The 72,089-nt window shown below is 45.4% G+C and overlaps 1 protein-coding gene across 3 annotated transcripts; it reads right to left on the bottom strand.

The window, feature by feature from the left end:
- Positions 1-19,204: 19,204 nt before the first annotated feature.
- Zmat3 (zinc finger matrin-type 3) lies at positions 19,205-50,086 on the bottom strand. Of its 3 annotated transcripts, none has more exons than XM_052180670.1 (6): positions 49,998-50,086; positions 44,500-44,827; positions 29,380-29,499; positions 27,495-27,661; positions 27,277-27,377; positions 19,205-25,779 (listed from the first exon to the last, which is right to left on the bottom strand). In XM_052180670.1, the coding sequence occupies exons 2-6, from the start codon at positions 44,767-44,769 to the stop codon at positions 25,568-25,570; spliced, it is 870 nt and encodes a 289-aa protein (XP_052036630.1). In that variant the 5' UTR covers positions 44,770-44,827; positions 49,998-50,086; the 3' UTR covers positions 19,205-25,567. The 3 variants fall into 3 exon arrangements, with proteins under 3 accessions (XP_052036630.1, XP_052036627.1, XP_052036628.1); XM_052180667.1 differs by lacking the exon at positions 49,998-50,086 and adding an exon at positions 49,914-49,994; XM_052180668.1 differs by lacking the exon at positions 49,998-50,086 and adding an exon at positions 49,575-49,732.
- Positions 50,087-72,089: the final 22,003 nt, after the last annotated feature.

Raw genomic sequence — 72,089 nt, 5'->3', positions numbered from 1 at the left:
TCCTAATTTTTCACATTTTTAAAATTTTTATTATTTGATGATTTTGTAAGTGTGTGCCATGTATCTTGGTAATAACCAGCTCTTGCTCTCTCCTCCCTCTCCCTACAGACCCTCCCCACATGCCCTCCACCTACTTCCATGTCTCCTATTTTTTTTTAACTCACTGAGTCCAATTAATGCTGTGCACACAAACATGGGTGTGCGGTCATCCACCAGGCACCATCACTGAAGAAAATTAACTCTTAGCACTAGCTATCAACTGCCAATAGAGGTGGATCTTCATGAGCCACACCACCCATCTATGCCGAAATATCCCTTGACTTGATATTATACAGGTCTTACACCCAGCTGCTGTGAATTTATGAGTGCAATGACCATGTTACATCCAGAAGACAACAGTTTACAGCATTCCTTCTTTTTTTTAAAGATTTATTATATGTAAGTACACTGAAGCTGTCTTCAGACACCAGGAGAGGGCGTCAGATCTCTTTACCGATGGTTGTAAGCCACCATGTGATTGCTGGGATTTGAACTCATGACCTTTGGAAGAGCAGTCAGTACTCTTACCCACTGAGCCATCTCTCCAGCCCCTACAGCATTCTTTCTGATCCTGTAGCTCTTATATTCTCTCTGCATCTGCATCTGCATCAGCATCAGCAATGTCGCCTGAACTTTGAGGCATCAACAGAGGGAGTTTCATTTGGGCTAAGTACCCCACAGTCATTTACTCCATTCTCTGACCAGTTACGTAGTGTTATCTGCTTCCCAAAGCAGACTGACCAAGACTGAAAGCCACCCAGATTTATGGATGAAACAATGAATGTTCAGAAAGCTATTTGACCACATTTAGCCAAACACTAATAGGTTCTTCCCTAGAGTCTATGAACTCCCCAACTATAGGCTTTTGACCAAGTTAAAGGACTAGGCGTGCAACACCTATAACAGTCAGGTCATCGTCGTCGTACCAGTGGGCATATCTTGCCTGAAGGCTGGCATTGTAGCACACAGGGCCCAGCCTTGGGTAAGGTCAGGGAAGTCTTTTCTCCACTGGCAGCCTGCACAGCACCTCCCAGTGCTATGGAAGATAACCAGCAGGAAGGGAGTTTCGCACTCTCTTTCAGATTGCTTTCTCCCTGACCTGCAACTAGACCTCATTTTTATTTTTTTAATCATATAAACTGAATGATAGGAATTGGTCCTAAAATATGTAACCATTTTCATCAATTCTTCAAGTTTCCATTATAGTTCTACAAAGATTGATGCTAAATGTAATTAGAAGCCCATTAAGAAAAACTTTCTTTCCTTCTCTCTTGTTCCTCACCAAAAGGATGCATTTAGAATTAATTTCCCTTCCGTGGTCCAAAAAAAAAAAAATCTCTGCTTAAATGGTTAAGGATTTATGGCAGAGTGGGAACTCACAGGGGAAGAAGACATGAGACTAACACAAAGGAATGCTCAAACATCAGTCATTTCAGTATAATAAAGAAGAAGCCATGGACAGATGTTTATAGATGCATACACCCAGCCCATAAGTCCTCTGAGCAGGAAGAGCATGGGCGTGGACCAGAATACAGTCAGACATGGTTTCTGCTCTAGACACACCTTAAACTCTATCCAGCAGAACAGAAAGGTCCTTAGATCTCAACCAGGACAAGTACCGAAACCTAAACCCACCCAAAGACCGAGGGCCTTCTGGTCCCCTGTAGCCAATGTTTCGTATTTAGAATAATTAAATCACATCCTCCAGGGACCTCCAGGGCAATGCTAGACTTTATAGCGAATGATCTGATAAGAACTCATGAATCCGATCACTTCAAAATGTGCAATTTTTTAATATGTCAGCTTTATTTTTAATGACCATTTTATAAAAAATGGTATATTTTAATGCAATTTTTTAATATGTCAGCTTTATTTTTAATGACCATTTTATAAAAAATGGTATATTTAAGCAATGTACGATGCAGCTGTACCTCCACTTTGCCAACACCGTCTGGGGGGGAAACAGTAAGGCTCAGAAATGAGACAGCTCATAAAGTAAATATAATTTGGGTTGTCTTTTCCCTGAACGTTTATTAATCCTTGGATGCTCTAGATACCCTCATGAAAGCAGAGGTATTACCACAACCAATTTCAAGTTTCAATCAGGGTCACTGAAGAGGGCAGGTACTCAGCAGAGGCACCATGCTCCTGTTACCGTGAACATTATACAGAGTTCAGAGGCTAACAGGAAGCAAAGTTTTGTCACCATGCCAATACCTGACCTGCTTTCAAACTTACTCTGCCTTTATTAGATTCACCTTCTAATATCTGAATGAAACCCCATTAGATGAAAAGTCACAGGACAACCTGGGAAAGGAACTGGGTCCATGGCCATGTAATCTCTTGCTTTTAAAGTGTTTACTTACAGGGCTGGGGAGATGACTCAGTGGTTAAGAGCACTGGCTGCTCTTCCGGAGGACCCAGGTTCAATTCCCAGCACCCACATTGCAGCTCACAACTATGTCTAAGTCCAATTCCAGGGGGTCTGACACCCTCTTCTGGCGTCCGCAGGTACTGTTTGCACATGATATACAGACATACACAGCCATATAATAAAATAAAAATAAATAAAATCTCAGTTTAAAAAAAGTGTTTATTAAGGGATCAGGGATTAAGAGTGCTCACTACTCCTTACCAAGGAATCAGGTTTGGTTCCCAGCACCCACGTGGCAGCTCACAACTGCCTGTAACTCCTGTTCCAGCAGATCCAGTGCCCTGCTCTAGCCCTCCTCAGGATTTGCACACACATGGTACACATAAAAATATGTAGGCACGCATACACAGCGTAATAATAAATTTTTAAAGTGAAAGATCAAAAAAACACGGAAAATCAAACAACCGACAAACAAAAAAACAAAAAAAACTAGCAGCATATATGTCTTAGCAGAATGATAAAGGGGTCCGAAAGTAAACCAAAGACAGACTTAGATCAAGCAAGATTTGGAAGGCAAATCATGTGTAATACGAGGTAAAAGCCTGGTCTTTAAGCCTGCCTTCAACATTCACTGCCTGGGTAACCCTGCCCGCAAGTAATGCCATCAGACCAGACCAGGTCAGCTGAAAAACCCCTTGCTGCCTTTAGCTCAGTAGCCTGCCCCACCCCCTTCTCTCCAGACTCCCCTCGCGCACACTCCCTCTCCCTTTCTCCCTTTCCCCCTCCCCCCACCCCCACCCCCGCTCTCCTTCCTGCCCTTCTCCCCTCGTTCTCTGTCTTCCTTTATTTCCCCCTTTCTGCTCTCTTCCTTTTCTCAGCGGTAACCTGAAGAGCCAGCATCCTGACCAGCATCCTGACCTGCAGGTATCAAGAGCCTCTCGGCCAGGCTCGTTCCGGCTCGGCTCGGCCGCACTAGAACTCGGAAGTCCCTTGAAGCTAGAGAAAATGATACAGCATTTTTTACTCACATTTAAATTTTCGAAACGATTAACATAATCTTGCCACTCATTCATTTAGAAAAGCAAATATTGCCATTTTTGATCAAAGACCAGTGTCCTTCTCTAGAATTTTAATCCAAGGTAAGTCCTGTATAATGCATGGCGGGCCGCCCTCTTCTGTTCGCAGGCAGGCAGTGCAGGGCAGGCAGCGAACTTAGCTCTGCGTAGTTCACACAGTACTGTGAACATAGCAGGATTTTAACATCCAAGAACATTCCTCCCGACCTCCAGCAGCTGGAATATCCCCTTATGCAGAGTGGCTCCTCTTTGCCAGTTAAGAATTACCCGTGCCTCTCTAGGGTGGCCGGCCAGTGAGCTCTCTGGATCTGCAACAGCATACTCTTCCCCGAGAAGAAGAAAACATGACCTTGGGCTAGAAGCTCTGTGCCTGATTTCCCAGGGCTACTGGGAACCCACCAAGAGTGTAAACAATGTACCTGTCCCTTGTCGCTCCCTTTCTGTGTCTTCACACCCACTGCCTAGAAGCTCTGAGAATGAAGCCCAACTGCTAATGCGTTCACACTTCCCGCCAGCACTGCGCCAGATGCTCACACCGCCATTACTTCCTCTGTGTCAGTGTGCGACCGACAGAGCAGTCTCGAGAGACACAAGACAAGCAAGAGTGCAGGACCGAGCAGCTGCTGCTTGTCGCATCTGGGCAGGAAAGAAATGCAAAGTAAAAGGGAAACTGAGGCCACTTTAGAGCAACGTGAACCATCAGCAGAAGCTTGGGGCTAACACTCAAATCAAGACAGTATTCTTCCATTTTAAGCTCAGTTGGTTGACTTCTTTTCTCGGTTACTCTCACGCGCTTCTTTCTTCCCCCGAGGCCACTGAGGTGTTTTCATAAGGGCTCCTTATTCCTGGAGCACTCTTTCCTGTGACTATCACCAACTCTAAGGACTTTTCATCTTCTTCACTATATAAAGCCATTTCACCTAAGACCTTAAGATAGTTAACCTTGACAGAGATCAAAGCCAATTGCATTTCTTTTAAAACCATATTTTAGTCATCTCCAAAAATAAATATCTTTAACACAAAAACCCACCCTTGGATCAGAATAAAGTGCTGGGAACCTTTCTGCTCCCCTCCAGCTAGAGATTCCCCAGTTGATAGACACATCAACAAGTGCCTACTAGGATAAAGGGCGAGGCTACGGAACTTCTCAGCACGTCATGTGTTGGATCTACTAAGTGTTCCCGCTTATTAGTTCATTAGAAAGGCATCTAACTTTCACAGCAAGTTTAAAGGGGGCTGGGGAGACGGCTCAGTGTGTAACCGTGCTGCTCAGTAAGTGTAAGGACCTACGTTCAAAACCCCAGCGCCTATGCACGGCAGCTCACGGCTACGGCCCCACTGCTGGGTCAGCAGCAGGCAGATCCAGAGAGCTCACTGGTCAGCCAGCCCTGATTACGGGAGGAGTTCAAGTTCAGAGAGCAGAACCCTGTCTGAAGACAATAAAGCAGAGAGTGAAGGAAGAAGACGTCTGATGCCTGTCTATGGCACAACCACGCACTCACGTGTATGCAACACATACAACAGCAGAGGGCATTTGCCCCTCGCTACAGATAACACAGTGAGACAGATAAAGGCAGGAATCGCCTACCCCCTCCCTGATGCATGTGAATGGTCTAGACCCAGCGTTCACACCCTGTCTACTAGCGCACCTCCCCTGCAAGTTGGAGATGGGCTGTTGTTAGTCACATACTAGGTCACCTATTATTCCTTGAACATCTATCATGTGCCACAGTTACCTGGACTGGAGAAAAAAAAAAACGGCCCAATCAATGGGACTTTCATAGCTGCCCATTCCCACCATCTTCACCCTTCTCACTCTCTAGGGAAGGAAAAGAGGGCACAGGAAGATGAACAGAACAGTGTGAAGGCGGCGTTAAGAACATTTCAAGGGTTGCCTGGGTTGCCTGTCAGGCACGAAGACCTGAGTTCAATCTCCAGACTCAACTGAAAAAAATAAGCCAAGCCAAGGTGGGCATGGGCACACGCCTTTAGTCCCAGCAGAGGCAGGTACATCTTTGTGAACCCAAGGCTAGCCTGGTCTATAAAGAGAGTTCCAAGGTGTCCAGGATGGTTAGACAGAGAAACCCCACTTCCAAAAAATACAAAAATGAAAACAAAAGAAGAGAGAGACAGAGAGAGAGAGAGAGAGAGAGAGAGAGAAGCCAACCAAGTTGCAGGCACTTGTGGCATTAGCAATGTTGAGACAGAAGGCACACAGCTGTATAACCACACCCACACACTCACCCAGACAGGTGTGGTGGAGAAACGGTGCAGAGTCAGACACAGGCTGCGTGTGGCCAGACCTTGGGTCACCTTGACCAACAGAATGACTAAGCCACAAGCCCCACACTCCAGTACCTGCTCCTCAGCCTCCTTCACCCCTGCTTTGGGAGCCAAGAAGATAGCTTCTTCAAACTCACCGTATGGAACATGGCGCTCGTTTTGCAAGCTATGTGGACGGCCTTCCAGAAACCAGAGACGGAATGAGAAAGTAAAACCGCTGTACTCGGTTTATACGTGTAAGATGCCAGGTCGCAGCACACGCCAATGATCCTTAGCTCTTCGTAGGCACTGGCAGGAGGATAACAAGTTCAAGGCCAACCTGGGCTACAAAGCAAGACCTTGAGGGGAGGGGGCGCGTGAGAAGAATTCATTTTAGAAATGATGGGAGAGGCCCGGTATGGTGATACACACCTATAATCCTAGCACTTGGGAGGCAGAAGCAGAGGCAGCACACATTTAAGATGAACCTGGCTATTGAGACACTGGCTCAGAGACAGAAAAGATAATCAGCAGTTTGACACTTATTAATAGAGCTTTCTGTTATCAAGGTATGTGCTCCAAGAAGTTCAGTTAAATTTCACCTCACGGTTGAGTTGCTTGCTGTGAACTATTACATTTACCCACGTCAGAAAGGGCACCAGCAAGAGACCAACCGAAGGTTCACTTGGAGACACATAGGTGATAAAATCCCCCACCCCCCACAGGGATGGGGACAGGGTGACAGAAGCATGAGAGAGTGCTTATGGAAAAATGGTAGAGGTCTTAAAGGAGCCTGAGGAAAGGTTACTTACAAAAACATAGACAACTCAAAGGTAGCTGTCCCAGTGAAGAGCCCAGCCTAGCATGGATGACAGCTCGCAAAAGCTGCATCCTGGCTCCCACTGACCAACTTGCAGGCAGCCCCACCCCTCAGCAGCTGCTCACTGCTGATTTGACCCTCAGGAAGGGTCTCATGTGTCTTGTAAGTTTCCGAGATTTCTGAGTCTTAGGAGCCCCCTGCCCTCCAAGAGGAATATTTTAATTCAGAGGAGGTATGTGCACAGCCGCCCCCTCTAAAAGGTAGTCACCGTTATTACTTTCCTTTAAGAAAGAAAGTGTCAAAGCATGCATGGACATTGGACATTCTCCATAAGAATGTCACCTGACAGGAACAGGCCACGCCCATCAGTGAGCATGCCTTACCACGTCTAAGCACTTCACATTCCTCTGTGAGGATGCCGGCTAACATGGGTTTCTCTCCCGTCCTACAATGTTCCCTCCTGACAAATATTAATATCATTGCCGTGGAAGGCTCAACACCCATTCTTAGCCTCTTTTCCTAGGGTACACTATTCCCTACCACACACTACACATACACGTGTAAATGCATATGTTACATGACTTTTCCTGGGGAAATGTGGACAGGTATCCATTCACACCAGATAGGGAACCAAGAACTGACCAAAGCAACAATTCCATCCAACTCCGACGTAGTGAGCCAGGGAGTTGTTGCTGCTTACAGAGGCATGGGTAAGGGGCTATTTCCAGGAGCGTGTGACTCAGACACAGCTTTATCAATGAAAACACCCACCCCAGTGTGGGTGATGAGCTCTTAGAAGCCACTGATGGATTCCCGAGTTCAATAACCTTCCTCCTCCTAAACAGTCTGCCTGCTCCCCCGAGATAATACGCAGCTAGAAGGAGCTATTAACAGCTGGAAGCCCAGAGAAAGGTCCTGTGACTCTCCCCACCTCTCCTACAAAATTTAGAAAGCACTGTGTTATCTTGCTTATTTCATTGCCATGACAACAGGGTCAACTTTCCCTACATGTCAGGACAGCAATCTCTGCTCCATGATAACCAGTGATCATGTTATTCCCAGAGAAAACAGCTCAGTAGAACAACATATACACTATCCTAACCCTGCACATGGGATCTCTAATTGACATTGTTGAATTGATCTGTGTAGCTGTGAATTTAGCTAAGCCGATTTGGCTCCCAGTAGGTTGCACACATGCACCCGTCCAGGAGCAATCTGGATTTACAAATGAAACACACACACACACACACACACACACACACACACACACACACACACACTCACCCTTCCTATCTTCCAGTTCCCAGCCCATGAAATCTAAAATTTCTGCCCCTCTCTCTCTCTCCGCCTAGCCATTGGCTGTTGGCTCTTTGTTAATCGTCAAAAACCAATGGGGACAGGACTTTTAATGTTTGGACACACAGATTCCCAATTAATTCAAAGCATTAGAACCAATCCCCAACAGATCTGATTACTAAATACCAGGGTTAGTAAAGCACATCTCTACAAATGTCAGTGATGGTGTTTCTAGAGACGGTGACAGGACTGTGCCCTGATCAATGGATTACTCTCCTGATGGATCCACGGGATATGGGCATTATGGGGAGTAGGAAGTAGGTCACAAGGAGCATGTCCTTGAGGACTCGTTCTTGCCTTGGCCACTTCCTCTATCTCCATCTGTGCTTCTTGTCCACCATGACCTGAGAATTTCCTCAGGCTCCCATCATCATAGTGACCTTTGTGAACATAGAATGGATGAGACGAGGTCATCTAGTCCATTGTTGTCCGTAAATAGCCCAAGAGTGATTCTGAGTTGAGCCATTTACTCAAACTTACAGATTCACAGCTGTCCCAGAAAATCAAAACAGTAGGCAGAAATGAACAGGTTCAGAAGTAACGTGAGAGAGTAAAGGATGTGCACAGTGACAAAATAAAAAATAAATTAATAAAAAAGAAAGAAAGAAAGAAAGAAAGAAAGATGGCTTTTGTGGTCAGTGCTGCTTTTCTGTCAGGTAAGGCTGTCTGACATTCAGTATGCAGAAGGTAACAGAAGTCTCCTAGACCTGTAGTACCTAAAAGCATTTGGATCTCAGCTTTGGAGAATCTAGAAAATTCCCTTTATCAAAGGGGTTTTCAGTCTCCTCAGAATAAACACCTCAAGATAGAACACTAGCATATTCGTTATCAAAGATTAGAGAGAGAAAATATAAATGTTGAAGATCCTTGGAATGTCCCAAAGACAGCACTGCTACAATGTGCAAATCAGGCAATGTGGTAGAGAGGCAGACCCTACTCCCATCCAGCAGGTGTCAGGCAAGGCAAAACTGCACTCTACTCCTGAGTTAAAAGAAACATTTTTTTTCCTTTCATGTTTCCCTAAAATCTACACTCTGATCATTCACTGTCAGCAAAGTTTCTGGGATACTGGCGTGCCCTTCTAAGGCTTCAAAGATCAAGACAAGCATCCCTCTACCTGTTTTCCTCAGTATTTACAGTTAATAACCAAACCCAAGAATTTATAGCTAATATTCTAGAACGCTTATAAAAGATGGCGTCTTCCAGCCACACCCCCTCAACGTGTGTCCTCGTTTAGCCAGAATATCTAGAATGGACTGTGAACCTGAATGTTTAAGCCTCTCTTCCTCTTTAAGTAAAGGAGAGACCCGTGTTTGAAAAGCTATGTCCCCGACTGCTCATGTAGGCTTAGCTCCCAATGCAATGATTTCAGAAGCCAAGTTCTACTTTCTTTTTGGGTGCTGTCGTAAAAGCACCTTGACCAAAAGCAACATGTGGGAGAAAAGGTTTATTTGGTTTGCACTTCCTGGTGAAGGAGCAAGGGCAGGAATTCAAGCCAAAAACTTGAAGCAGAAACTGCAAGAGCGCTGCTTTCTGCTTCATATCTCCTGCTTACTTGGCTAGCTTTGTTATACACACAGCCCATCTAACTACAGATGGTGCTGTCCACAGTGGGCTGGCCCCTCCTACATTGTAAACAATGAAGACAATCCCCCACAGGTCTGTCCACAGGTCAATCTACCTAGATAATTTCTCAAGGAGATTCTCTTCTCAGATGACCTAAGCTGTTCAAGTTGACAGTTAAAGCTAACTAGGAAAGGTGGGATGCTGAGGGCTCTGTCTTCATCAGTGATAATCCATGGTGGATTCATAAGTTGATGACAGTGTTGGGAGGCAGTAGACAGCAGCCAAAGGCATCTGGAACTGGAGTTGTTGGTGGTCATGAGCTGCCATGTGGGTGCTGGGAATTGAACTTTGGTACTCTGTAAGCCCCTGGCTTAGTTTTCTTTGATAGGAGTATGGGATTGAGACAGGGTTTCTCTATGTAGTTCTGGCTGTCCTGGAACTCACTTTGTAGACCAGCTGGCCTCAAACGCACAAGAGTTCCCCCAGCCTCTGCCTCCCAAGTGTTGGAACTAAAGGCATGCACCACCACCACCACCTGGCTCCTGGCTTATCTTCTCAACACAATGATTTCCAATGTTTTCTTGAAAATGTCATCATTTCTTTAAGGCTTGAATAGAATACCACTGTGTACCTGGACCACATTTTCTTTCCATTCATTGATGGATGTCTAGACGCGCCACATTCAGCCTAAGGGTATTCTTCTATTCTGTTTCTTTTTTACTTGAAATACATCTTCACTACTACAGTCTTTTAAAAATAGTACTTTAAAAGTTTATCATTTAAAGAGGTCTGGAAATGACTCCATCGTTAAGAGCATTGGTTGTTCTTCCAGATGACCAAGGTTCAATTCCCAGCAACCACAGGGCAGCTCACAGCCACTTGTTACTCCAGCTCTCAGGATCTGTTGACTTTTTCTAGCCTTCCTGGGTATTGCATGAAGATGGGGCACAGGTAAACGTGCAGGCAGAACACACAGGTGTGCACACATGCGTGTGCATGCGCGTACACACACACACACACACTATATATATATGATATAAGATATATGTATATATACATATATATACTTATATATGTGATATAAGATATATGTATATACATATATATTTTTAATCATTCTATATGCATGCTCTTATTTGGGTCTTGTCTGTAGTCCTGGGGATTGAACCCAGGGCCTCATGCACCCTACGTGAACAATCTACCACTGAGCTACATTACCTACTCAGCTCTTTGAATTCTTCCTTTTGGCCACAGAACACCCTGTCAATATCCATCACAATCCCCAATGTTACAGGTCCTAAGGATACCTACAAGGTCCTCAGTAGAAAAAGCAAGAATAAGAAAACATTGAGATTTCCGTGAGGGTCGGAGGAGAAGAGACATCATCTCTGCAAAATAACAAAGTGGGAAATGGGAACTCCAGGCTTCTGGGGACGAGTCGGGAGCATGCGTGCAGCAGGGCCCAGGGCAGAACTGACCATGGCTGCAGCAGTTCTCTGCTCACCAGCAGCGTCCCAGCCATTAGCTGACCTGCTAAGGGGGCTCAGGCCCAGTCATGCACAGAGCCTGGTCCAGGAAAACAGCTAGCGGTGGTGGCACAGGCAGTTTGGTACACTCAAGAAGCAGAGGTAGGAATATCAGAAGTTTGAGGACAACCTTTAGCTGGACATGGTAGTAACACTTTTAATCCCAGCACTCAGGAGGCAAGGCAGGCATACCTCTGTGAGTTCGAGGCCAGCCTGGTCAACATGACAAGTTCCAGGCAGCCGGGGCTACACTGATACATAAGATACTCTATTGTAAAAATAAAACAATAGGGAAAGGCAGACATTTTTTTCAAGAAACTAGTTCAAGAGACAGATTAATTCAAATACCCCAAAAGAACACTTATTAAAACAAAATAGAGCTGCAAATGCTGATTATTATTATTGTTTTTGAGCTGTGTTTGCAAAACAATTTCACTGAAGCTCTAAGTCGTCTCAGGCCTGTTTGTCCGTGTCCTACGCTGTGACAGCTGATAAAATGATAAGGTAGCCACAGAGCCAGGGTTTCCTCACCTCCGTAACCTAAACCTTACTCAGGTTAGCTGACTTTGCATATAGTCCTTCCCACATTTCTGTCTGTATGTGTATATTTGTACGTTGTACGTAATTTTAGAATAAGTGTATCTTATGTATGCAGACCAAATTATAAATTTTAGGAACGTGGTAATTTTATTTTTAAACCTCCACAATGCTGGTGAGTTTGTTGAAACTCAAGATCACTATCAAAGAAATTATATTTTTAAACCAAACTTCCATTTTTCCTTCTAAGCCATCAACAATTTCTCAATAATACCCAGCTGTGGAGGGTGGCAAACTTATCGTTCCTCCAGCCTGCACTGGAGTCAAGGTCAGTACAGATGCTCTATGAACACGTGTCAGATGTGGGCTCGTAAGTGCGTTCCTGCCCTCTTGTCTAGTAACTCCTCCCTCAAGACCCTGCAAAAATAACTAAGAAACTAGAATAATGTTGTGGCAAAACAAAGCGGGACAGGCAGAGAGATTTCTAGAGACTGGTTCAAGAGAGAACTGGGTTAGATACACACACACACACACACAACCAGAAAAATAGGACAAAAATCTGCTTTAGTATTATTGCTTGCACTATAAAAAAAAATTGACTAAATGTCAAAAAATAAGAGATTGTTTGGTTAACTCAAAGTCTATTAAGGCAATATTTTACAATTGTATAATCACTGAATGTGGTGTTTTAAAGGCAGGAGTTGTAGTATACAAGTATAATCCCTCAGGAGGCTGACAGAGGTTGATTAGTCTGAAGCCCTCCAAGGATATTGTTTTAGTTAGGGTTTCTAACGCTGTGAAGAGATACCATGACCACAGCAAGTCTTATAAAGGACAACATTTTACAGGCTGGCTTACAGGTTCAGAGCTTGTTAGTTCATTATTACCACAGCGGGAAGCATGGCGGTGTAACACTGGAGAGGGAGCTGGGAGTTCTACATCTGGATCCACAGGCAGCAGGACAAGACGATGAGACATTAGGCTTGAGCTTCTGAGACCTCAAAGCGCGCCCACAGTGACACTTCCTCCAACAAGGCCACACCTCCTGGTGGTACCACTCCTTAGTGACCAAGCATTCAAACACATGAGACTGGGGCCAGCCTGGGTACAGTTCAAGAGATGGTCTCAAAGAAACAAGAGTGTTCAGGGGAACTCACCGTGTGAAGTGAAACTTCACAGTAAAATGACTGTAGCTTGTTTCCTTAGTGCTGTATGTAGGTGAAAATTTTGCATTGGGTGGGGTGTGCCTGCTTTCAGAAAAGGTGGAGATGGACACTCTCCTTTTCCTCCTGCTAAATAAAGACCTAAGCTCCCAAGAGCACAAGTAAAATAGGAATACAAATACACATAAAGACAGGCAGAGATGCCTGTCTCTGGCTAAGGACTGGCTAAGGACTTTCAATACACAAGGGATGCTGTGTACATACACAAACACAGACACACACAGACATACACGAATATAGGTGATTGCCACCAAAAACAGAGCCTGAGGCAGGGATGAGGTGCCAGGGCTTATTTTAGGAGGAGTTTACAAAGATGAGTTTCAAAGGGAGATGAGCCAGCCAGCACAAGGAAGCACGTGGGTGTGGGTTCTGTAGTCGGGAGCTGCAGACCTTGTGAAACCTACAAGGGGAGGCCTCACCCACAGCCCTACTTCCAGTCTTGTACAAAGCTGAAAAAAATTCTGCCACAGGGTAGCCCACAGCTCAGTTTTTAAAAACTGGGAGGGGTACTGTCAGATGGCAGTGAACCTGCAGCACCAGCAAGGTGTATGCCATGGACTCTCTCATCTGATCTACCTGGAGATGTGAGCCTAGAACAGAAACCATCAGTCTCTGGTTAAACTCCTGTAACACCCTAAGGCCTAATAAAACACATCCAGCAACCTAACTGTGTCCTAGGCATCTGGTCTCTGACCTTGCATTAAGAAAGCTCTGATTTAACATTATATGTCTGGTTTCCATCTGCACCCAGAGCTGTTCCTGTGCCACAACTCTCCATACTCAAATACTCCCAGGAGAGAGAGCTGGTCTCACCAGACTGCAGACACACCTGTGAGCACCACTTCTGCTCAAATTCCTGACCCAAGAGAGACCTGCCGAGAGCCATCAGGACACAGGAACCAAGGAACAGCCGGGGACAGGATCCTTTTGGTTTCCATCTGGACTCTGGAGCTGACGTGTGCCACAACTCTCCGTACCCAAATTCCTCCCAGAGAGAACTGGTCTTCCTGGAGTACTGACAGACAGGCTTGCAAGAGGGACAAGCCACAGCCAGAGACAGCAAGACCAGCTAACACCAGAGATATCCAGATGGTTAGGGGCAAGGGAAAGAACATAAGCAACAGAAACCAAGGCTACTTGGCATCACCAGAACCCAGTTCTCCCACCACAGCAAACCCTGGATACCCCAACACACCAGAAAAGCAAGCCTCTGATTTAAAGTCACATCTCATGATGATGAACGAGGACTTTAAGAAGAACATAAATAACTCCCTTAAAGAAATACAGGAGAACACAGGTAAACAGCTAGAATCCCTTAAAGAGGAAACACAAAAAAACCCTTAAAGAATTACAGGAAAATACAATCAAACATGTAAAGGAACTGAACAAAACCTTCCAGGATCTAAAAATGTAAATAGAAACAATAAAGAAATCACAAAGGGAGACAACCCTGGAGATAGAAAACCTAGGAAAGAAATTAGGAGTCATAGACATAAGCATCACCAACAGAATACAAGAGATAGAAGAGAGAATCTCAGGTGCAGAAGACACCATACAAAACATTGACACAACAGTACAAAAAATGAAAAATGCAAAAATTTCCTAGCCCAAAACATCCAGGAAATCCAGGACACAATGAGAAGACCAAACCTAAGGATTATAGGTATAGAAGAGAGCAAAGATTCCCAACTTAAAGGGCCAGTAAATATCTTCAACAAAATTATAGAAGAAAACTTCCCTAACCTAAAGAAAGAGATGCCCATGAACATACAAGAAGCCTACAGAATTCCAAATATATTGGACAAGAAAATAAATTCTTCCTGTCACATAATAGTCAAAACACCAAATGCACAAAACAAAGAAAGAATATTAAAAGCAGTAAGGGACATCCTGGACAGATGTTATACAGACCCTAAGAGAACACAAATGCCAACCCAGGCTACTATACCCAGCAAATCTCTCAATTACCATAAATGGAGAAACCAAGGTATTCCATGACAAAAACAAATTTACACAGTATCTTTCCACAAATCCAGACTTTCAAAGGATAACAGATGGAAAACACCAACACAAGAAGGGAATCTGGTGCCCTCTTCTGGCCTCTGAGGGTACTCACAAACATGACTAACACACACAATACACACACACACACACACACACACACACACACACGTGTAAAACAGGTCTTTAAAGAAAGAATTAAGGAGATTCTATCTGTGGCTCAGTTGATGGAGGACCTGCCTAACATGCTGAGCCCTCAGTCTGACCCCAAACACCAGGCAGGGTAGCACACCCCTATCAACCCAGCACTCAGGAAGTAAAGGCAGGAGGATCATTGAGTTCAGGGTTTTCCACTGTTAGGAAGTTTGAGAACAGCCTGGGCTACATGAGATCCTCCCATCTTAAAGGAGAACATTTAAAAAGAGAAGAAGAATTAAACATAGATGTGTTGAAGTGTTTGCTCTGAGGAAATACTGAACGGCCCCTGTGTGCCTGCTGGCGAAGGAAAAACTATAGTGTATTCAATAAATCACATGGAAATAAGGCAAATAACAACACTCAACAGACTACATATCATTAGTCTATAGATACTGAAAGAAACACCAAAACACCAAACTCAAGAATACAGGTTTAACTTTGAGGCAAAGGGTAAGTCTCTTCTGAAATGGAAACTTCTAGTTTCTTTGGAAAGTTAGTTCTGTCAACTGATGTTTTGCTGGGGCACACAGGTGGAAGGATGTTTTGCTGAAGCAGACACAGGTGGAAGGATGTTTTGCTGAAGCAGACACAGGTGAAAGGATGATTTGCTATAGCAAACACCTGGAAGGACCTGTGATGAAGGAGTATAAAATATGATCCCACAGACAGTGGGAGACGAGCCCTGAGCTTCAGTTTGGTTTGCTTCACTTCTCAAGTCTTCACTAACAACACACATGTATTGGTTCGCCTCACATAGTGTTGTTGCGCTCAACTTGTGGTAACACTGCCATTGAGAGAAACTCACCCAAGAACTGCTTGTGAGATTCCGTGGCAGCTTGCCGCTTGCAGCAGTCTCACCTCAGGCAGCTGGCAAGCCTTGCAGTTTCTTCAGAATTGAACTACAACTGCTGGTTTGTGCCTGGTGTCACCTGCAGAAAGGACTGGACTGCAGCTGCTGGTTTGTGCATGGTGTCTGCCTGCCTAGGGGGACTGGTCTGCAGCTGCCAGTTTGTGTGTGGTGTCTGCCTGCCTAGGGGACTGGCCTGTGGCTGCTGAGTCATATTTGGTGTTTGCTACAGGACCGAACTGCAGCCAAAGAAGTTCGATCCCAAAAGAACTGTTCCTGACCAGGTTCACTTCCCCCATATCCTAATAATTTTTCCCTTCCACTACTTCTGCTGGGTGGTGGGCTAGAGGAGAGGTTGAACTCTTAACTAAGAATAGCTTGCAAAAAAAGTATGCCTACACTCTTCTAAATCTATGTTTTCTTTGAAAATAGAACAAAACCATCTTAAGAGAGGGCTGAGTTCTGTGCTGTGGACAGGCAGGTCTACTTGATTATCCTATACAACCTGCATGTGATGAATACATTTTAATTCTTAGTTTATATATACCTTCACACACTCAGATGCTTAGAATTGTCATTTATAATAGCCAAGGGTAGGGGCTGGAGAGATGGCTCAGCAGTTAAGAATGCTGACTGCTCTTCCAGTGGTCCTGAGTTCAATTCCCAGCAACCACATGTGGCTCACAACCATTCGTAATGGGATCTGACGCCCTCTTCTGGTGTGTCTGAAGACTGCAACCGTGTACACACATATAAAACAGCCAAGGGTAGATACAAGGAACCCAAGTGCCCACTGATGGATGAATGAGTAAGCTCCGCGTACCCTTACATGTGACGGAACACTGTCCTGTCTTCTAAAATGAAGGCAATTTTGACACGAAGTCCAATGCTGACAGAACCTTACCGACATTATGTTTAGTGAAGTTGGACAGATAAGGTGGGGAACTACCGAATCCCATTGGTGTAGGGCTCCTCAGGTAGTCAAATTCAGAAGCTCGGAAAACAGAATGGTGGCCACCAGGCCCTGGGGAGGGAAAAACAGAAGCTTGTGCTTGAAGTTTCAGACTGGGACGATGAAAACTGCTGAGGAGTGGGGCGTGGTCACCACTACATAACAAAGTGGATTTGATGTGCCACCCAACTCTGTGCCCTAAAAATTATCAAAGCAACCCATTCTTTTATGCAAGTGCTATTTGTTTACATTCTTAACTTTCAAAGTCTAAATAAATCCCCAAACTAAAAATTCGGGTTATCATGTAAGAGACTACACACTCAAAAAAAAAAAAAAAAAAAAAAAAAAAAATAGGTCAAGCCACACTGAGGGTCGTTTGTCAAGACACACTGGTGTCACCAAAATGAGGCAAACAGGAGAGTTGACTCGTCAGCATTGCACAGCCCAGCTCCAGAAACTACTCAAGGAACTAGTGACACTGACGGATCAAGGGATAGGAAGAGAATTTAAAGTGAACTCAGGTTCTAGCCTGTCAAAAAAAAAAAAATCATTCTGAAGATACTCCTCTAAATGACCTACCACACAAAGAGAGGAAGGAGAAGGGACGCCCGAAACCACCTCACTCCCTGACTCTAGACCTGGCCTTGAGGCAGAGCAAGGACAGGACACCACTATCAGCCTCTTCCAAATGTCCAGGATACTTTAAAACATCCTGTCTCCCAAACTGCAGCTCACTCTGCAGAAACTATTCTGCCCCTGCCCCAAACATTACATCCAGGAAAAGCTTGGTGTTTTAACGGTGGTTTTTATGCTGCCAGGGTGATGTCTACTCATCCAGTAACACTCGGCCTTTATTTCATTGTCTCTTTCACTTCCCACGGTCTTTTTTGAGGCTCTCATCCCTTGCCCCCGATGTAGAGACTTTCATTTACGATCACTTCAATCTCAGGTCTGTGCTTCTTGTCCACATGCAGGAAAACGTGGAGCTAGGGGGCTGTCTGGTTTGGTTTGAAATAGGCATTCTGAAAGAACTGTCTTTGCTTAAAATAAAATAGGCATTCACCACAATAATTACTCTAGCAGCTTTGTCAAGGGAAGCAGGCACCAATAATTACTGAAGATACTATGTCTGGGTTTGCTTTATTTTCAAATTAATCCAAGTTTTGCTTCACTTACCAGTAAAGCTCCTATCCTCTGCAAGTTTTTAACCTAAATCCTGATTTTAAGGTCATCACAACAACTAGCTGCAAGCTTTGAAGGTCCACAAGGTGGCGCTACATACCTATGGGCCAAGTCTATACCTAGTGAATTGTGGAAATCAGAGCAAAAGAGCCTCTCTCTGGCTAGCGGGGGTTAGAAAATGAAGCTAATATGAAAGTCATCTTGTTCTTGTCGGGAGAGAAGGCTGCCATCCAAACTACATTTGAAGTTCTAATTACATACTTAAAAACCCAAATGCCAAGCCTACTTTACCAGCCTCTCTTCCCAAGGCAGGTCTACCTCTGCTCGCTGAATCAGGAGCACTGCATCCTAAATCACCTTCCAGGGGCATGTACACACCTCTATGTTAGGGGGTTACACGTGTGTGAGACACATTTGTATAAAGATTTTTGTCTCAGTCCTATCAATACTCTCATTGAACTGCAGTAAACTGTCTTCGTTTCTAAGTTCTCAATAGTTTTGAGTATCCCACAAATAGGAATAAATTTTCGTGCACTGAGCTCAAAAGACAAGTCTTAATAGCTCTTCACACACACTGGGTGTGGCCTCCACACCCTCCTTTCAGGTCACCAGCAGCCTGGGCATGTCCGGTGCTGTCTTACAAGCAGCTATGAAGGGTAGACCAGGGCATGATCCTGCAGTGTGAACCAAAGTCCCCATCTCAGAGCACCTACCGTAAGGGAAACCACAAGGCTCCTGCGACTTAGGTGCCTCTGATGCCCCTCCTCATCCCATCTTAAAATTTACAATCTACTTTTCAAACAGACATTTAAATTCAAAGCATGACCCATGCACTCCACAGCACTCTGAGGCCTGCGATTCCATAGTGATTATATTCATAACCCCATTTTATAGGTAAAACACCCAAGAGATGAGTGTCTGCTCTCTGGTGTCTTTCCAGAAGCAGGGGGTCAGCGTTCTTCTGGGTTCATTTTCTCAGAATTCGAAGGGAGCATAAATATCAGGAGGTATCACAAAACAGAATCTACACCAGTCCCAGGTTAGCTAGGAAGGAGGGTGGAGGGTGGACGGGTAGCTAGGCCAACTCCACAGCAAGTCCTCGAAGAATTCAGTGTCCTAAGCCTCAGGAAGCGCTCAGTAGGCCACATGCCACTGTGAACGGGGAACTCGCATCTCATCAGAAGTATAGGGATAACACCTGTGCGCTAACCACTGAGCACCTTCCTCCAGCTCATAACCAAACACTTTTGAGACGAGACTCAGAAACCATTTTATTGAACTGAACACACAAAAAAGCCAGTTACAATGTCATCAAGCCTTTATCAGAAATCAGTACATACATGAGAGTACACAGCCAGGATGAGTCAACGTAAGTGGGGTAAGAAGCTTCAGTAACATTCAGACTTCTGTATTTATTAGGCTGAAGGAAATAAAAAACCAGAAGAGCAATTTCAACTTCACAGTTCACAGTTGATTGGTTTGAATCCTGTGACGTCAGTCAGCTCTGTAGCCCCAGAACATTAGACTGGCCCGCTGCCCGACAATGGCCTGCTCAGATTCTCAACGGCCAAGTGACGAGTGGGGAGCGTGATAGGGCACAGCCCCACTTTCCGGACTGGATTGGTGTTTCTCGGCTGCATTCTCTCTAGTGAAACAGCAAAAGCACATTTACGGTTCGCCACACTGACCACACGAAGGGTTCCACGCTCCCTCAGCTTCCTGCTTCATGTCTAACTTAAGACAATAACTGTATTAAAGCGCACCCTTGATATCAAAAGCAACATCTGCTTTGCTTCCGGATCAAGAGCACATACCCAGAGAGGACGTGCCTGTCTCAGTGAACAGCAGGGACGCTTGACAGCAGAGCCCAGCACACCCAATAAGGCATCTCAAAGGCGACACACAAAACCCATACCAGGTCACTGCAGTAGACTGGAGGGGGAGAGGAGGACCACAGGTGAGCAAGTCAACGTGAGACTTACAAAATGACACACGGGCTTACAGAACCTTTGGCGGGTGATCAGATACCAAAAGAAGGCAGAGCAATGCCCAGCCACTTCCGGGAGGGTTTGCCCCCCGAGAGGGCTTTGCCCTAAGACAGTATCGCTCACCCTGACTTATGGAGTCATTTCTCAAGACCAACAACAACAACAACAACAACAACAAAGCATCAGGTAGAAAGTGCATGAAAGGGGTCAGTGATGGAGAACACCATTTTCACGAGTGAGGGGGTGACGCAAGCACTTATGTTGACGGAGTGGTCATAAAAAACAATCAGGCAGACCCTGCATGAATTGGTGTTCAACAGTGCAGTGAGATTTTAGCAATTGCTTTGGACTCAATTAAAACTACAATTTATACCCTGGCATGGTGGTTCATGCCTGTAATCCCAGCACCAGGAGGTGGAGGCAGGAGGAGGCGGGCAGGGCGAAGTTCAAGGTCATCCTTGGCTACAGGGAAGAATTGACTAACCTGAGCTACATGGGACATCACAGAACAACAACCAGCCACAGGACTATCTCTGTGTGAAGAGAGCTGTGAAATGTCTAAAACTAAAATCCTAGCTGGTAAAAAATAAATACAGTCCTTCTAAGGGCACAAAGGAAGTGTTCAGTGACACTGGAAGCCTAAGGTGACAGCCTAAAAGCACTCAGGTTGGATTGTGAGTTGGTTCTCCACATCCAATCTACCCGACCTGAGCAAACCCCTTCGGTTCTGCAGCGCTGGCCACAGAAGGCGGGCAGAGGATGGAGGCAGACGGCAGCTCTCCCCAGCACAACTGGAGGGAGGCTGTAGGCTGCTCTAAGGCTTGCCCACCTGCAGTAGACAGTACTGTTGTCTCAGAGTTTAATCCTGCTATGTACAGGCATAGGAGGCGAGTGGTCACAGCGCCTGGGAGTTCACAGCAAGTCCTGTAGGGAAGGTAACGTTTGTGGGCCACGTAACCTGATGCGGACTCGTTGGAAACTCTAAGCACACTCAAGAACAGAAACAAGGAAGACTGATATCCACAGGAGAGGCCTACACATGCGGTCTTTCTAAGACATTAACATTTAAATATTAAATCCTAGTGTGTGACACTCGTGGTATGGACGCTGTCTGGAGTGTACAGAGCCATCTGTCCTGACGGGCAGACAGAAGAACACGCGATGGGCTCGTGGGAGACGTGAGGAAACCCGAGTGGGGAAATGTCAACAGTAGGAGATAGTTAGGTGTGCTCCAAAATGTTTTCCACTTTGACAAATGTCCAAAATTCTTCATAATAAAATTCTGAGGGAAATGTTACTATTGGTTTAATCATATGTTTGGAAGATTGTAAAGACCTCAGGAATTTTAATGTTTTCAGTTAATCAAAGGAAGGAAATTGTCGTTTTTCAAAGGCCTCACGCTTGCTTGGAAAGGTCCCTCTATCCATGCACAGATGGAGTACAGCATGACCCAGAGCCTCACTGTGTTTAGATACATAATTCTCTCCACTCTACAGATGAACCAAGCCAGAGCACGGTCGCTGTAGGAATTTTTTCCAACATCAGCATCTCAAGCTCTGAGTCCTCTGTGGCGTCAAACAGAGCCACGGAGACGACTCCTGCCAACCTCAGCAGCCGGGCTCCCACCCAGAGTACACACTTTACCCAAAAGCAAATTGAGACCACACTAAGAAACGGGGGTGGGGGTGGGGGGCGGACACAGAACAGAATTCACAAGGACCGTTGCTATTTCAAGCTATTTTATGAACAGTGGTTAATGGCAGTAAATCCTGTCATCTCTACCCTCTGTGAAATGCTAACGCTTGCTAAAGGCACTCATATTCTGGGTTTAACGGACACAAGGTCACATGGGACCATAAGCCAGGCCTTTTTTTTTTTTGGTAGCTACAGAGAAAGGGCATTCACAAAGAGTCCTCATTGATAATGGAAGGAAATGCCACACAGCTATCCATATAAATGTCTCTTGAGAAGCTATTTACACAGCTAGTGTCCACTCAGCTACGCTGACACGGCAGCACACAGGAGACTCGCCCAAACAGAACACAAAAGCAACAAAACACTTTTTTCATCACATATAAAACTCCTAACAGAGATTTAAGGGGTGGGGAGCAAGGCAGGATTCTTTCAAACACCTGTTCAAATATCTACATTAAACTTCTGCATACACCAACAAAATGTTTCCCCATTTCTGAAGACACTCCACCACTTGGGTACACAGCCCAATTTCTCTGGTAAATACTTCCAGCCCCAGTTCTGACATTTACAGAACATTCCAAACCTGCTGTTCTTGAGCCTCTCTGCAAAGAGAGCACTGTGAGGAACGTACTTGTCTGCCCTTGGCCCGCCACTGCTCAGACTCCCTGGAAATACGGGTTTGGATAGTTCCAAGACCTACTGTCAATTCTTAGGTCCTATCTACACAGGAATGCTTAATCAAGTGTACATGTGTATGTGTAGTGTGTTTCTCCTTACTGGGATTGCAGGGTTGTCGACCGAGGGCAGCTCTGTGGGGTGAGGTAGAAAGCCACCTCAGTAGATCACAGGCTCTTAGTCACAGTCCTTCATCCATTCCCAGGGCTTCAGACCTCCTCCCCAATTCTCTAAGCCTGGGGTAAACTAAAAGGGAAGATGAGGAGGGGCTTTTATATCAAGACAGTGTGGAAAAATTGTGAAAAATGCAGAATTCGGTTTGTAAGAGGCAAGCAGACAGGCGTAAATAAAACCATAGGCATGCATTTACAGGCAGCAGGACACAGACCGAACCAGACCAGCAAAGACTCTCTCCGCTCAACATAAAGTCTAAAAGGTCAAAGCACACAGGGCTATAGCTGAACCTCCAAAGCTAGTGCCCTCTGAAGGCATATGGACGCAGTCCATCTGACTGAGACCAGACTCTTCCTGAAGCCTTGGCTCTGGGGATTCTGATTGGCCTCATCATGAAGCAGAAAGCCACAAGAACAGACTTCGCTGCTACAAATAATTGATGAAACCGAAACCTACTTAATTTTGGACTAAGGTCTCCATTTGTTGACACTTCTGTCCGTCCCTGGCTGTGACACACCATAATGTGGGGAACAGGGGGACAATCCACAGCAAAATGAAGCCAACGGAGAGCTCACCTCACTGACTCAGATGCCACCATAGCTTGATCAGACAAGGAAGGGACACTGTCCATACAGCATTCACTTAGGGAGAGAAACTGCCCCGTGCCACTCTGATAGCCCCTGCCCTACCCACTGAATACAAGTAAGGACAATACAGCCTTGGCCAGGGAACTTCAAAGTGTTTTGGACGTCCACAGAACCTCTAACGATGACTGTAAAGATTTCCAGAGTTCGGAAACAAACTGAGTTATCATAGGCAACCTGGCACTGGAGTGTCATAAACCAAACGCATCACTCTCTCTAGTACAAAGGAATATAGAAATAACGCTATAAATCTAACATTTCACCCTAAAAGAAACCACATTTATGCGTCCCTAACATACATTAAGGGCACTGGGAGACTAGAAACCTGAATTCATGAGGCTTGAAAACATATCAAGCCCTTAAGTCCACTGTTTTCTGTATATACAGGAGGAGAGTATTTAGGGGTTTGGGGGTGAGGGGGCATCCTTTGACTTGATTCCCAGAGGGGGAAAAAAAACTCAAAGCAGATGAATGTCACTTTTATAAAATATAAATCCATACCCAGAATCTTTGAATGTTATCTGAGATAAAGAAGAGGTGAAATTCTCTCTGGGATTTCATGTAAAACTGGGGGAGGGCAAGGGGGAGGGCTGTAGCTTCAGACTCAAACAGAGAGACACACAGACCCACACCCTGCAGAGACAACAGATGAAACTGTTAACCGGTCACAGAACCAAGTGGCCAGCAGTATATTTAAGTTTACTGAAGAATTATATTTTGCAGCAAAATGAGCAACCAAATGGCTAACGAGATAGACCCTAAATTGTCCTAAACTGGCCAGTTTTGTAGATGGCCACAGGAGGGGTTCTGGGTATGAGGAATTGCAAATGGAGATCAAATCTTGAACACTGTTCTTTCTTCTGTTTCTAAGGGGGAAATACTTAACCAAATAGCTCCACCTTTCCAGAGACCAGCATTTCACCAGGAGAAAGGAACCAGGTACGGTTTCAGAAGCTAAGCATGAAATTAACCTTTAATTATGGGTCTGAACTACTCTAACACAAAACTGGAGAGGAAGCAGCTGAGTGTCTGCTCCCTCTCCATCTGCCCGGAGAATTCTCAGGTGGCTGAAGAAGGATATATATGTATTTGTTACAGTGCAAAAATACTGCTTGCTGTCAGCCTCCTGCAGCAGCACGCTTCCCTAAGAAGCCCGGGCATGCTGACCTTACCCAGGTGAAGGAGAAAGGACAAAGGACACACAGTGAACACCAGTTCACATAACACTCCATCAGTCTGTCTAACCCAGACACTATGGCTTTTTATTTAAAAAATAAGAATCCCATTATAATCATTAGACACCAAAGTCATCTGTGTTTTCAGTCTCTTCAAGGAGGCAAAGAAGAAAATGTAATGGTTGTGTGTTTTTCTATTGGAAAAATGACACTGAAACTTGATCAGCTTTTAAAAAAAAAAGGAAGAAAGGAAGGAAAGAAGGAAGGAAGGAAGGAAGGAAGGAAGGAAGGAAGGAAGGAAGGAAGGAAGGAAGGCAGAGCAATTGAGCAGACGGGTGTTTTCCAGGCATGCCCATTACCTGTCAGAGCAATGTCAGGATACAATCAAAAAGCCACAAAATGACTATCCCATGAGTTCACATAATCATCGGTGAAAACAGAATTCCAAATTGAAACCTCAAACACATCTTTGCATTTCCTTGAATCATCTGAAAATATATTTTCTAAAAGAACATCCACCTTCAACTCATTAGCCAGTCAAATCTGGGTCTCCGAAACTGCCTCACCGAGAGGCCATGAGAGGGGAGATCAGAGAAGCTGACCAGTAGGGGAGGAGCCAGGAACGATGCGTGCGGTTCACAACTGGAGGTGAGGTGACGTGTTCAGAAGAACACAGTACTCTGGACGCGTATGAATTCACGGAAACCTAGGTGTCGATTATGGAAGGTGGGATATGCCGAGGGAACCAACCAGGTGCTGCCGGGAGACCCTGGCACACACCTAACAGCGCATCTTACTGACACCACACCGTGGTGGTAACGGTTCCCAGGAGCATCCGGAAACGGGAATCTCTGTTTACCTGTTTTCTCTATAACTGGAAGTAAGAACTCAAGTCAGTTCCTCTAATGTGCGTAAACCTAAATCCGCAAAAGTAGATGTCATCTTTAAGTAATCGTAACTCGACATGGTCAGGCTACTGCTGCTTAACCAGAACTTGGCCAAGATGGGAAAGTTACACCTGATGGGGCAGGAGGCTCACACACCACTGTGAGTTGTTTGACACAGCTGGCCCATAAGAGCATCCTCGGGACCTAAGAAACACACCTCCCTCCCCGACCCCGGCCCGACGGCCCCGGCACCACTGCAGGTCACTCGCACTAAGCGGAGAAATGAGGAATGTACGCATGGAGGACCACGAAGCAAGGCAGGTGGACGGAAGGCAAACAGGCAGGGCGGGTGTCTCCGTGAGGACGGCCGTCACTGAATATAGCCCAGGTTCTCCATCTCGCTCCTGTAGCGCTGCTCCGACACCTTGCTTTTGTGCTGCTTGCTCTCCAGATGCTGCCGGAACTCCACCTCCTCGCCAGCTCCGACGTTACACATCGAGCAGTAAAACTGGCCGCTTGGAGTGACGCACATGGCCAGATCTCGCGGGATCCTCTGCCGGGAGCGCGCATTGAAGTAAGGGCCTGCGGACACAAGAGGCAGAAGTGAGGGAGGGGGCGGGGCTCGAGGACCTGAGTTCAGGTCCCCAGCATCTACATAAAAGTGTTGTGGCCTGGCTTGTAACCACGGTGCAGAAGGCAGAGACAGGAAGAGTCCCCCTAGCTGCTAGCCAGCTAGCCTAGCCGATGTGAGCTGTAGGTTCAGTGAGAGAACCTGTCTTAAAATATTAGGTGGAGAGCGACAGAGAAAGTTACCCCCAAATTAGACCTCTAGCCTTTGCACACTCAACACACACACACACACACACACACACACACACACACGCACGCATCTCCTCTGAATGTCATTTAGTATAAAAACACTCCACCTGTTCCCATTGTAACCTGTAATTCTAAATTCAAAATCGGACTCTTAACTGAAGAGTTTAAATGAAGGAGAGATGAATGGGTTTTTTTCCTTTAATTATATGTACACAGAAGGTCAACCTACAAACATAAATGATGATTTATGTTTTCCAACTAGTGCCAGGACATTGACTACAGAGCCAAGCCTACACTCAAGTTCTCGTGGCTCTTAGAAACAAATGTTTAGTGACTGCAGCCAAGCATGGCGGCTCGTGCCTATAATTTAGCACTTGGGAGCCTGAGGCAAAGGACTGTGACAAATTAGAAACCAGTGTTAGAAGTACAGTAAACCCATGGCTCCAGCCCAGTCCCTGTATCTGGATTAGAGAACTTAATCTGGGCCATCCCCATCCTAAAATATATTTTCCTTGACATTAACACAGCTAGGGGATGTCCCTTCATCTCGGCCAGCGTTTTAAATACAGCCTAGCCATCTTTGTCTTTTAGTTGACTTTGGTCATAACTAATAATACATTGCGATTACATTCATCAGACTAAAGTTTTTTCTGGCTTTCTGTATTTTGTTATTTCGCTGTCTCTTGTTATTCAGTGAAATCTGTTTTTGGCTTCCTGCTTGTACAAACAGCCCCTGCTGGCATGCATAGCACTGGAGGCTGTGGTGGCCAGGACTAGAATAATCAGGGCACACTTCCATAGACACACGGCTCTCCACGGAATGCACACACCACAAGGATTCCCTAGACAATTCTCACCCATTACCTGTATAAAGACCACACTGAACACGGTGTGACTTAAAGTCAGGAAGCGTGAGTGTGCATGTGTGCTTGCACGTGTCCAGTTTCTTCCTTAGTAGCTCTCTACCTTATATTCTGAGCCAGAGTCAGAGTTCTCGGAGTCTGAACCTGGGGCTTGCTGATGCGGTGAGGCTGTTCGGCCAGTGAGCCCCAGGGGCCTTCCGTCTCCACCTGAGGTGAGAGCTATCAATTGCTGGGCCTGGCTGGTTACCTTTGAAATCGGACTCAAACCCAGGTCTTCACGCTTGCGTGCCTGCACCATCTTCCCAGCCCCCAAGAGGCCCATTTTCTAATGGTCTTTACATAACTCATCTGAGACCTGTTTGTTTTTTAAATAGGACTTATAAAACACACAGGCTACCTGCATTGCTCTGCACTGTGTACATATTCCTCCTGGTGGCCACCATCTTAAATTCACTCCCTTCTTTCCGAGGCCGCCGCTGCCCTGCCTCTGCGGAGTCCCTGGTGAAAGGAATTGGAAATGAGTGAGCCAGCCGAACAAGGCTCCCTTCAGGTCCTCCGCTACCGCCGCCGTGCTCACAAAACTGATCTGTCCTCAGAGACCACGGCAATACCTACGAGAACGAGTGACTCTGAGCTTCGGCCAGACGAAGTCTCTTGGCGTGGTTCTTCCCCTGGTAGTGCGCCTGCGCCACGGCAGGGGAGCTGAAGGAGGCGTCGCACAGCTTGCAGTAGTCATTCTCTGTAGCCAGGATCACCCTGCCCCCTGCCTTACAGGGGCCCGCCTGCCAGCAACGACACGGAAGGAAGAACAGAGTTAGGCCTTCCCTCTCCTCCAAGACCCTTCAGAGCCCTGAGACATAACCACAGCCTAGGGCGTGGCCGCAGACACTGAATTTTATAAGAAAACAAATCCAGGGAAAGAGAGACTGAGACCCTGTGTCTCATTTTGGATTACAATTACCTGTGAACTAAAGCACTAACCAATATCTATTGAAAAAAAAAATGGTTTAAAAGTGTGGACATTCAGGGTAGGAGGTAAGGAAGGAAGGAAGGCTAAAATCTTCTTACCAGGAAGTCTGCTCAAAATCCACCAATAAACAATGAGCATCTACTGTGTACTGAGCAACCCAGCTTAATGAGCACCAACTGTGTACTGGACTCAAAGCCACAAAATTTTGAAAGTTCCAGTCCTACAACCTCTCCAAACTGCCTGTGCCTACATAACCAGGGACAGCACCTCACCAAGCCAGGAAACTAAACACAGATACTAAACTGCACTGGACTCGAAAAAGCTACAAAGTAAACTTGGGGTAGAAGAGAGGTTAAGATTATGGAGACCATACCCTCTCTAGAACAATTGTGTGGGGGGTGGGGGGGAACCTAGCACTTTCTGACCTGGAAGAGAAGACTGTCCAGAGACAGCACAGCGTCTTCACAGTTTACAGAGTCCGTGCTAAACAAAAAGCAGCCTGTGCTATTTTCCCAAGAGAAAAGGAACAGCCACCTGACTCTAAAGCATTCCAAAGAAACTCATAATGTAAAAACCATTCGGCTGGAAGGGCTTCTTTCTGCTGCCACGTTTAGTCTATCTCATTTTCCCATAAATCTGAGGAGGCGGCTCAGCAGGGGAACCTATTTGAAAGAGGAAAACACTCCAGAAAGCAACATTATACCTTGGTGGTTGGGAACAGCAGGCATGGATGAAACAAAATTTTGCTTTGCAACATTTCAAAATATGCAACATCATGGAAAGTTACTTAGTTTTCCTCGGCTTCTAACAAAACCCCAACAAAGCTCATGCTGTCACAGATAGACCAAGCTTTGAATAATGAGGCCAACACTTCCAAGTAACAGCAGATACTAAACGAGGCCAGGGTCCAGGGCTAGATTGAAGCCAATTATAAATTTATCTGGTGTGTGGGATTTAAGACACCATCAAAGCAATCAAGATAAATAATACTTTCAAGGAATTTTTTAGATTTATTTTACTTTATACATGTGAGGTTTTTGTCTACATGTATGTATGCACAACATGTGGACCTGACGCCCTCAGAAACCAGAAGAACTAACTTCCCCTGGAACTGAAGTTTCAGATGATTGTGAGACACCTTGTGGGTGCTTGGAACAAAACCCAGGTCTCAGAAAAGTAGTAAATGCTCTTAACCACTGAGCCAGTTCTCCAGCCCTTCAATGTTTTTATTTTGTTGTTGTTGTTGCTGTTGTTATTGTTTTTATTTTTTTTGTCAGAGCAAAGTGTAGACATCATATTGTCATTTAACCTAAAACTGAGGACAGAGCAATGGACACAATACTGTTCCATCATCCCACTCAGCACGACCAAGTCCAACGAGAGATCCCAAGGCTCAAAGATTTTGGCAGACACAGCTACAGGAGTTAGGAGTACCAAGATCCTTTCCGGGTGTTGCCCAGCCCAACCCTGACAGATAGGCACGGGCCACTGTCGTCATGACCACCTGTACGTGAGCAGGCACTGCCTCACCTGCGGAGGGACGGGAACGAGGGGTGTGGCCACAGGCTCTGCCACGCTGCTCACCCTGGCTGGAGGAGGACAGCTGTTAGCCGCATAATAATTTCGGAGTTTCTTGCCATGGTTTTTACCCTAGGAGTAGACACAAAGCAGCCGATCAGAGAGGACGCTCAATCAGATAGCAATCATCGATGCACCCACCCGGCAGCACCAGCTGTGATGTGCACCCACAACAGACCACTCGCCAGTTGTGGCTCCGTCTTAAAGAACAAGAGTCTGTGCTTGCTCTGTGTTCTGTTGCCGGGGTAAACGTCAGGACCAAAAGCAACTTGGCAGAGGGAAAGGTTTACTTGAGTTTACACTTCCAGGTCACTAGGTCAGAGCACAAACTTAAGCAGGGCCGGATAGAACTCAGGCAGAAACCAGGGATGAACACGGCTTCCCCACTAACTCACTGGCCCCGGCTCAGCTGGCTTTCTTATACAGCCCAGACCCACCCCAGGTAAAGATGGTGACACTGGCTGGGACCCAGACCCTCTAACATCAACTACTAATCAAAACGACATCTCACACACATGACCAAGACCAACCCGACTGAAGCAATCATTCAAATGAGTTTCCCTCTTCCCAAGAGGTTATGTCAAATTAACAGTAATAACTAGCCAACGGCAGAGTCTACCATTTGGTTCTAAGAGAACCATTGTATTTATCTGGAGACAGTAACAATGCCATCAAAAGAAATTAATTTCCTCTAATTTTGTATCTAGAGAAGACTTGAAACCCCCAGTGCTGTGTCCTGCCCAAAGCTTACCACCATCCACACCACTGCTTCAACAGGAATCATGAGATGCTCTGATCTAACTGGTTTCAGAATCAAGTAAAGAGACAGCTAATCCTGTTTTATGAAAACAACCCTTACATAGGGTCACTTCATACAGAGGTCAGTGTGCATGATCCTCCGTTCATTCACTGCTCATCAATCCTGTAACAATCTGCTGATATCGACCATGCCTCCCAGTGGACGGATTGCTGTGGGGGTGGCCACACACGTTCCGAAGGGAACATTAGCAGTGCCATGACTTTAAACCCTTTCAGCTCAGCCCTTATTACGCATCTTGGTGGCTTGTGGCAACACTGTGAACTTCTCCCAAGTCAGAACGGCCTTTCTCACCAAGTTGTAAGTTGTAAATCACAGGAGTCTATTCCTTAATCTAATAAATAAATACAAACTGGAAGAATCAGAAGCACTCTGATGGGGCTGCAGAGATGACCCAGAAATTAGAACAGCTTCCCACCACTGCAGAGGGCTTGGTTCAAGTCCCAGCACCCACATTAGGCAGCTCATAGGCACCTGTCATTGCAATCCTAGGAAAGCAAGGCCTCTGTCCACTCCAAAATACACATGCTACAAATACATTCATGAAGTTATACATATACAATAAATATCAAATAAATCTTTAAAGTTACTCGGAATATGGGTAAAACACTTCATTACTTTTAAACTCGCTGTAAACGTTAAGCCTTCATACCAACATTTACCACCTACTACCTGTAACTCCCAGGAATGAAGTAAGGACCAGCAGACAGCCTAAAGACAGTCAAGTCCCATCCCCTGCTATCCACTGGGCAGCCATACTATTTCCCTGGGACTTGAGAGTCAGGCTTCCAGTCCCCTCTGATTGCTATCTAACATGAACTCTAAGCAATGCAACACCACTGACCCTCCCTCAGGCCTTCTCAGAATGTTCTGTCTTCTGTGGCTCCCTCTTACCCCTTCCTATCTCTATTCTTCTGTCAGACCTCAAGCTCTATGGTGCCCAAGGCCCACCCTTGGACTTGTCTGTGTTCCAACTCTAGTTCACTTTACCTGGCTTGTTACAGACAATGAATAACTGTGTGGCAGATGGTTGTGGTTGTATATTCCTTTTATCCCACCCAGCACTGAAGAGGTAGAGGCAGGTGGTTCTCCATGAGTTCAAGGCCAGCCTTGTCTCCATACTGAGTTCCAAGCTAGCCAAGGCTATACATATATAGTGAGGGTCTATACCAAATAAGCAAATAAACAAAGACATGGTAGTATACACCTGTAGTTCCACGTAGTTGGGAGGCTGAGGAAAGAGGGTCACACAAGTCCAAGGCCTGCCTGGGTAACAAAGTCTCAGAACACAGTACAAGAACAGAGTACTGTGAGAATTCTGAGTGCTTGTGAGAAAACTCAAAAACAAAAAACAAAAAACAAACAAAAAAAACCAAGACACAGTCTTGTGACCTTGGTGTCTTTAAAAAACACCCAACTGTTCTTTTTTTTAAAAAAAGATGATTTATTCATTTATTTTATGCATATAAGTATACCACCATTGATCTCTTCAGACACACCAAAAGAGGGAGTCACACCCCATGACAGATGGTTGTAAGCCACCATGTAGTTGCTGGGAATGGAACTCAGGACCTCTAGGAGAGCAGTCAGTGCTCTTAACCACTGAGCCTCTCTCTAGCCCCACCCAATGGTTCTTAACAATATGTTTTCATGCTCCTCCCAGGTGTATGTACCAGACAGGAGTGGGTTTACTTCACTCTTGTTGTTATTCGTAGGCCTCTATGGAAAAAACATGTTTTACCACAATTGGGCTTGTGCTTGTGGCTGTATACTTTACTCTGGTGACTCTCCACCCTCAGAGCATAAACTGTCAGATGCTCTGAATAAAGCCAGCTGTTGCGCGGTCCACCTCATCTTTAGGTCCCACTGTCCCACAGCCGTACCACCAACATGAGCGGTAAACACCGGGCTAACTCAAATAAGAACTGAGGAGGGGTGAGGGGCACTCGCAGGGCCTGAACACATGCCTTGCATGAGCGAAGCCCTGGGCCCATGCCCAGCACCACCCTTCCCACGCTCTCTGGCAAACCCCACTGTAATTAATAGTTACTGTGGATGAGAAACATCACTAACTAAGCAAAAGTGTGATGAGAAATAAAAACACACATGTGGTCTCAAAATATCCGTCCATATGATCCTTACTCAACAGGGAAGCAGCAGCTTTTCCAAGGAGATCCTAGTAGGCACCACCCTAATTAGATAATTAGCACTGTGGAAGCGCCCCTGACTCATGCAGCAGAAAGGACACTGCATTGTGTCTGTAGTACTCCACGTAGCCTAAACTCAATTAAACCAGCAAAATCTGCAACACTCAACAAAACCATTCTTCAAAAACTATAAGACCATTAAAGAAAAACAAAGATGAAGAAGAGGAGGTGGTGGAGGAATGGCCTGTCTAAGTTAAAGAAAACATTAAAACTTCATGTACATTTTAATTTTGGACTAGTCACCAGAGGCAAAAGGGGTAGACAGTGGAGAAACAACAACAGTTTGCAAAGCACAGAGAGCACAGTTTCCATCTGTGTTGGCACTTTGGTGTGCTTGGGGTGAGTTTGTTGTTGTTTCTGTTTCCTAAACAGCGTCTAGGCAGCTCAGGCTGGCTTAGAACTCACTATGAAGCCAAGCCAAACATTTGACCACCCTACAGTCTTCCCGCCACCTCCCAAGGTCTTGTCTACATGCCAAACACCCAGCTCAGGATCTGTGTCCTAGCGTTGATAACTGTACCTCTATGTAGACCATCCATACTTGGAAAACTGGATGAAGCTCAAGTCTGTATGACTAAGATGATTCAAATGAGAAGCAGTAGTCAAGTTTTCCAAATCCTTAAGAAAGGGCTATAAAAGGAACCAATCCTCCGCTTGCACAATCCATGCGTGACACCTTGTCCCACTGCAACCAGGGACCACTCTCAGTAGTCAGGCACAAGGAACTGTTTGGACTACCTGATACGCATGACATGAAGGTGCTGTGTCAAAAATCACCATTTTCTGTAAAGATGGCGCCATGGTATAAACGCTACAATGCTGGTGTTCGAACATGACAAAGAGAAACTGGCGAGCACTCCCTTGCAGTAAAAAGGTGAAAGTTCCCAACTTAATAAGGAAGGGAAAAATAATACGCTGCGTGACTCACGTCCATGCTGAGGACAGATTTATTCATGAATTGTGAAGGATGGAAAGTATATGCTGGACCATAGCCACCCTCAGACCACACCAGTGACAGCCATGTGCACACGTGCCCAGTTGAACTGGTGAATGCGTGTGTCGGAAAGCATGACACCTATAGGAGTGGTGCCATCCAGAGTGTCAGGCAACCTCTGGAGGAGGGTCACAAAATGACAGGCAGCCCCGGGGATGAGAAGAGATTACTATATAAAAATACCAGTCAAAAATTCAAAATCGTGTATATCATTACATCGCTGTATTTCAATAAATTGGGCAGGAACAAGAAGAAAATCAGTCATCAAGGGATAGGGATTGTAAGGTTTCCAGATAGGGGGAATGAATGTGTGTCACAGAGGACATTTTTTTTTTAATTTGTTAACTGTCTCCAGAGCTTAGATAATGGATGAAAACAAACAGAAAGTTTTCTACTACGTGCTGACCAGAACAAATTCTAAAGACCCAGACACATCCATCAGTATGAGATTTCAGGCTCAAAGAATAAAAGAGGAGCCTGAAACCTTACAGGGAAGGAGAGAGAGGAAGGGACAATTAAAACAGGCTGCCTACAAAGAAATAAAACCCAGGGGAAGGTTTCCCTTCTACAGTAGGCGAGCCTAAACAATGGAGAACAGTATTCATTCTACCTAGAGCTCTGCTTCTAGCACAGCACAATGCAGACACTTTTTTTGAAATGTAAACGATGAGAAACGTTTTACTTTGTGTTACTTCTTCATATTATTTTAAAGTGAGGTTTGCTGGAGACTTAGGGTTTCTACTACTGTGATAAAACACCAAGAGCAAAGCCAACTGAAAGAAGGAAGCATTTACTTCAACTCACAGCTTACAGTCCATGACTGCGGAAGCCAGCAGAAGTGAAGCCGAGCTGTGGGGGGTTTGGGGGGATGCTGCATGCTGGCTCGCTCCCTGCGACCTGCTCAGACCATCCAACACCAGCTGCCCAGGTGAGGCATTGTACCCAAGCACATCAATCAATCAATCAATCAAGAAAATGCCCCCTCCCACAGACTTGCTCACAGGCAATTATAGAGGCATTTTCTCAATTGAGCCCCTTTTCCCAATTGAGTCTAACTTGTGTTGGGAGGACATAAAGTAACCAACAGTTAGGATACACAATTACATTTGTTCTCTCTTCCTTGGGTTACTGTGACCATACTGCATTCCGAGGAAACAAAACAAGGGGGTGGGGGGAGGATAAGGAAGAAGATAACAATGTTTAGAAAATAGTCACCCAAGGAACAATGAACAGAGGTACAAAGTTGAAGGTGTGAAACAAGCGGGGGGGGGGGGGGGGGGGGGGGGGGGAAAGGGGGGGGACACGGGGACACGGGGCAAGAAGGAGAGACCTGAGGGACAAAGGAGCATCCCATGTGATGATGTGGGTCCAAGTCTGTGGAGGAGGGGTGGTGTGACGTAAGAGAAAGGAGGAAGAGAAAAGCAACTGAAATTCCAGAAGTAGGAAAGGCTACACAAGGAGTCGGGATCTGATGGGAAACAACTAACACAGATCTAGAGAAGAAATCAGTGGGCTTCATGCAATGAAACTGACTGTGAACAACAAGGAGACAGACTGGAGAGGTAATATGGGCAGGAAAGACAGCGATGGGTTTATTTAAGGCATGTGAGTCTTCCTCCTGTTCTCAAGAAACCCAGTAGAACGTCAAGGAAAAGCAACACAATTTCGAGTTTGTAACCTACATATGGATCAACATAAAGAAGACATGATTCTAAGCAACTTTAATGTCACCCACGTGAACACCTGAGTTCGTAGGACCCCAACCCCAAGTGTAAATGAAAAGGAATGACTGAGCTGGACGCTGTTGCTCTCTTCCTGAGGACCCAAACGTCTCATGTCAGTCTTCAACAATTGGAAGCAACAGAGTGTGGAATTGTAAAACCCCAGCACATCCATGCTGAAAGCGAGAAAGACAGGAGAAGAAGACACACAGCACGTGGGACGTGCCAGCAAGCATCCACTGTGCCATCATGAGTTCTTTGTTCCACAGACATTACCTAGAGTGACAACATAGTTTCTCAAGTTGTTTAAGCTGGTGAGATGGCTCAGTGGTTAAGAACACTGACTGCTCTTCAGAAGGTCCTGAGTTCAAATCCCAGCAACCACATGGTGGCTCACAACCATCCATAATGAGATCTAATGCCCTCTTCTGGAGTGTCTGAAGACAGCTACAGTGTACGTACATATAATAAATAAATAAATCTTAAAAAAAAAAAAAAAGATGGAAAACATTACCAGTATCAAATGTCACCAAGATGGCAAGAGAGACACAGCTAGATTTGGCCTACCAGGTCATTGGTGACCCCAGGAGGACCAGAGAACATGGTGGACAGGGGAATAGAAGGGAACTGACAGCACAGAGTTGGAAGGAATATCACCCCAGGCCCCCACAATAATAGGAAGGGCCTAGAGAGCCCTACTCTCTTGAATACCATCAATAAAGTTCACTGTATTCCACCCCCCCAAAGTTCTGACTTTTAGGCAAGTCTTTGGGAGCATTTTCTTGATTAACAACAGACATAGAATGGCCCCGCCCACCAGGGGCAGTGCCAGCCCAGGGCAGTGAGTCCTGGGGTGAATGAGAGCAAACCGAGCCACCCAGAGGACGAAGCCAATAAGGGACATTCTTCCACAGCCTCTGCATCGGCTCCTGCCTCGACTCCCCTCAGTGACAGAGTGTGACCTGAGAGATGTAAGCCGAAATACCACCCTACAACTTAGTTTTGGTCATGGTGTTTTATCACAACCATAGAAACCTAAGACACAAACTGGTATCAGGAGTAGTGTGTGACTATGTGTTTGGGAGGCTGGGGGGCAGGGGATTGTGGAAGGACTTTGAGTATTTAGAGCTTAGCAGGATCCTGTGGAAACTTAGAAGATAATGCTGGGATGGGTGCTGAGGATAGAAGCCTGGCTTGTGAGGTTCAGAGGGAAGTTGGAGAGTCACAGTCTCTATAAGGGATATGCATTATTTTCATATAAGAATCTGTGGTTCTAGTCAGCTGAAGCTGAAGAATTTGGCTGTGATTACCAAGAGACCAGAACTACTAAAGCAAAACCTTTGCTTTGCTGAGACAATCAATACTGGTCAGCTGGGGCTGAAAAATCTACTGTGAGTAGGAAGAGACCAGCACTGCTGAGATGAGAAGTCTTCCTGTGAGTGTTTCTCAGAGACAACACACACAGCTGTGGTCCAGAGCGGGTTAAGGCTGTACCTTGTACTGGCAGCCTAACTTGGTAATGTGCAAGACTTTCTCAAGTGGCGCTGGGTTTGAAGGCATGAAGGGGTCACAAGGAGCGGCTGAAGGTCAGCGCTGTGAGAGGCCAGGAGAGGCTCTTGGTGAAGGTGCAGCCCGCTCTGGTGGAGACCACCAACAATCCCAGCAGCTGTGGAGTAGAGCGTGCCTGAAGCTGTGAGACAAGCTGTGTACCGTGGATGGCAGGGTCCGAGAGCTGAAGCCGCTCAAGTCTTTGCGCCCAGGAGACCATGAGTCCCCGATGTCGGACACTGAGCGTCACACCGCTGGGGTTTGGTTTTGCTCTGGCTTGAATGTTAACAGTACCCTGGTTCTTTCTTCTTGGAGTAAGAAAGTATTTAATTTTTTTTTCCATTTTGTAAAACCCACAGCTATGAATCACATTTCAGAGAATACTTAGATATTTTAGAGAAGACTATGAACTTCTAAAGAGATGTAGAATTTTAAAGAAAACTTGGACTTTTAAAATAGTGACAATTTTAGAGACTGCAGGATATTACCCTGTATATTATGAGATTGATATGAGATCATTGGGATGATATGGTTTAATAAGTGATGTACTTGTGACAAATACAGCCAAATGACAAGTGGCCAAACGTGCTGGTTGTTTTGTGCCAACTTGACACTACCTTGGCAATCTGGGAAGATAGGATCTTAACTGAGAAATGCCTTCCTAAGAGAAGCCTGTAGAGAAGTCTGTAGTGGATTTTTCTGGATTAGTGATGGACAGAAGGGCCATCCCATGGAGCGTGGTACCCCCGGATGGCAGATGGTCCTGGGGTGTGTACAGTATAAAAAGGCAAACCAAGCAGGCCACAAGGTCCAGGCTACTAAACAGCATTCCTCCACGGCCTCTGTCACAGCTCCTGTCTCATGCCCACAGCGACGCAGTGTAACCTGAGAGTGGGAAGCTGAAATAAACCTTCTCCCACCCCAAGTTACCCTGGGTCCTGGTGTTCTATCACAGAACTAGAAACATCAAACCCAAACATTCTAAACAACAGAAACCCCTGTCAACCACTTTGGATCTATATAGATTCCAAAGTACCTAGACCACTTAGGAAAAGGCAAAAACCCACCCACACCTCAAGAGTATTTTGACCGTTCATGTGGGTAAGAAAATTTTGCATTTAGCATCATAGACCTAAAACAGCTTAGTTTCTCTCATCAACGTGGTTAATGTGACACACATCTGGATACCAAGCACAATCTATGTTTATGATGGACTTTAGAAAAGTGTTTTGTGTAACTAGTTCTTTTCAACATGAATATGCAAAATTTTATGTAAGTATGTAAAAATTAGCTGAGGCCTGGAGAACTGGCTCAGCAGTTAAGAGTACTTGCTCTTGCAAAGGACAGGTAAGGTCCCCAGCACCCACACAGTGGGTCCTACTCACCTGTAATTCCTGTCCCAGGGGAGCCCACATCCTCCTCTGACCTCCATGGGCACCAGGCACACACTTGGTACACAGATATGCATGCATCCAGAGCACATACACACATACCATAACAATTAAATTTTAATAAAAACAATATAAGGTGAGATTAGAAATACTGACATCCATGCAAACCTGGATGGGTGATATTAAACTGTATCTAAATCCGCGGAACACTGTAATGGATACCAAAGTTTAGCCAGCTGAGAAAGAATGGGAAATGAAGACCTTTTTTGGTCTAGTTATTCCAGGTCAAACTCTGAAAACAGCAAAAGGCAGAGAAAAGGTAAGAGGAGGGACTAAGCGTAAAGGGAACGTCACTGCTGTTTCAATTTATATGGGAAGATGCAAACATAGTGTGTGCACATTCCTGAGCGTGCAGAAGCCAGCTGATGCAAAGCGTCTTCCTCTACTGTTCTCTACCTTATCTTCTGAGATACTGTCTCCTGCTGTAAAGAGAATATCTTGTGTATTGTGTGGATGCATCACCTGTCAATTAAAAAGCCTATGCAGTCTATGGCTTAGGCAGGAAATAGAAGGAGGGACATCCAGGAGGCAGAAAGGATTCTGGGATAGAGCCAGGCACGGGATGATCCTCCCGGGAAGATGTGAAGAGATAGATGCATGGTACCTGAGCACAGGAAACCAGCCACGGGTTAAAAGAATTGAGTTACCTACGTTATGATCTAGTCAGAGAAGAGCCTAACCATATAGCCAAGGTATCTGTAAACATACTTTGAGTCTGAGTCTTATTTCTGAGAGCATGGGGTTGGGAGAAGAGCCAGGCCAAACACCTACATGTCACTGAACCTGGAACTTGTCCTTTTGGCTAGACTGGCAGGCCTTGGCATCCTCCTGTCTCTGACTACTCCATCCCCCCTCATTTGACCCCCCCAAGGGCTGCCTGGGATTATAGTTGAGAGTGATACTCAACTTTTCCCTGGGATGGGAGTTCTGAACTCACACAGCACTTTACCAAATGTACCATCTCCCTAGCCCACATACTGTTTAGTATGTTAGTATGTTTAGTATGTTAGTATATTTAGTATGTTAGTATGTTTAGTATGACTGGAAACCACTGAATTTAGCATCACAGGTCTAAAAAAGCTTAGTTTCTCTCATCAACGTGGCTAATGTGGCACATATCTGGATACCAAGCACAATCTATGTTTACGATGAACTTTAGAAAAGTGCTTTGAGTAACTCCGTTCTTTCTTCATATGAATATGCAAATTAGCGGAGACACTTCTAATTTTCAAGAAGGACACTTAGTAAACTTTATTCATGTAATTTGCTTTGAAAATCAAAATGTGGACTGCAGGAGAGCCCAGCAGACAAAGGCACCTACCACCAAGCCTGGGTTTGACCCCATACACACATACACACACATACGTAAGTGTAAACAAATTTTCTGTTACTTTCTTTCTCAAAGCCGCTCTTCCTCTGGTGTTTGTGCTGATGAGATCCTATTACATTTCTTCATAACAGATTTGCACTACATAATCCAAGCATGCAGATAAATTTTAATAAAATAAAGACTCATTTCTCTCCCAACACTTTAAGTTATAACCAAAGCCATACTTTTAAAACTGAAAAATTAGGTAGAGTCATTAAAAGCTAAACGACTCGGCTGAGGCTGCTTCCCAGCTAAATGGCTGGGCTAAAAAGCCTGGGGCGTAAACCATGTGTGATGGCTCCCCACAGCTGGGGAAGACAGCCCCCATGAGGAACGTGAAGAAGTCAGAAGTGGAGGTGAGGCTAAGAGGAGAGGCTAAGGAGCAGTCGCTACTGTATCCTGAGTACTGGAATGTGATACAGTTGGACTTCAGTTAACAATGGCTGCTTATGACACTGGGTAATATAAAACTCCAAACCCACAGAAGCAGCTCACTAAGGAGGGTCAGATAATACAGAGGGCCTGGCCACTTACAAGCATGTGACTGAGATCACAGATGTGATATCACCCTGAAATAACAAGCAAAAAGCAGGTCTTTCATCCTACAACCAAGCTTCACATGTGTGCCTCTTTCGTCACAACCACTGGCGTTACCACCAGCCTGCACTCCTGCCTCCGCCTGCCGCTGGTGCTGGGGAGTCCGGGCTCCCTGTCTTTCCACTGCCCTAATAGCTTTCTTTATTAGCGCTCAGTTAGGCCTACTCACTTAGGCATCTTTCAGTCTGACATTTTTCTGATTGATGTGAACAGGGCCTCAAATAAGCCAGCATATTCTGGAGTTCCTGGATACTATGTAGCAAGAATGTCTTGAACATTCTTTTATTTACCCCTAATGCCTCTACCTTCCAAGTGCTAGAATCACAGGGGCTCTGGGCTAACCTTGCTACAGTTTCCTTCTGTGATGGGCCACCTGTTCTTCTTGGTTACATAGGATCACGCTACTATTCTTCCATACATTCTCATGCTGACGACTTCTCTTATAGAGATCCAAATCTCAGACACTGGAGATATGGCTCCGTCAGTAAAGCGTCTGGTGCAGGAGCAGGAGGACCTGAGTTCAGAGACCTAGGATAGTTTCTGTCTCCTGGTTTTTGAGATGGGATCTCATGAAATAGCACTTGCTGGTCTACAGCTCACTGTATAGGCCAGTCTAGCACCGAGGAGGCAGAGACAGACAGATCCCTGAGGCTCTCACTGGCCCACCAGCCTAGCCAGCGGGCTCTGAGTATGGCAAAAGACCCTATAGCTGTCTCCTGTGAGGCTCTGCCAGAGCCTGACAAATACAGAGGTGGACGCTTGCAGCCAACCATTGGACTCAGCACGGAGTCCCCAATGAAGGAGTTAGAGAAAGGAATGAGGAGTTGAAGGGGTTTGCAAACCCATAGGAAGAACAATATCAATCAAACAGACCCCCCCAGAGCCCCCAGGGACTAAGCCACCAACCAAAGAGTACATATGGAGGGACCCATGGCTCCAGCTGCATATGTAGCAGAGGATGGCCTTGTTGGGCATCAAGGGGAGAAGAGGCCCTTGGTCCTGTGAAGGCTCGGTGCCCCAGTGTAGGGGAAGGCCAGAGTGGTGACGTGGGAGTGGGTGGGTGAGCACGCTCATAGAAGCAGGGAGGGGGGATGAAAGAAGGGGGTTCTGGAGGGGAAACCAGGAAAGGGGAAAACATCTGAAATGTAAATACATAAAAACAAAAAGAAAGTATGGTAAAGAATGGTTGAAGACGACACCCAACCCCTACCTCTGTCCTCCAAATATAGTCACACACATGTGCACCCATACATAGGAATGTGTACAAACACACCATGCACACACAATCCAAAGTTCACTTCTTAGATCTGCTCTCTTCCGCACTGCTCTGATAGAGACACACAAACTCCTCTGCCTTGCTTTAAAGGCAGAGGGAAGAGAAGGAGAGAGGGAGGGAGGCAGGAAGGGAGGGAAGAAAGGAAGAAGGGAGGGAGGGAGGGAGGAAAGAGAGGTGCACCTCAATAATTATCGGTACCACTGGCCTTATTCAAACCTTTGCTTCCAATCTAACTTAGAGATACACACTGTCACACCAATCCTCACTTTTTTTTAAATTAGGCTCTACTTTCTTTTGGGGTATAGGGTGTAATACTGGGTCTCATGTAACCCAGGCTAACGTCAAACTCGATCATCAGCAGAAGCTTGCCACAGCCCAGCGCTGGGCAGGGTCTGCATCCTCCATACCCACCTGACTCTTTTCTCCTCTAGTTTTTAACTCTCATGTTTGACTATTGATTTTTGTTCTGCAACCAACCATCTTTCTCTACCCCCGCCCCAACTTTTCCATTTAAAATTTTTATTCCTGGGGAATTTTTCTCATTTTTTATTTCTGTTTTCTGGTTTATTTACCCACTGCATCATGGAGGAAACAGGAATCATCTACAAATTTACAAATCTTGTCAACTAAAAAGTTTAGAGCAAACACATAAAAATATATAATTTCTTAAAAAGTTGATTTCATTATTAGTTTAAGCCTAAAGCCAATGATTTTTTTCCATCAAACTAAATTCTCTGTGCAAAACCAAAAGTTTCTATCAATATACAGACTTAAGAGTCACAAAACTGTATTGGGGAAGAGCAACCTAAGGTATAATATAACCCACACAAACACATTAAACTCATACATTGCCTGATTTTCCCTAAAAGTCATAACTACGCAAAAGGTAAAGAACAGTCTTATGCCTAAGAATGAAGTAAGAAGGGCTTCAAAGAGCTAAAAACTTCAGTACCCAACTCATCCTTGATTTTTGCCAACTGAGTCTTGGGCAAAACTGAACATCTCACAAGAATAATTGCCAAAGCGAGGTACACGCATGTCTGTTTAAGATGGGTCATCCTCAGATCTGTTACAGAGAATTCTACTCTGCTGATGGGAGCAAACAAACCTGAACAAGGCAGAGCGACAGGCCTTCTCTTCCCAAGGAAATATTTCAAATGCAGGACAAACTGCTCAATTATCCATCTTAGTATCAACCAAAATTAAGTAAAGAAAAACCTTTTTTTTTTTTTTTTTTTGGTTTTTTGGTTTTTCAAGACCGGGTTTCTCTGTATAACCCTGGCTGTCCTGGAACTCATTCTGTAGACCAGGCTGGCTTCTAACTCAGAAATCCACCTGCCTCTGCCTCCCAAGTGCTGGGATTACAGGCGTGCACCACCACTGCCCAGCCAACAAAACCTTTAAAATGGAGAAAAGTGTGAGGAGCTGACAAACTTCGGAGTGAATGTGTAGTGCTAACATGAGCTGTGTCAGGCACCCAGAGCCCAGGGACTCATGGGAATGGCATGGCCTTCCTCATCCCCTGAACTAGAACACTGTTCTTAACAGGGTGTACAGAAAGAACCAAGAAACAATGGCTGCCGCATGAGAGTGCTCCCCTGTGGAGTCCCCCTCCCAACAGTAGCTAACCTGCCTCCTCCGGCTCCTGCTCCAGTGCCGAGTTCCCTGGCCACTGCATTCTAAAGCATTCCCAGCAGAGAGAGATCACTGCCCACCGGATCCCCATTTTCTAAATGCTGTCTGTCTTTTCTCCTTTTCTGTCACCTCTGTCAGGTCAATCTGAAAGCAGTAGAGATGGTAACAGCAAGGTATAGTTTCAGGCAAGAAGAATTGCTTTATAACTAGGAGCTCACTCAAGCCGCCACATCCCATCCCTGGCTGGACCATGGGCTTGTTCAAGCATGTGAGTCTATGGGGGCCATACCTAGCTATAACGTAATACAAAATACACTTAGTCCAACTTCAGAAGTCCCAGAGTCTATCTCAACAATGTCCTAAGTCCAAAGTTCAAATCTCTTCTATGATTCATGCAATTTCTTACTTGTAATACCTTTTAAAATTAAAATCAAAAAACAGATCACATTCTTCCAACATAATTTGAATATGCTTGGCCCATGGGAAGTGGCACTATTAGGAGGTATGGCCTTGTTAGAGGAAGTGTGTCACTGTGGAGGCGGGGCTTTGACGTCTCCTATATGCTCAGGTCTAGCCACTGTGACCCAGTCTCCTCCTGGCTGCCTTTGGATCAAGGTGTAGAATTCTCAGCTCCTCCAGTACCATGTTTTTCTAGATGCTCCATGCTTCCCACAATTACAATAATGAACTAAACCTCTGAAACTGTAAGCCAGCCCCAATTAAATGTTGTCCTTTATGAGAGCTGCCCCGGTCATAGAGTCTGTTCACAGCCATGAAAACCCTTAACTCAGACAGGATCCAGCATTCTCTTCTGGCTTCTATGTCTGCCGGCATGCACATGTGCATAATACATACACGCATACACATAAAAACACATAAATAAAAACTTAAAAATAGACCCTATACCCTCTCCTAGTTCCCCATTTACTCTTAGACAATAATATCCTTTCGAATGATCTTTTCCACAGTCTATTCTACATGGAGATAAAATGCTTTAAAATCTTAATATTCAGTATCAGTTCCCTCCAAATACTAAAAGAAACTAAGGTATGTTTATGATGAAGGTAGGACTTAGTAACTCAATACCTATTACTCTCTTTATAAAAAGTCAGCTGTACCAGGGCACATAGGAAAAGTCTTAAGTAAAAGAAAGCATAAGACTCATGTGGTAGGTAGCATTGAACTGACGCAAGTTGTACAAACTTTAGAACAATTTTACACTGAATTATTGTAGCACATTTATACATTCTCCTCCGAACAATAGGCAGAACCCACTGTGTGAAACATGGTACGCCATTCTCTAGCTCTCTGAGTTTTCCAACCACAACTGGCCATATCTGGAGAGGCAACTTGTGGCCAGATGGTGCCCAAAATGTTCACCCCACTGACACCATCTAACCAAACCGGCATCCAAAATGCTCACCCTGCGGACACCTGCTGCCCTTTCCCTCTCTTACCTGATAGTGTGCCTGGGCTTGCTGAGCGGAGTTCAAGGTGACATTGCAGAGTTTGCAGAAGAGGGGCTTACACAGCTCCTCCAGGGCAGAGTCTGGCTCCCCTCTCTTAGCTAAATCCTCTTCCCCTGCCAGAGGCAAGGATGCTTCCTGCCCAAAAGCCTTCTGTGGCGGGAGCTGCAAGGTCCTTGTGGGCCTGGCAGCCACTGACATAGGAGGAGAGGTTGAGGGCTGATTAGGTAAAGGAAGCCAGACCTGCTGCAAAAGAATCATCAGGCAGGAAAGCCACGAGCATAATCCAGGTAGGTGACCAAGGGTGGAGTCTTCAAACCTAAAGCAACCGGGAAAGAAAATTAAAATGAGAGTTCAGCAATGTGACGGAGAAATGACACCAAAGTCACTTTTCTCTCCAAGCCCAGCTTGGGGGCATCTCACCCTGACCTTAGCCTAGCAGACGTCCCCTGCCTGGCTATCCCCACTCACATAAGGCTTCTCCCTGAGAACAGCTTCAGTGATTTGCCTTTATTTTGTTTGGCTCAGTTCCAACCATCATCCCTCTGGTCATGGACATTAATTAGCAGCACTGCATCCATGGGCAATTAAGCTGAAAAGTCACATGGCTGGAAATCGACATGTAAGGTCATCCAGACCCCACTCCTCTAGAGAGCTGAGACACTCCTGACGGTCATATTCATAACCCAAGCAAAAAGGGAAAAACCACCAGGTAAGAAACTCTTCCACCCAAAGGATGTCAAAGAGTAGAAGATTATCACCTCTCAGAATCTCCTTTCCTCTCTTCTTTATTCTTTTTTTCCCTTTATGCACTTTGTTTTATTTTTGCCGTTTGTGTATATGCGCGAGTGCACATGTGAGCGCGCCCGTGTGTGTGTGTGTGTGTGTGTGTGTGTGTGTGTGTACGCGTGCACTCGAATGCCACAGCTCTTCCCACCTTAAAAACACATGTGTGGGTGGGGTTGCAAATTGGTACAACCACTCTGGAAATCAGTCTGGCGGTTCCTCCAAAAACTGGGCACCTCACTTCCAGAAGATCCTGCTATACCACTCCTGGGCATATACCCAGAGGATTCCCCACCATGTAATAAGGATACATGTTCTACTATGTTCATAGCAGCCCTATTTATAATTGCCAGATGCTGGAAAGAACCCAGGTATCCCTCAACAGAAGAGTGGATGCAAAAAATGTGGTATATCTACACAATGGAGTACTATTCAGCCATTAGAAACAATGAATTCATGAAATTCTTAGGCAAATGGATGGAGCTAAAGAATATCATACTAAGTGAGGTAACCCAGACTCAAAAGGTGACTCATAGTATGCACTCACTAATAAGTGGATATTAACCTAGAAAACTAGAATACCCCAAACATAATCCATACATCAAATGAGGTACAAGAAGAAAGGAGGAGTGGCCCCTTGTTCTAGAAAGACTCAGTGAAGAAGTATAGGGTAAAACCAGAATGGGGAAGTGGGAAGGGGTGGGTGGGAGGACAGGGGGAGAGAAGGGGGCTTATGGGACTTTCGGGGAGTGGGGGGCTAGAAAAGGGGAAATCATTTGAAATGTAAATAAAAAATATATCGAATAAAAAAAAAAACACACATGTGTGTACCTAAGAGGCAAAGCAGCATTTTACCCATCAGCCACCTCTTCTCTCTGCTTTTTTTAAGACAGGGTCTCACATAGCTAGGGTGGCCTCAAATTTGCTATGTTGCTGAGAAAGACTTTAACTCTTTTTTTTTTTTGAAATGTCTCAAAATACAAACTATTTTCTTATACTTTAAATTCCGTAAAATTGCTAAATAAGTAACACAGTGCAGAACTTGTGAGACTTATAACATGAAAAATATGTTTGACAGCACATTAATTGCCAGCTTTGCCCCTTTTGTGTTCCTGCCTCAACCTCCCAGCTATTACCATCATAGTCCTGCACAGCCACTAGTCAGATAGTTAAGGCATTTCTACCACTTGTTGAAAGGTGGGTGAAATCTAGAAAGAGGGCATTAAATGTAACAGATGTAAATGAATTGATACTCCTAAGCAAGCAACAGTAGCTAAGTAACTGAATCATCGGCTCTGGAAGGCAGAGAGGACAGCAAAGGCCTATGGGATGTGCTGGTAGGAAGACTGAGTATTGTTTTGCTTTTGTTTTTAAGTTGAGTTAGTTATCAATATTTTAAAAAATCAAAAGCTTCACAGAATCAAGTAATGAAAGAGTAATCTGACAACACTACACCCACCTCCTCCACCACACACAACCAGCGATTTGGTGCCAAGAGCACCAACTCCACCCCCGGGGCCAGCCTGCTCCCAGCCCCCTCAACCCTACTCAGGGCATTGACTTGGTGTGATGACTCTATTCCATCGAGCCTTGGACTAAGGCCTTGCAAAATCAAAAAGTATCCTCCATTAGGAGGTAAATTCCCTATTCAATAAAGCATCCAGATTGAAAAATGTCCAACCAAGTAATGAACTACACTATCCTAAGTCCTACGGTGGTTATCATTTCAGTTGTTGACTTGGCAGGATCTAGACATACCTAGAAAAAGGAATCTCAATAAGGAATGATGCAGGTGGGCTGGAGGGATGGCTCAGTGGTTAAGAGCACTGACTGCTCTTCCAGAGGTCCTGAGTTCAATTCCCAGCAACCACATGGTGGCTCACAACCATCTGTATTGGGGTCTGGTGCCCTCTTCTGGTGTGCCTAAAGGAGTGATGCAGGTTAGGTTGGGTGTCAGCGTGCCTATAAGGGATTTTCTTGAATAGGTTAAGGTGGGACGCCCCACCCTAAGTGTGGGTCGCACCCTGTATGGGTCCTGAACTGCATCAAAAGGAGACAGAATTGAACACCAGAACTATTCTCTTCTGATTGTGGACTTGATGTGACCAGTTGCTTCAGGCTCCTGTTTGCCTAGGCTGCCCCACCATAACAAGGCACCTTGAACTCTAAGACAAACCCTTTCTCCCTTAAGTTGCTTTTGCCAGAACATTTTATCATACCAACAAAAAAGAAACCAAGACTCTATTCTGTTTTCCTCAGAATAGACCCACTATGTTCCACTCCCTCTATATCTTTATCCGAGTCTTCCTGCTCCTGGGTTCAAGGCCAGCCTGGTCAACACAGTGAGTTCTAGGACAGCCAGGGCTATGTAGAAAGAGTGTGCCTCAAAAAAACAACAACAACAACAAAGTCTACACTTCCCTCCTGCTAGGAGTATTGTTAAAACTCCTTTTCTTGGACAATAGATGCAGTGTCTGCAGCTGCTGAGGTTGCCAGTCTGTAATGAAGATGTGTCGGCTAGGACACACACAGACTTACTAAAATGACTCAAGCAAGCTTTAAAAAGTAAAAGACTATTTAGTACATTTGGTAGACACACACTGAAGAGGAGCCACAATACTTTTCATTAATCATAATAGCTAGAAAAGGATAATAATCAACTACTCAACTACATATCTCTGGAAACACAAAGAAGTGTGGTGAATAGCCCAGGTTTTGTATTTTGATGCTAATTCCCCTCCTGGGAGGGGCAGCAGATGAGGAGTTAATCACGTATACAGGTGCCTCAAGAACCTTCTCCCCACCTTAACTTTCCAAATAAAGGCTAGAGTGAGTGACTGGGCAGGAGGAGGGAAGAGGGAGCTGAGGGTTTTGGGGGGGGAGAGGAGAGAGGGAGGAGAGACGATCACAGAAGTGGAAGGAAGCACGTGGCAAGTTTTGTGGGGTCTCATACCTGGGAACAGAGGAGTGTAGTGGGAGACCTGCCCAATCTAGGCGGATAACTTGTATTCATATTGACTGTGTTGTGATTTCTTTAACCGGGTAATTTGGGTCGGAGATTTACCACAACATGATTAGTCGTAAATTTTAGCAATACTTTTCATTAATCATAACAGCTAGAAAAGGGTAATAATCAACTACCCCTATCTCTGGAAACTCAAAGAAAAGATTTGATACATTTAAAGGGGGAAGTTTCTCTGAAACAATATTATTTCTCCCAACTAAGACATTCAGAGAGCAAAAATGATTATGGCTATTGGAGGCAGGGTAACGAAACCATCTTTTTAAATAGTATATAACGGACCATGTCATTCTGGCCCTAAGTCATCCAGATTCTCTGTTAGGTCATAGAGAAAGGACAGAGCAGGATATCAAAACATCCGGATATAGAAAATCAGTAATATACAAAGAGAACCGAGTCAGCCTGCTCCCAAGGCATGCCTGGGCTTGTTCCTTACATGCTTACTCCCACCTGATGAAACCCCGGCATGCATGTGTTGCCCCCAGTATCATGCAGCGGTCCAGCACAAGCAAGGCCCTCCTCCCAGCAGAGGCACAAAAAGGCCTTATGCCAGAGCAAAACACTGGCCAGGGTGGGGTGAGGGTGTTTATAGTGCAGGTTTACCTATTATTACATTGTATTTTCATAATGTTCAAAGAAAGAATAGAAACCTCAAAAATACAATATAACAATATAAAAAAATAACAATATTTAACAATCAACATAAGGCTAACCCCCCTCCCAAAATGTCTCTATAGGTGACAATCACAACAGGTATTATATTTGAGTAAAAAATAAATAAGTAACTCTAAAATAAATAAAACCAAAGCTTCATTGAATACACAAACTGAAATGCAAAGACTCAAAAACATACTCAGATCCGTTCAAACTGCTGCATTCATTTATGAGACTAATTTAGAAGCTGATATAAAAATACTTCTCAGATCTCAAAATCCATCCGATTGGATGTGTGAGATGGCATACACGAAGGATGCACAAAGCTTCATGTCCTAATTTGGAAGGGAGCTCAGTGACACTAAAGAAAATCACAGCTCCACCATGTACCGGTCTGGAGGAAAATGAATGACCACAGCACAGGTTTCCATGGCTGGGCTGGGGCCTACTCCTCACCGGCTGTACCGCAAACAACAGCCTCCCCTTAGCAGAAACCGACCCAAGGCAGAGAAGAGAATCCAGGAACAGGTTCCTGGCGTCCGGGAAAAGTAGGGAAGGCTACCCCTGGGTATTCCGGAGAAGAGAAGACAAGAGAGAACCTTACTCAGAGGTCACCAAAACGTGGCAGGCAGAAAAACAGCCCTGGCAGGCTGCTTTACATCCCAGAAGGAAGCTGAGAAGGGGAGGAGGCCGTGGCGACCCAGGCTCAGCATCTAGGACTCAGAGCTGCGCCCCTGCAGCATCGCCCCCGCGTGTGCCATTCGCGGACTGGGCACGCTCACACGCACTCCGGTCCCGCGCGGATGCCGGCAGGGGAGCACCGAGTCGCCGAGGCGGCTGTGCGAATGGCTGCGGGATCGGGATCGGTGGCCCGCCGGACGCCGCGGGCGAGGCTGACACGCACACACGGACGCAGCCGCGCGGACTCGAGGACCGCACTCACCGGAACCGGCAGGCCGCAGCCGCCCCGCCACCCCGCGCACCGCCGCCCGCTCCAAGACCACTTTCTGCGCGCGACGCCACCGACCGGTCGCTCCGCTGCTGGAGGCAGATTGTCAAAAGTCGGTCGGAGCGGAGCCACAGGGAAACAGCTGCAGGAAGTGACTGCGGAACCGGGAGGCGGTGGCGGCGGAGGAGGAGGAGGCAGGGCTCCCGGCAGCGCCACTGCGCATGTGCGCAGACAGCGGCTGCTCCCGCAGACCCCGGGCGCAGGGCAGGTGCAGGACAGCGACGCGAAAGGGTTCACTACCCTGGCCCTGATGGCTCCTCGGAGCTGCCCCAGCCTACCCTGAAAGCAATGAGGGCAGAAGCCTGGCACAGCCTGGTAGGAGGGCGGAGGTTCTCCTCTGAAACCTGGAAACTGCACTCCCTGCTCCTCTGCCCTGAGACTTTGGGAAGCCTCGGGCCAAGGCCTCACTAGGGTGCAGAGCCCGCTCACCCCGCAGGACCGGGTGGACCGCAGAAGTCCCCGGGATACCTTCAGGAGAGGCACTGGGATGGATTGCAGCCTGCTTGTGCCTTCTACGTGTGACTACTTGTATGGTGACTGGGGTTTTTTCCCTTGGACAACATGACACCAATTTTCCATTTTATCGGCAGAGTGTGGTTTCACAGCATCAAGTACTTTCACATTGTCTGTGGTTATTGGGTAAACCATAAACTAAAATGCCAAAGTCAAAATATGATGAGCCTCAGCTCAGCCTAGCAGTCAGACAGCTTACACAGGAATGTAATGCTATGACTGGAGCATGCGCCAACAACCCGGTACTGGCTTCAAAAATTCAAGGACTGTTCAGCAGAGTAAGGCAGGGTGCACATGCCAGCGGGACAAGTAGTCCACCATACAGATGAGTTCAGTGCACGTGCCGTGTGTGTGAAACCATCAAATGGTTTCGTTGTTTTTAAAAACAGCGGGGTAGAAACGCATTTCTGAGCCCTTTGTAATAAACCTTTGCCAGTCTTAGAACTTTGCCGTTCAGGCTTGTTAGCTGGGACCATGCAGAGTCCTCATCCTCGGTTTCACCCACACGTCCCGTCTTATAAAATAGCTGGCAAAGGCAACGGAAGAAAAGAAATTAATTTGGGCTTGCAGTTTGAGGGTATGGTCCATCACAACAGGGAGGGCGTGAGGGCAAAAGTGGGGCACTTGGTCACAAGTGCCCATAGTCAGGAAGCCGGGAGGAGCTGCTCTGCTACTTTCCATCCACGGGATGCCGCCCACATTCAGGGTGAGTCTTCCCTCTTCAGCTTCTAATCCTGAAACACTCCTATTGACAGACTGTGTCCTATCCATCACAGGCCCATGATCCCTCCTTACCTCTGTGATCTTACGCAGTCTGTCCTTGGTGTTAAATGCCTTTCTCCCTGTCCATCCTTGTCCTCTGCGGTCTCTCCCACACGCAACTTCCGTGGCCTCTCGGGTCACTGCATGCTAACACAGTCTCCATTCCTCGCATCTGACTTTATTATATATAGTACCTACCTTACGCTCCCTGAGTGCAGAAAGAGACAGGTCTTAGAGTCTTCGGTTTATATTTTATGGTTTTGTGTGTATTTGCATGTCAGAATGAAATCTAAAAGCTGAAAATAGGAACCTCACCTGCTAGCTCATACACACACACACACACACACACACACACACACACACACACGCTACCCCTGACCCTCCCTACACTCACTTCAGACAGCTAAGGCATTTCCTTCCCACAAATGGCCCCACAAATTAGAGCTTTTGTTGTGAATCACTGGGTCTTATTGGATTCAACACCCCCCCAATAAATAAATAAATATTAAAACTAAAATAAATGAAAAAAAAAGAAACAGGTCATATGTACCACCTTGACTATAGGACAAAAACAAATCTCAATGACTTGTGGCTAAAACCTACTTGTGTGATTGTGTGTTGTGTGATTGTGTCTTGCTGGTCAGTTGATGGAAGGCACACCTCTATGGGACTTGAAGCAGATGAGAGGATCAAAATCACTAGTGGAAACTAGTGGAGCCATTTAAAGCTATGTCTCCAATGTCCCATTGTGGCACTGATGTGTTGTGGCCCATCCATACAGATTCCAATAGCCAAAGCCACTTTTGTCACTAAACCTTAAGCCAGTGCAGTCATCTCTGCTTTCCTAGGTGTCTGGCACAGTGATGGGTGGCAGCGGAGAAGGGTCATTCCAAATAAGAATACAATCTGGGGCCACAAGATGGCTGTATGGTACTTACATAATAAAAGCCAGGGGGCTGGAGAGATGGCTCAGTAGGTAAGAGCACCGACTGTTCTTCTGAAGGTCATGAGTTCAAATCCCAGCACCCCCATGGTGGCTCACAACCACCTGTAAAGAGATCTGATGTCCTCTTTTGGTGTCTGAAGACCACTACAGTATACTTACATATAATAAATAAATAAATCTTTAAAAAAAATTAAAAAGCCAGGTGCAGTGACTTGCATCAGTAATCCCAGCATCCCTGTGGTGAGATGCAGAGCAGAAACAGGAGAACACCCCCATAAGTTCTCAGGCCAGCAGGGCTGGGGTATGCACCACAGTAGTAGAAACAAGGGACACCCTGCCGCAAGGAGGAAGGTGAGAAGCGACTCCCCAAAACTGTCCTCTGACCTCCACAGCAGACCTGTACTGTGCATGGAGAAATAGTAATAACAAATTTTTAAGAGTATAACCTGACACAAATGCAATACGGGCAGTCAATCTTGTCGCTTAGAGGTGGTGTTATAAACCTCAAGAAAGACCTCGAGAAGTTGTCTGGGAAGAGACTGTGGGCGCAGAGACAGTGGAACTCCTGCACAGACCTTGGGAATCGATCCAACATCCGGGACACCTGAGTCTACACAGCAGGAAGATGCAAACGGCAGCTGAGGTAAGCCCACAAAGAAAGCGGCTATGGCTCAGGCTTCGTGCTTGGTCATGAAGAACAAGAACATCCGCAAATTTATTTCTTTAGCACCTGCAGCCTTAAAATCCACTCACGGGTAATCCCAGCACTCTGGGAGGCAGAGGCAGGCGGATTTCTGAGTTCCAGGCCAGCATGGTCTACAAAGTGAGTTCCAGGACAGCCAGGGCTACACAGAGAAACCCTGTCTCAAAAAAACCAAATCCAAAAAAGAAAAAAAAAAAATCCACTCACGGTACACGGTAATTGCAAGAGGCAGTGGATAGCCGATGATGCTGACCTTACAGCTCAGAATAAGAAAAGGACAAAGCTAAAGGTTACGGATCGACCCCAAAGTGGTGGGCAAGATGTCAACTGTTGGGGCCAGTCAGTGGGGTGCAAGACTGTACCTAAGAACCCCTTAAAATAGCCCCCCTTGCTGCCTGTTTTCCACCCTGCTCCTGCCCCACTCAAATGACTCCCAAACCCTCAGGGGAGCAAAGGAAGTAGATCTTTGGAAGGGGTTACTATTGACCACAGCTGTCTTGAGGACAAAAGGGATTTTTGAGGAAGAGAAGCACATGGGGAGCGGCTACAGTAAGGTTTTCTCCAGCGGAAGTAGAGGCTCTTAGCATAAGAGTGTTACTGTGTGTGTGTGTGTGTGTGTGTCTTGAGCTATGGTTGTACTATTATTCCAGGCTGGCCTGAGCCTTCTGAGTGTCGAGATCACAGACTTGTACCACCATGTCCAATTCAATTATGAAGGAGGAAGAAAAGGAGGAGAGGAGGAAAAACCATTTCACAAATCCTCGGATTTGTTAGCTGATACAGCTCGAGCAGCATACTTGCATGGCCACAGTTAATTGAATAATGATTCTCATTCAACAGATGCGTGCATGACCAAGGAATATCCATCCTTCTATTCTTTAATATGATTACAGTGTCTGACAGTTGTGCTTGACAAAAAGTTCTCTCCTAATGTAACTACTATATAGGAATCATTGAATCTATCAGGAGAAAATTCCAATCTTAAAACAAAGTTAAAGGATCTGAAGAGAAGGCTCAGTAGTTAAGAGCAGCTGCTGCTTTTGCAGAGGACCAGGGTCCACTTCCCAGCCCCAGGTGTTGGTGTCCAACCATCTGTAATCCCAGTTCTAGAGAATCCAGCGCCCTTTTCTGGCTCCCTGGGAACCCAGCATGCTCATGACACACCTACTTTTGTGCAGGTAAAGCAGGCATACTCATGTGAGGTGACACAGTCAATCAAGGCCACTATCATCTACATGACAATTTCAAAGCTAGCCTTGGCTACAGGAGAATCTCTCTCAAAATATAACACAGAGAGAAGTATTTTCATTATATTAAATTCTATACTGTGTTGGTTTGTTTACCAAGAATATAATTGTAACATGCTTTGGGTGGCTTTGATTGGCTTGAGCTATGGTGGTGTCTATGTCAGGAATCTTCATGTGGACACAGGATAAGGAGAGAAGAGACATGTATGATCTCCAAAGGCTGGTACATACATCCAGTCAATTTCCCCTCTTGTGTGGAAATTGGCATGGAGCCTTGAGACACTGTGCTCCTTCCCTTTCAAGATCAGGGTACCATGCCCTCCAGTGTTACTTTCTCTTTGACAGCATCAGAGAAAGACTTCAGAATTATTTTTGCTGCTTTTAGACACACTTCTTCCTTTACAATGATAGCAACACGATATACCAAAAGTCTTAGCTCAAGCAAAACAATTCCTCAAGTGTCTTTGGAACATTTAAAAAAAAAAGTGTGGGGAGGGGGAGACAGTAGCAAGATGTGAGCAGCAGAGATACAACTTCAGCTGCTTCTCAGCCCTCTAATTAGAAGCTGGATCCAATAGGAAGCAAAGCTCGGGCCGTAGCCAATTACCACACTGAAATGTCCTCCCAGGCTCAAAATATAATTGAGGATGGAGACAAACCAGCCATAGCGAAAGCTCTGCCTAGCATGGCCGGGCTGAGACTGCAGCGGCTGACAGGACTCACAGAGCAGATTTATACAGATTGATGGGGGGGGGGCAGGGGGCACACGAAGTTCATGAGCCTGCTCATAAACTAACAAGCCCAGTGTTGCTCTCCAATCTGTAGAGAAAATGCGGGCACTACAATCCAAATGTATAATAGGGAGGAGGAGGAGGAGGAGGAGGAGGAGGATCCAGAGCAGAAGTGAAGCCAGGAGACCTCTGACAGTGAAGTCCCCACCACTGATGACACCACAGAGGAACGGAAGAGGGGAAAACAAAGAGACTCTTACCAACCCACCTGCTGTGTCAACCCTGAGGATTCAGCTCATGAGAACGAGAAATGGAGTCGGCCGGCCGTGGCAGCATACACCTTTAGTCTCAGAACTTGGGAGGCAGAAGCAGGAGGATCTCTGTTAGTTTAAGGCTGGCCTGGTCAACATTGTGAGTCCCAAAACAGCCAGGGTATGTAGAGAGCTCCTGTCTCAGAGAGAAAGGGGGGAAGGGAGAGACAGAAAGGAAGAGAGAGAGAGAGAAATGTAGAAGTCTAGAAGTCAGGGCTGGGGAGATGGCTCAGGTAGTAAAGTGCCTACTGAACATGGGGTAGTGAGTTCAAACCTTACCACCTAGAAGAAGAAAAAAAGCAAGCCTAGTAGAACATTGTTGTGGATAGTCCTGGTGCTGGTTGTATTTTGATGCTAATTCCACTTTCCCTGGAGGGGCTGCAGACTAGGAGTGAATCACATACACAGGTGACTTCTTGGGAACCTTCTCCCCACCTTAACTTGTAAAATAAAGGCTAGAGCCGGTGATTGGGGAGTGGAAGGGAAGATGGAGCTAAATAGTTTGGGGGGGGGGGAGGAAGGAGAGGACAGAAGGGAGGAGGAGGGAGGAGGAAAATGGGGCAAAAGCACATGGCCTGGAGAAACCGCAAGTGATGTGGGCTCGCATAGATGGGGATTGTACTGTCAACTTGACACAGGCTGGAGTTATCACTAAGAAAGGAGTTTCAGTTGGGGAAGTGCCTCCATGAGATCCAGTTGTGGGGCATTTTCTCAATTAGTGATCAAGTCGGGAGGGCCCCTTGTGGGTGGTTCCACCTTTGGGCTGGTGCTCCTGGGTTCTATAAGAGAGCAGGCTGAGCAAGCCAGGGGAAGCAAGCCAGTAAGAAACATCCCTCCATGGCCTCTGCATCAGCTCCTGCTTCCAACCCTGCTTGAGTTCCAGTCCTGACTTCCTTTAGTGATGAACTGCAACATGGAAGTGTAAGCTCAATAAACCCTTTCCTCCCCAACTTGCTTCTTGGTCATGATGTTTGTGCAGGAATAGAAACCCTGACTAAGACAGGGATATAGTAGTGTAGTGGTAGATCTGCCCAGTCTAGACATGCAGCTTGTGTTCATATTGAGTTGTGTTTGCTTTGCACGGGCCTGTTTGGGTTGGAGATTTACTGCAGCAGAGCACGCTTGCTATCCGAGGTAGAGACAGGCAGATCCCTGGAGCTGCAGCGCCATTCAGTGCAGCTGAGGCAGTGAAGCCCACATCCCAGTGAGAGACTCTGCCTCAAAACAGGAGGTGAGCAATGACTGAGGAACAGCAGGCAGGGCCGACTTCTGGTCTCCACATTCATTTGCGTGCACACACAGGAAATGCTGTTTATGGTGGCAAGAGAGATGGCTGCTCTTCCAGAGAACCTGGGTTCAATTCCCAACACCCACATGGCATCTCAGAACTGTCTATAACTCCATTTCCAGGGGATTTAATACCTCCTTCTGAGCTCTGTGGGCACCAGGCATGCATGTGGTGCACAGACATATACGTAGCCAAAACACACAAAATAATAATTTTTAATTGTTTTTAAAGAAAGGCTATGTGCAGGCTATACTTAGCAAAATCCAGACTGTGGGACAATGACCTAGTTTTCTCACTAAATAACCCAGAAAAGGAGGGACAAACGCTGAGGAAAATAAGATTTTTTTTAAAGTCTTAAACTGATTTTCAAAGACTGACAAAACAGAGTTCTAAAGTTTAAACGCACATACATCTTTGACATGTCATAATAAAAAGCAAAGATGAATTATCACAGATCAGGGCAGCAGGTGCTTCCAGGTGTACCTAAGGGGTGGGTGCGGTTGGGACAGGAAACAAGGGCAGCTTCTGGGCTGACCAGCAGAGCTTTGGTTCCTGACATAGGTCGTAATCAAGAAATCCGACTTACACTCATTTTCACTAAACTACCCATCACTGTTATCCTCTTTTCTGTATTTGTGTGCTGTGGTTAGAACATAGTTGGTCTCCCAAACTGACATTGAAACTATGTTGTTGTTGTACTGTTGTTGGGAGGCAGGACTCTAAACGGCTTAGTTCATAAAGTTCTCACGGGGCTGGGTTGGTTACCAGCCGAGCATGTTGTCACAGAACGAGCCCCACCCTGAGGTGTTTTCTGTCAGTCTTGTCCACACTCCCTTTCTCTGCCCCAAATGGTGATGCAGCACACAGCTCTCAGAAAGATCCCCCTGATCCTGGACGGCCAACCCCCAGAACCATGAGTTAAAGAAATTTCTCTTTAGAAATCACCAGCTACTCTGCTCTAGGAAAAGACAAGAGATTAAGACACCGTTATCTAAGAGCAGTCTAGTTTCAATGCAGAAAAACACAAAAGTATATAAAGAAGTTGAATAGTCAAAAGGCACAGGTTTTATTTTTGTAACACACACACATGTACAGAAGTGGGGAAGAATCTGCCAACTAGAAATCTTCCCAAACATGCCTACAGCCTGAAAGCCTCAGGCTTTAGCTTTACTCTAAAGCCTCACCTTACAAAAAAGGCTTAGGAACCAAATCCCTGCAGGTGGAGGCAGGGGGATCAGGATTCTAGGTCATCCTCACCTACACAGTGAGTTGCAGGCCAGCCTTCATGAGACTCTTCATGAGAGTCTCAAAAACAAAAAGACAATTCAAAATGTGGTCCGAAGGGATGGCTGAGGCCATCACAGGTGTAATTTCGATAATTACTAATATTAACTCTCAGGCCATTTATTGTATGTCACCCAGTAAGTAGGTCTATAGGAATATATTTAGGTATGTGCATTACAGAATGGATGTGAAGGTGAAGGCTGTGGTGGGATTCAGGGCTCTCAGGAAGCCTAACCCACAGGCGGAGAGGGCTGCTGTGGAGTGGAACCGATCTCTGGTGTTCTGCGGTAAGGTCAGACTCCATCTTCCAGTCAAGCTGCAGGGGTGAGGTGTGGAGCCACAGGGGTCATAGTGATGGAGGGCGGGATGAAGAAAGGTCCACACAATGGACAGGTAGAATGACAGCTGAGGTAACCAAGCAGAGCCCCTGGTACTTCAGGAGTCCCGCCTATCAGTCCATTGCTGCCGGAAGTTAGGTGTCCTTCTCTTAGTGAGATTCAGTTGAGGAAGTTGCACCCTGTCCTCCATCTGGTATGCCCTGTGAGTCATCAGGCCTGGGTTCCCTGGTGTGATTTCGAGGCCCATGTGCACATGTGATCCTGTTCAAGCCTGGTAGGTTTGTAAGGTAACACACTTAATACCTTTAGGCATAAGTTACCTATCCAGTCTGCACTTCCGTGGATGGTTCCAGACAGATAGACGGTGGTGTTTATATGCATGACAAGGTGCAGAGTCATCCTCCTTTGAAAACAGAGTCAAAGGCCACTTGTGAAACAGGATTCTTTCAGGGCCAGGTACAGCCCCAAAGTGACTGCTTTGGTTGTTGCCTGTGTTTTGAGATAGGGTCTCACAGTAGTCTTAACTGGTCTGGGATTCGCAATATAAACCAGACTGTCCTCAGATGCTGAGATCTGCCCACCCTTGCCTCCAGAGTGCTGGGAGTAGAGCGCACTATCATACCAGCAGAACGCTACTGTTCACACAGTATGTAGTGGCACCAGACTAGACTCAGCCTGAATTTAAAATATGACAAGGACATCCCATCCTTAACTTCAGTGACCTTGAACAAGAACTGAGCTCCTTTCAGTGTGAAATCTCTTTCTTCCTAAGTCATTTTCAAGCACGTCCCAAATGAGTTAGTCTGTAATTGGACCTTAGTTCCTGGCCAGGAAAGGGACAACAGACAACAGACCTGTGGGGTCTTCCGGTGTCCACGTGGCAGTGACCTCTTCAGGATCGTTCCTTGTAGGAACAGCCAGTGAGAGCAGGAGCCTGGGGGAGAGTCCTGGACCCTAGCCACAAATCTCTTCATCCATAAGTCAGAGCCCCACTTTCCCACCCAAAGTCCAATGCTGGCAAGGCATTCCTGCCTGAGATGAGTCCACAATTATCTTTGAAATTTGATGACGCTGAGTTCTGAGTGTGACTTTCAATCATTTCTGCTCTCCCACTGGGGCAGTGAAGGCTTTCGTAACTACCAAAATGCTTACGGACATCACAGTTGGTTTTTACACATCAGCCCACAGCGCTCGCCTGATAGCCTTCTGTAGGATACCAGCACACCCATGGGGGAGGGGGACTGTCTTCCTGCTACCACATGGGTACTTCTCAAAGCCTGAGTCATTGTACCATCCATAGGCTCTCCTACACCAGAGTGTTCTCCTAAATCACCATCATCTTCCCTCCACCCCATTTTCCTGTTGATGTGACGACCGCCATTTAAAGGAGAATGCTTTGCTTTGGTTCACAGTTCAAGAGAGTCTGTGAATCTCAAAGTCAAGGCAGTAAGAATCTAAGGAAGCTTGTCATATAATTTCCATGATCCTGAGACGAGATGGACACAAATGGATACTTGCTGCTTAGGTCCTTTCCCTACTTCAGGCAAGGGATGATTCCACTCGCAGTTAAGATGCGTCTTCTGTGCTGGCTGGTTTTATGTCAATTTGATACAAGCTAAAGTCATCTGAGAGGAGGGAGCCTCTATTGAGTAAATGCCTCCATAAGATGAGGTAGTATTAAGCCTGTAAAGCATTTTCTTACTTAGTGATTACTAGAGGAGGGCTTGGCACCCTGTGGGTGGTGCCACTCTTGGGCTGGTGGTCCTCAGTTCTACAAGAAAGCAGCCTGAACAAACCACGATGAGCAAGCCAGTAAGCAGCATCCCTCCATGACTTCTGCATCAGCTCCTGCCTCCAGGTTCCTGCCCTGATTGTGTTGTTGTTCTGACTTCCTTCTATGATGGACCACGATGTAAAAGCCAAATAAACCCTTCTCTCCCTGACTTGCTTTTGGTCATAGTGTTTTATCACAGCAATAGCAACCCTGATTAGGATACGTTTCAAGCTGGACACTTGAAAGGCAGAGGCAGGCATACACGTCTATGAGTTCAGAGCCAGCCTGATCAATACAATAAGTTCCAGGCCAGCTGGTTTTAAATAGTGAGACCCTGAGTCTTGCTTTATGTTTTATTGCTGTGGAAAGATACCATGACCTTGGCAGCAACGCTTTAAAGGAAAACATTTCATTGGGGCTGGCTTACAGTTTCAAAGGTTTAGTACTACCATTATCATGGTGGGAAACGTGGTGGTATGCATGCAGACCATGCTGGAGAAGAAGCTGAGAGTTCTATATCTTGCTTTGCAGGCAGCAAAAGGAGACTGTTTCACCGTGGGCATAGCTTGAGTATATATGACCTCAAAGCCCACCCCCACAGTGACATTTCCTCCAACAAGGCCTCACTTATTCCAACAAGGCCATGCCTCTTAATAGTTCCACTCCCTATGGGCCAAGCCTTCAAACACATGAGTCTATGGGCCCATTTCTATTCAAACCACCATACCCTGTCTTTAGAAAAAAAAAAGATGAATGTTCTCACATAGATTTTAATTAGTTCAATCTAGATAATACCCACAGGTTAGTTCAGAGGTTCATCTCCCACTAATTCTAGATTCTGTCAAGTTGACAATACATACTTATCTTCACACTACTGTTATAAATTTCAGCAGTTAGATTGTCAATTTGTTTCAGAAACTCTGTAAATCACATGCCATCTAAGGTTGTCTGTTTGTCTGTCTGTCTCTGTGTGTGTGTGTGTGTGTGTGTGTGTGTGTATGTGTGTCTTTCTGTGTTTGTGTATTGCTTGAGATCAAACCTCCAGCCCTGCACATGTTAAGGCATGAAAACTTTGTGTTTAAATTACATGGTGTGTGTGTGTGTGTGTGTGTGTGTGTGTTTATACATGCATTCATGTATAGAAATCAGAGAAAACTCTCCAGGAGTTGGTTTTCTCTCTCTAGTATATAGATCTTGGGGATCAAACTCAGACTAAGGTTGTCGGGATTGGTGGCAAGGGTCTTTACCTGCTGGGCCACGAGGCTAGCCCACTATTCAGTCTTTACTGATATTTCGGCTTCAGATCCTGCAGTTAGCAGATACTGAAGGTGACGTTAGGGTTAATAGAAGCTAAGGAACTGTGTTTGAAAATAAAGAACCAAGCAGGCATGGACAGAAAAGCCTCCAGACAGCAGGAGAACCGCCACAAGTCTAGCAATGTCCACGGAGAGCTCCAGAACAAAAACATATGGTGGCTCCAACATGGAAACAGTGTTTCAGTCCTTTACCACTAGGGAAAAGGTGAGTCTGGGCGTAAATAAACAGGGTGCCATTGCAACAAAGTATCAATTTTGCAAAGAGTATAAACTGCTACGCCCCAAATCGTCTTCAATTGTATTAACTTTCTCTTTTTGACTAATAGTCTTTCAGAAATCTCAGATTTCCCCAAACATGTAGATCAAGCTGATGGAAACAAAAAAACAAAAAACATTGACTCTGAAATGCTCCCCAAACTCATGTTTTGAATGTTTCATCCCTTGGTTACAATGATATCTTTCAAGTTCCACACACTTCAGGATGCGGAGCTCGCAGAAGTAGCTCATGAGGGTTGGGTCTTTGAAAGAGCCTGGTTCCTACCTTGCTCAGTTTCCTGGTCTGCAGTGATGTGAATGGTCTGGCACACAGATGGAGCAAGTACTATGACTCCTGTACCGTAAGTAACTGAATACTAAAGATGGACTCCAAAGCAAATCTCTCCTCCCTTCAGTCAACTCTAGCACACTAAGCTATGTGTCGCCGTTACACAAAAGTCTGCAACATGCTTAGTTGTCTGTTTTTACTACACGATGTAAGTTATAGAGTTAAACCATCAAGGAAAGAGCAAGCCTTCAGATAGATAAGCAACAAGGATAAGGTGCTGTGGTGGTTTGAATATGCTTGGCCCAGGGAGTGGCACTATTTGGAGGTGTGACCTTGTTGGAGTAGGTGTGTCACTGTGGGCATGGGCTTTATGACTCTCATCTTAGCTGCCTGGAAGCCAGTCTTCTCCTAGCAATCTTCAGATGAAGATGTAGAACTCTCAGCCCCTCATTCCTGCACCATGTCTGCTTGGGAGCTGCCATGTTCCCGCCTTCATGATAACAGACTGAACCTCTGAAACTGTAAGCCAGCCCTAATTAAATGTCATCCTTATATGAGTTGCCTTGGTCATGGTGTCTGTTCATAGCAGTAAAACTCTAAGACAGATGGAAAGCACAAATTTCAGACATCTACTATATACTATGAAATCAAGTCACCAAGACGTAGGAGACTGCTGGCTCCCTAATCAGTATGTACAGTTTTAATTATCTTATTTCGTGTGGTGTTATCAGTGTGTGTACAGCACAGGTGTGCCACAGAGCCCACGATCATCAGGCTTCTGTGGCAATCCCTTGAGTTCACTTTTCCCTCACAGAACTATCCTGCCAGGCCTAGATCAGTGTATTTTATAATGTAATGGTTACCTATCAAAATCTTTTAATAAAATGAGTGCTGTTTTACCTTTTTAAAAATCATATGTAAGTTGAAAAGTCTGAAATCATCCATTATTCTTGGGATTTTCTTTTTAAATTTGGGTTTTGTTTTATCTTGTTTGAGACAGGGTCTTATATATCCAAGGCTAGCCTTGAACCATTTGAGTAGCAGAGGATGACCTTGGACCTCTGATCCCGCTGCCTCTACCTACCAAGTGCTTTCCAGGGATGTTCGACCACGCCCACTTTTATGTAGTGCTAGGGATGGAGCCCAGGGCCCCTTGCATGCCAGGCAAGCTAGCATCTGAGCTGCATCCCCAAGCTGGCATCAGTTTTCTTCACCCAACCTTCCAATGCCATCTTTTACTGAAGTAATATGAATATTTTCAGTGAAAGAGCAGCTGTTAAACAAACTAAGCAAAATGACAAGAAGTTAAGTCAAGGGCTCTCAGTGAATAATGCAGTTAAACATAAGAAGCTCAGGAGATAAGCAACACATTGTTTTACACACTCTGAATTTGTGTGTGTTTTTTTTTCAGTTACAACTCTGTTCACTACAAGCTCACGTTATCTTGAAAATAAATGACTGCACAAATATTCCTGCAATCAAAAGTATTTAGCATGAAAGTCTACATCAATAATATTTATCTTCAACATATTTTAGTTAAGTAGGTAGATAGAGATATAGATACAGAGACAGATAGATGAACAGGTGAGATACTGTCTGTGTGTGTGTGTGTGTGTGTGTGTGTGTGTGTGTGTGTGTGGAGGGGTTGTTTTTGGAGGCAGAATCACAGAGTTTCATCTGATCTGGGCTATACTCAAGTTTCATATGTAGCCCAGGCTGGCCTTGAACTTCTAATTCTCCTGCTTCTACCTCCCAAGTGCTGGGGTTACAGGTGTGTGTCACCATCGCAGCTTCAACTTTATATCTGAGTGCATGTTTTCATATGTGAAAATGTTCTTCAGCAGTGCAATTGAAAAAGGTTCGCAGTCTGCTTGGCTATGAAACTAATTTTACAAGTTGCTTTAGTTTTTTATGTAGTTTTCTGTGTACATCCTCCCTTCTTTCCTTCCCCTTTCCTCCCTCATTTCCTTTCACCCCATCCCCTTTCCTTCTTCTTGGAAAATCTGTGGTGACTTTTTCTCGTGAGTCAGGGTATTCTGTACAGTGGAGCCATGTTCTCAGCCTTAAATCTCAGCACAGTTTGCAGCCATGCCCATCCACAATGAGGCTGATGCTGGCAGAGACATCAGAGGCCAGTCTTCAAATGTCATGTACTCCCAACATTTTCATACATGAATCAGGCTAGATAGACCCACATAGAATCTGCACTGAACTGAGAGAACAACTCACACTATTTTTTAAATCAACACTAGATTTTATATATATAAAACCTATTTTATATATATAAAATCTAGTGTTGATAGTGATATGTATACACATATAATAATATATAATTGTATATAATTATTATAATATAATAACATATAACATTATATATAATGTGTATATATGTATATACACACACACACACACACACACACACATATATAATGTGTATACATATCGCTAGTGAATACCTGCAAGTGTTCCTGTGCACCACTTGAGTGCAGTGCTTCTGGAGGCCAGAAGAGGGCATTGGACTGCTTCAAACTGGAGTGACATGCTGTGGTGAGCTCCCACTTGGATGCTAGAACTAAACCCATGTTCTCTGGAAGAGTTGTCAGGCTCTTAACCACTGAGCCATCTCTCCCGCCCTCGTTACTAGACTTTTAAGGGCATAGTGAAACTATTTTGTTTGAAGTCAGCCAGGGAAACGTCGGTTTTCTCTTTCTTTTTTCACCCAATTTCCCACCATTTGTGTCCTTAAAATCCTTAAATCTTCCATCTCAGAAACCCTACAGGCAGGTAGTGGGAGACCTAGGTTCCAATGTGGACAGCTATTGTAAGCAAGCACACACAGGTTGTTACTCTAAACGCCACATTTCCAGAGTCGGGCTTAAGTGTGCTGGGTCTTGCTTACCCTTTTATATCTAAGAGTTCTATCTTTCCTTCCTTCATTTCTTCTTCTCTCTCTCTCCCTTCATTTCTTCTGTGCTCCCTCCACCCCCACCCCCAGGCAGGGTTTCATGTAGTCTAGGCTAGCCTCAAAGTTGCTATGTAGTCAAGACTATCCTTGAAATCTTGCTTCTTTTGCTTCTAGCTCCCAAGTGCTGGAATTATAGGCATTGGCCACCCTCCTGTCAGTATGCTGTATGCTTGTGTGTGTGCCTGTGCGTGTATACGCGCATGTGTTCATGTGTGAGTGGGTCCATATATGTATATGGTACACATATGTCTGGCTGCATATGGCTGCTACAGGACAGCCTCAGGTGGTGTTCCTCAGGTGCCCCACTTGAGTTTTTGAGACAGGCCTGGAGCTCACCAAATACACTAAGGCTGGTCAGTGAGCTGAGGCATCTGCCTGCCTCCATCTTCCACACCCATATGCTTTTGACATGGATTCTGGTTTTGATTTTAGGCCCTCACCCTTGGCTGGCAAGCACTTCCCATACTGAGCCATTATAAGCTCCGCCCCCCCCCCAACATATTGTTTTCCTCTTGCTTCACTTTATCTGCCCTCCAGACTGAGGAGAAAGCAACCTGTGGTTACAAAGCAACCCTCGAGGCAGCAGGAAGAGTAACCCTGTGGCTGGAGAGTTTGTCAGGATGGCCCTGTGGCCATTCTTCTTGGAGGTCCATCTGCTCAGAGCTGTGATCTTCGTCATCCCCAAAGAGCTGTGATAACTAGGATGAAAGGAGGCTTGTGTTCATAGTGACTCATCTTCCCAGGGCAAAGAGCTGCTCAAGTGAGATAAACAAGGTGGAAAACACAGGAAAGCACCTGCGCACAATTAAATGCCCGACATGTGCGGTAAGGGAAGAACGTTCTGACCCAACAGGAGGCTGGAGCTGGAATCTCTGCCTGTTGTGAAAGGTGGGCCTCTTTAGTGAAGTCTTTCTGATTGTTACGGTGTCTTGTGAACATCAGGTTTATTATCTCATAAATACCACATTAAATCCGATGAACAAATTGTTAGGCTAAATTGAGAGAAGAACCTTAGCTTTAGAGAGGAAGCGATTTTACCTCATTTGGCAATGGCAGCAAGGCACCACTTAATTCTATAAAGAAAATACAGACTCTGCCCGACCAGTTCCAGCTTGACTAATATTTACACTTGTGGGCTTTGTCGGTAAGGCCGTCTATTCCTCACCCCGACCCCCAATTTTCCTGGATCCATCTCTAGCAGCAAACTGCACCCAAAGTCACTGGTGGTAAGTCCCCGTGGGCCTGGTGGGAAGTCCCCTTTGCCCTATGCCTCCTGTCCCAGTACTTTGCCCAAGCAGCTACTCACACAGCTCTCAGTGTTTACACAGCCCCCGCCCGTCTGCTTGTTTCAAGGCCTCATTCGAGCACTCGCAAAGCTGCCTCAACCGTAGCAGCGCCTGCAAGCCACTGGAATGGAATCGCCCTGGCCTCCCCACTCACTCGCCAATCAGCCCTGAGGACCTGATCAACTGAGCTCAACTTTCCTGCTTGATCTGAAAGCAGCCATGACACTATAACAGTGAAAACAGAACAAAACTGTCCATGTGATACAGATGCTCTAGATACTCATAACAAACACACAACCAACAGCCTAACACCAGGTGCCCAGGTCCCAGCACAAAACCCACAATCAATATGAAAGCAAGACAGTATGCCCCCCACAGATATCATCATCCGCCCCAGCAATGTTCACCAATAGGGATAACCCAGATGACTCTCAAGACACTTACGAACATGCTTGATAAATTCAGGGAATTGAAAGAAGAAACAAAGGCCTGAATGAACCTAAAGAGGACAGGAATAAGCTGATTACGTTCCAAGAAAGATAGAAAACAAGGAAGACAATTGGGGATGGGAAATGTAAACTCCACAAAGAAATGTAAATACTGAAGAGAACACATGCTGACATGAACCAGAAATGAAAAATTAAACAACCCAGGTTAAAAAAATAAATTAAAAATTGAACTTTAAAATAAAAAAAAAATAAGAAGCCTCAGTGGGAAGACTTAGCAACAGTGTGGCTCACACAGAAGACAGAATATCAGGCTTGGTAACAAGAGAGCAACTGGTCACTCAATGAGATTCAACTTGGAGACACTCAAGTCACCAGATCTTCTAGTAGACTCATGGGAGAAATGGTCTCAGATCTAAGGCTGCCGAGGCCCATGCAGATACAAGAGGCACATGGAATACCAAATGGACAGGAACACCTAAGGAACTCCTACGTCATTATAGAGAAACCTCTGATTACACAGAACAAAGAAACCATACTGCACGATTCGAGAGAGGCCACAAGTCACATACAGAGGTGAGCCAGAGTTAGAACCAGAGCTGCCACCCAATAGAAACCTAAAATCCAGCAGAGCCTAGGTGCATGGACTTCAAGGCCTAAAGACCGCAGATGCTGATGCAGACTCCTTTACGGAACAAAACTATCTTTTATAGTTGAAGAGACAAAAACCAGCTGTCCGTGCTGTGAACTAGCTAAAGGACTTCATATCCACCAGTTCAGCCCTTCAGAAAATACTAGAAGCAGTACTCAGAATGGAAGGGAGGAATAATTACAGCCAAGAGGCTATAGGAAGAAAATAAATGGCCCTATGAAAACTGGTCCACAAAGGACTAAGGATGCTGATCGCACAAAGGCCAAAGCAGCAACAAGCAACAGGCACCGTTCTGAATCCTCAGGTTTCTGTGTATGACTTGGAGCTTCTGCAGAAACCCAGAAAGCAGAAGGGACCATTGGTGGGAGGGGGTGGGGTGGGGTTGAAGGGGGTGGGGAGCTTAATGGAGGTGGATGGTTGGGGAGCTTAATGGAGGTGGATGGTTGAACACAGGTGGTGTGAGAAGAGAAAGAGAAGTCACAGGGTATGGCAGTTAAGTGGGAAAGGGAATAAGAGAGTGAACCATGGGGTGGAGGTAGAAGGAAGGATACATTGAGGATGTGTGGGAAAAGCCATGTAGATAGCTACTCATTTATTAAAAATTAGTTTCATCAGAATTACTCCACATGGGGAATAATGCTCCTCCCAGAAACCATCCACTATCAGCCAAAAGGCCCAACATCAGGTATAGGATGCTTTCTTTTGAGTTCTTCAACAGTAGAGTCCCTCCCTGCCCCCCTCAAATGCAGGCTAATGTTTTGCCCACCTGAGCCTGTGGGTACCCTATTGTTAAAGATACCAACTACTTTGGTCACAGGACTTGAGAGAAATCAAACTGGTATTATACCAGAACCTTCCTCCACAATGACTATCTTTCATAAAATGGGTAAGTGCTTATCTATCTTGGACAGAAAAAAGTACCAACAATCTTGCAGTGCTGGATATAATAATGACTCTCTTGGCAAAATATGGTCACTTGCATAATGATGACATGGATGTCGGGGTGGGGGGTTGGCAAACACTAGCTGCCTGATGGGATTTAAGACCTGCTTAACTAGAGAGAAGTCACACCTAGCACTATAAACACAGCTACATGGCTAAGAACTTGTGGTTAGAGGGGTCATAGGCCCTAGAAGAGAGTTTATTATTATTTTGCTAAATTGTCATAGTATCCAATGGCATTCTAAATTTCAGAATTTTATTTTCTCCCTCCATACATGAATTCATTCAGTTTTCTCAAATCCATCCTACCCCACCCCCCTCAGCTCCCCCTGGTCCCCTCCGCACACAAACCTTTTCCAACTTCTTACTCTTATACTTATACTTGAAGGTCAGTACAGCCCTCACTCCCCATCAATCAGAGGAACTCCTCTCTGAGGTGGACAAAGGCTGGCTCAGAGGACCCCCAAGTGCACAGAGTAAGTGACTGTGGACTGTTCACCCTCCAGTGGAAAATCTATATCTCTCTTCCCAAGGCCCAGCGAACGTCACAGAAGAGGAGGTAGAAAGATACTAAGAGGCAGAGCTCCGAGTGAACTACTGCAAAGCAGGCGTTGATTCCCAGCACCCCTAGAGCAGAGCAGAAACATCTGTACCTTCAGTTCCAGGGCATCTAATACCTCTTCTTACTTCCTTGAGCACCAGACCCACGTTTGGTATCTATACATGTGGATAGGCAAGAACACTCATTCACATAAATAAAATCTAAATAAACCTAAAAATTTAAAATAAATTTAAAATGTAAATTAAAATTTTAATTTAAATTTTAAAATAAACACATAAATGTACAAATACAACATGATGACTGTTTAATGTTAATTGTATGTCTATAATTAAGAGGGTGGCTACTTGGTGTTCAATAACCACTTAGGGACCCCCATCCATTAGGAGGAATCACATTTATATATTCAGAGCACTGCATCTGGCTTTTTATGTGGGTTCTGGGGATTGAACCCAGGTTTTCTGGCTTGAATGGCAAGTGCATTTTCTTAATTAGCGATTGATGGAGAGGGGCCCAGCCCATTGTATGTTCCATCCCTGGGCTGGTGGTCTTGGGTTCTTTAAGAAAGCAGGCTGAGCAAGTCATAAAGAGCAAGCCGGGCAGTAGTGTGCCTCCATGGCCTTGGCATCTGCTCCTGACTCCAGGTCCCTGCCCTGTGTGACTCCTGTCCTCACCTCCTTCAAGACAAAAGGTGCTGTAGAAGTGTAAGCCAAAAAAGTCCCTTTCCTTGCCAACTTGCTTTTTGGTCATTGTTTCATCATGCAATAGAAACCTTAACTAAGACAGCTAGGAAGTGGGAACCACCTAAACGTCCTACAACCGATGAAGAGATAATGAAAATGGGGTGCCTATACACTATGAGATACTATTCAGTGGTAAAGAGAAGTGAAATCATGACGGTTGCAGGTAAGTGGACAGAACTAGAAAAGATCATATTGACTGAGGTAATAACCCAGACCCAGAAAGACAAACGTCGCATGTTCTCTCTTACTAACAGCTCCTAGCTCCAGATCTTCAGATGTAAGTACACAGCCTGTAATAACTATAGAAGCCAGGAAAATAAAACAGGGCCATTTCCAGGATAGGGGAGGTGAGGAGCAGGAGAGTGGGGAGTAACAGGGTACAAGTAGTATGGTCAAGGAGACGGGAAACGTGGGCCCCTTTGGAAAGGGAGGGAGCTAATAAAGAAGAATGGAGGAGGAGGGGAAAGGGGACTAGCAGATTAGAGCTGAGCTTGTCTGCAGAAGGGCAGGCTCCTTAGGGAAGGCAGAGAGCGGGAAACAAATTAGAGGAGTAGTATCAGAGGTAAAATAACAATGTGGGTGGCTAAAAAGCCACAAGGAATCATACTACTAGTTACTTAAAACCAAACAAACAAACCTATAATGCACATAATTATGTATGTACACTGACATACATACACACATACATACATACACATATATACACGTACATACATACACATATACATACACATGCATACACACAAACACACATACATACACATACATACACACATACATACATACTTATATTGTATGTACATGTGAGCTTTTGTCATCTTGGCTGATAGCATTCCCATTCCCTCCAAAAATCAAAGCCAACCTAACAAACCTGGTCCCACAAATGAGAAGCCCTCTTTTTAGTTGTTGGCAAGGGCTAAGTAGTTCCTGAAACATTTAGCCTATTGCTGTTGCCCTTGGGTGCATGCCAGAAAGGGAAGGTAATTCCCTATTGCTGAAGAGATCATGTACCTCAGAAATAGGGCTCAGAAGGCACCTTGAAAGACCAGCATGGCACAGTAACCCTACAGGTACAGTAAGTAGTGCCACACATACCTTGGCAGTGACCAATGTCTCTCTAATTGAACTTAAGACCTACTCAATGAAAGGGATACTGGAAACCAAGCAAATTAATCAGTACTAGTGAAACCATGGTTATTGGAGGAGACTCTACAAACAAGCATAATCCCTAACAACAAATTATAATCATTTATGCTTATACCTATAGATAAGTGTAGTCTTCACTCCTCCTCAAGGAAACTTCTCTATGTAACAAAGATCATTACAGAAAACCACACCAATGTACAGGCGGAGTTGTGGAGCCCAGTCCTAATGAATACATCTACCCAACACTCTCTCACCTAAGGTTCAGGGAACAACAGGGAGGGAGATTGTAAGAGGCAAAGGGTCAGGGAGTTTGCTGTGAGATTGTCTCTTCTGTAACATCAGAAGCTACATCCATAAAGTCTCACCAATAGGACTGTCCAAATGTGACCTGAACCAGGAGGACAGCAGCAAACAGGTCAAACCAGACAGGGACATGCCCGACACAAAGAACTACAGGCAACTGAATAAAGCTGGGAACAGGAGAGATGGCCCATCCCAGGCAAGAACGCACACTGCTTGTCTAGTACCAGTCAGCCTTGACAAGATACATACAACTAACATTTATGGATGCAACAGGTTATATTTGTGAAAACATATATATAATACATATATGCACACAATAATAGTTGATGAATAGGGAATCTGTGAACTTGAAGGTGAGAGTAAAAAGGTGTATGTGGTGGTTTGGATGGATGGAAGAGAAGAGAAAAATGTTGTAACTAAAATACAACCTCAGAAATAAACAACAAAAAAGAAATTAACAAAAATAATCCTAGCTATAGCAGTACATGCCTTTGATCCCAGTACTCCGGAGGCAAAAGCAAGCAGATTTTTTAGTTCCGGGCTAGTCTGGTCTACAAAGCAAGTTCCAGAACAGCTAGGGTTATACAGAGCAACCCTGTCTGAAAACAAAACAAAACACCTAGTTTAGGATTTACTCCCGGTGAGTAATGAGTCACTTAATGAGTCTCAACACATAAAGGATGATTTCTTGCTGTTGTAACAAAATTGCTGGCAAAAGCAACTTCTAGAAGGTTTAACTTGGCTCATAGTTGGAAGGGATACATTGTATCACGATGGGGAATGAATGGTAGCAGAAGCCTGAGGTAATTGGTCCCATTGTTCTCATAGTCAGAAAGCTCAACCCGTCTTATTCTCCCTTCTAGAAATCCTCTCCCTCTCCCTCCCCCTCCCTCCTCTTCTCCCTTCCCCTCCCCCTTCCCCTCTCTCTCCTTCTGGAGGTGGGGAGGATTGCTGCACACCCGTGAAACACCTGGTATTTGTACTGAGACCTGAACTTGGGTCTTCTGTAAGAGCAGTCTTTGCTCCTACCTACAAGCCCTCCTTCATCCCTTTTCATTTATTCTGGCACCCTAGCCCATGGGATGGTGCTGTGCACATTCAGGTTGGGTCTTCCCTCCCTAGTCAAATCTTTCAGGAAATTCCCTTTTATATATATTGCCTGAAGGCTATCTCCTAGGTGATTTTTAAATCTAGTAAGTTGTCAATGAAGATGAACTATCACATGTATCAACTATTATATGATCGTACAGAATAAAAGAATCCCCAGTGCTCTGTCTACTGGGAATGAATGAAATGCAACCAAAATGGAAT

Source organism: Apodemus sylvaticus, chromosome 4 (genome assembly GCF_947179515.1).
Source record: "Apodemus sylvaticus chromosome 4, mApoSyl1.1, whole genome shotgun sequence".
NCBI lineage: Eukaryota > Metazoa > Chordata > Mammalia > Rodentia > Muridae > Apodemus > Apodemus sylvaticus.
The sequence above is the reverse complement of the archived record's forward strand: the minus strand, read 5'-3'. Positions and strand labels throughout refer to the sequence as shown.

Excerpts from the sequence above, each read along its gene's own strand:
- Zmat3 (XM_052180670.1), bottom strand. The coding sequence starts at position 44,769 with ATGATTCTTTTGCAGCAGGTCTGGCTTCCTTTACCTAATCAGCCCTCA. Across the intron at positions 29,500-44,499 it reads AAGCCCAGGCACACTATCAG|GGTAAAAACCATGGCAAGAA; the intron begins GTAAGAGAGGGA and ends GTCTACTCCTAG. Across the intron at positions 27,378-27,494 it reads GCTCAGAGTCACTCGTTCTC|GGACTCCGCAGAGGCAGGGC; the intron begins GTAGGTATTGCC and ends TCCTTTCACCAG.